At 43.4% G+C, this 72089-nt stretch overlaps 1 protein-coding gene across 1 annotated transcript; it reads left to right on the forward strand.

Annotated features, from left to right (window-relative positions):
* The first annotated feature begins 5910 nt into the window (after window positions 1-5910).
* On the forward strand, window positions 5911-50777 carry APG7 (ThiF family protein). The gene is made up of 14 exons (XM_086506541.1): window positions 5911-6272; window positions 6358-6566; window positions 6649-6840; window positions 14944-14998; window positions 15080-15168; window positions 15243-15432; window positions 37892-38012; window positions 38102-38246; window positions 38516-38674; window positions 38753-38941; window positions 39057-39236; window positions 39602-39717; window positions 39794-39941; window positions 50497-50777. Exons 1-14 carry the CDS (start codon window positions 6128-6130, stop codon window positions 50632-50634), a joined length of 2076 nt encoding a protein of 691 aa, XP_086362667.1. The 5' UTR covers window positions 5911-6127; the 3' UTR covers window positions 50635-50777.
* Window positions 50778-72089: the final 21312 nt, after the last annotated feature.

Below are 72089 nucleotides of genomic sequence, written 5' to 3' on the forward strand. Positions count from 1 at the left end.
ACTTGGCTTGGTCATGGTGCTCCACCGGTTCGCACAAATGAGAAACAACAAAGCATTGATCTCGATGGAACTAGCCAGCCTTCCAAACCATTGCGCCAAACAGACCAACTCAGACGCAAGCACCAAAGAGATAGAACTCGAGTTCGTTTTGATAAACAACCTCGTATTTGGTGTCCACATTGTTGTACCAAAACTTTGCTAGTGGATCCCCAAACCACACCCACATGTCACACATGCCATGCTCTTCTCCCAGTAAAACCTACGCACATTACAAAAAATGTCATGCACACTCTAGTGGGTCATGTGATTCGCGTTTGTAATGAAGCTGAGAGTTTCGTGGGGACTGTTTCCGCTTGTCAATCTGGTTCTTTGGAGGATATTGAGTATTGATTTACACTTACCTGTGAAAATGGAAAACAATTGCTAGGTATCAATGCTTCTAAGGTCAAAATGCTGCTTTTGTATGCCTTCGATCAATCAACCCATGTAATGAAGTATCTATGAAAAAATTATATTTCAAGTATCTTTTTATTTTGTTTTGTTCTCTTTTAAAGCAATCCTCATGCCCTGTGAAGTAATTGCTTAATAAATTGTTCATGCCTTGTGAAATGACCCCTTAAATTTTCTATTCTCTGTCAAAAGAGTAATCTCTGCACAGTGTTTTGTGCTTACTTTATTTCCAGAGAGCATAAATTTTGGGCTCTGCCAAAAAAGTAATCAAACACGCTGTGATGAGATTACCTATTTCTAGAGAGATCCAATTTGGGACTCTCTGCCAAAAAGATAATCTCTGCACACTGTGCCGAGATTACTTATTTTTAACAAAAAATTCTTGCTCTCTACCAAAAAAGTAATCTCTGCACGCTGTGCAGAGATTACTTTATTTCTAGAGAGCAAAAAAATCTGGCTCTTTGCCAAAAAAGTAATCTCTTCACAGTGTGCCAAGTTTACTTTTTCTCCAGAGAGCATATTTTTTTGGCTCTCTGCCAAAAAAGTAATCTCTATATAGTGTGTCAAGATTACTTTTTCTCCAGAGAGCAAGATTTTTGGGCTCCTTGCGAAAAAAAGTAATCTCGACACTTTTTTTCTAGAGAGCAAAGATGTCTCAACAAGTAATCTCGATAAGCAATATCTATAACGATGCCCAACAAAGTAGATGCCCTGCTCACCTCGCAAGCAAGTGATCAAGCCTTCATGAGAGCCTTTCAACAAACCAAAAGCACAAGGCAACCTCTATGTTGCAACAAACCATTAACAACTCTTTGACTCAATGCACACAGAAGGGCTCTTCCACTCAAGGGCCAAGAGTATGTATGCACGACTGATTTGAGAAATATTTTGAAGCACACAAAAGGTCTCTCAAGCCAAGATTACATTATTTCACAGCAAAAATTTACTTCCACGCAAGTAAATTCAAAAAAACGCGACTTTGTATATAGAGCACAAAATAAGGCAACCATGCCGAGATTACATTATTTCATAGCTAAAAACTACTTCCAAGCAAGTAAATTCGAAAAAACACAACTCTGTACAAAGAGCACAAAATAAGGCAACCATGCTGAGCTTACATTATTTCACAGCTAAAAACTACTTTCACACAAGTAAATGTAGAAAAACGCAATGAGAGCACCATGATGAGATTACATAGAACACAAAATAAGGTTCTCATGCTGAGATACATTATCTCACAGCTATAGACTACTTCCATGCAAGTAAATTCAGGTCACTTTAATCCAGAGCTAGGATTTTTCATCTCCGCTTCAAAAGTAGCTTTTACATGCTGTGTCGTGATCAATTTCTATACATAGAGCAAAAAAAATTCTTGTCACAACTTTCATAAAAGATATAGCCAATCAATCGAACAATGTTTTCATATTCTGCATGCAACACTTTCATTCCACTTCATTGACATACGAATATAAACTTTCAACTCATATTTTGTACAAGACAAAAAGATCCAAAAAGTGAGATAGGGAATTTCTTTTGATGTTAACATCGATACAAACTACTAATTATATCAAGTGTGACCTCACCCAACTGCTTGTGCAACCAATCTTTGAGCTTCTTTCTGGTAAAGTCGACCTCTTCATGCCCAAACCAATTCTTTTTTAGCTGCAAAAGAACGAATGCATTAGAAAGCATTATCGCTATTAAGTACACACAATAAACAATGCTTCAATTAAGACATGTGATTACTAGATTGGGTTGACGCTTTTTGTCTTTGATTGTGGTTTTGATCAATAATCTCATTGCAATCATTACATAATAACCACAATCTATTGAATTTGGTTGTTGAGGACAATGTAGACAACAAACATATGTAAAAATTACCATAAAAAATGTTAGTACACAATGCAAAAGAAAACGACACTAAAGCTATCAACCTTTGCATTGATGATTTTGCAAACTTCCGAGGGATCTTCTAGCTCTTCTTCCACTTGTAGGTTTGAACAGTGTGTACTAAAGTGCTTTACTACCCTTCAAGCCCAAGCATTCGCTTAATCAAAAGTTAGCATAGAGCTTAAACATTATATTTGGAGCAAAAGCAATGCATACCTAGACACATGTAGTAACAGTCTCTCCATGTTCACAATCAAAAGTAAGTCAAAGACTAGCAAACATGAACGTCATTGAGAAAGAGCAGGTATGTGTATCACTTGGGCATTGTAAAATGCCACAAGAACCCATTGTGGTCTATGTAAATAACACGCATTTAGACTTGAAAGTTTTTATGCTACTGATTATTACGTAATACATAAAAGTGAAGTAGCCATACCCATCCAAGGCGGGGAAGAAGATAAAAATATGAGTTCCTAAATCAATATGTTCCTAAATGTGGCGTCCCAAAGAAATTGTCGAACACATGGTCTCTTATAGTATGCTCTGAGACAAATGGGTACCATAGGCTATCGTCCCACCACACAACTGAGAGAATGTTTGGTGATAATATATTTTTCATCCATCTACGAAGTAAAAGTTTAATAAGTCAAAAGTGGAAATAATTTTATATTACTTAAAGCACAGGGTTATTTTCCTCACAATGCAAAAAGGTTGATCGTCTTTGTTGAAGCCTCAAGATCTAAAACATCGTCAATAAGATGGGCATCTAGCCCTGACTCAAGCTTAGCTCGAGACGATGGCAAGAGAAAAGTAACTCCCTTGCGAAACCTACGTTAAAATGAACACACTTCCATTGTTTACTTTGTTAATCAACTTGAAAGGTTTACATGCTTAGAGTAAATCTACATTTGTAACAAACCTATCCCAAAATCGATCCATGTTTAAGCCGTGGCTCTCACATACAAGCCAATCATGGCTGGCCAAGAAAGTAATGGTCTCAACATGCGTAAAGCTAGATGTCAATGATGAAACATACTACAATAACAATCAAATTATAACTTGGATTAAATATCAACAATTGACATTACGAAGAGAACAAGAGCGTGCAATTAATATGAGAAAACTTACAATGGAAGATTCATCCTCACAATCTTTAATGTCTTTTTTGTCAACACTCTCATTTTCCTCTCGAGGGACGTCAACATCATGTGGAATCCCATAAGTGCGAGGTTTGTATCCGCGCTTAATTTTCTCCTCAATCTTTACTACCCTACTTGGCATGTCTGGTTTCCATGCAATCTTTTGTGTTTTAATGGGTCAAAGAGTCTTTTCCACTCTTTAGTTTCTCGCTCCTGGAGGTCTTTATGAAACTTTCTTCGTGCTGTCCTAACTTTATATACAACATCCTCAAACCTTGTTATGTATTGGTATTTAGATCTAAGAGACATTGGTCGTGGTGGTCTTTCACTAGTTTTAGGTCGCCCTGTACGATGCTATGGAATGTGGACATTGATGATTTTGTGCACATTTTTTAGATGTCTAATGAGAAGACGTCGCCTTTCATATGAGACCTTTTGGTCAATACATATTTGTGATAGACGACACTCATGAATCACTTTTCCATCTGTCCCCACAACCTCAATGAATTGAAACATTTCATGACAATAAAACGATTTTTTTTTTTGTTGAATTTTACTAATCTCTATTACGTGCTTCAAAAGCCCCAAATCTCCATATCTAATGCAATTCACAATGACATTGTGCAACAATTATTATCATATGGGGACTTCACCTTGGACTCTGTCGACTAAGAGGGTCTCGAAGCTCACAATCAAGGCACTTCAATCTGCATAAACCCCATCAAGGTCTTGCTGAAAAACCCCATCACAATCACATTCTACAAATCTATTTATGCTCTTTTTGCTACTCACCAAATTTGTGTAATCTTGGCGGAGGTCCCGAGAGTCGAAATTGCTGCGTGTGTAATCTTGGCAGAGTCTCGAGAGTCAAAACCTTTGAAGTACTTTATCAGTAATATCTGTGCAGTACTTGAGTGTTATCTCTATGCTGCATTTTATGGATCAATGCGGACAACACAGTATGACTAGAGCAACACTCCAAGATGTGTACGCACAATATGACCAGACGTAGTATGCACTCCAAGATGTGTGTACACATTATAACCCTAAACCAGTCCGTGGTAATGCCTGCGGAGTTATACCTCTTTTGAGGTACTGGCGTAGGTTTTTGCGGTTACTTGAAGTACCTTCACAGAATTGCAGCGCAGTTGCACAGCAAGGGACTTGTAGAACGAGCAGAGTGCGGCACTTTCTGTAGAGAACGAGCAAAAAATTTACCCCCGTCACTTTCCCCCAAAATTGCAGAGCCACATTCGTCCATTAAAAACAAGTGAAAGAATCATGGTGGCTTTTTAAAACAATTAGAACGTGATAAAAGCATTAGGTTGAGTTTAAGTAGAATCAATGTTCAAGAAAGAATTGCCTCAACTTAGCCTTGAGCCAGTTGAAAATGGAGATTAACTGGTTGCAAACCATGGTAAAGGGAAGAAAACTGGTGAAATATGTGAGCAAAAATCTTGCAAATTTTAAATTTATGCTAGTCGGTTTGCTTCTATGTGGGGAGGAAACACAGTCGATGGCCGCTTAATAAAAGAGACTTTCCTGAATATTGACTAGAATTAAGTTATAGAATGTAAGAAAAGTCAAGCCATGTGAGACTGTGAAATGAAATGTGAAAAAAAAAACTCATTAATATATATATATATATATGTGTGTGTGTGTGTGTGTGTGTGTGTGTGTCCATAGGATTTACTAGAATTATGCAAGTGAAGTTTCACTTCGATATTCTAAAACAATAGAATGCAAGAAAAGTAAAGACATGTCGAAAGTGAAATAAAAAGATCCATTTACTATTTTAAAATTGAAATAACATTTAATAGAAGTTTCAATCATCACTGAAAACAATGAAAGTAGGCCTAACACACCTCTACTTTAAGGCTTCTTTTAGAAAGCAAAAATATAGAGGATCTCCTCACTTTTCACCATGCCCTTGATCCCTTCTCTTGGACCCTGTGGTATAGACGAGCCACGACACTAAGTGACGCATAACATTAAAGAGGGGGAGGGTAAGGGGATCGACGGTGCGGAAGTGGATGCGGGAAGCCCGAGGTAGATTGAACCCGAACGTGCGGCAAGTCAACGCGAAAAAGAACCCGAGCGACGACTCGATTTGAACCTAGGGCCTCGTCGCCCAGATTGTGGCGCATGGGGTAACCATCCCACCCGCACGCACATGTTGTACCCATGGCCCGGGTGCCCGGGTTTAATCTATGGCCGGGTTTAGTCTTTAAGTACCCATGTACGGCTGCAACCTCTCCGATTTTCGTGCGCGTAGTTCTCTGCCCTCGATCCCCTTACCCCCCTCATTAATACTATGTGTTATTTAGTCCTGAGGATAGACGAGGCTCGCCCATTTGACCTGCATTGTAGATTCTGACACAGGGGAGTCAACGTTTTTAACTCTGCCCCAGTGACCTTTCTCCTCTTCTTGTCGCGTCCTCACTTTTGTGCTTGTTTTCTTCTTGCGCTTTTCCTCTGCTCTTGAGGGTAACGGTGATGGTGATGGTGTTGGCTTTTTTGCCCCTGCCTTGCTTTTTTTAGAACGATCTTCCGACAAGAGTCGAACCCAGGTCGGGCCCGTAGCTGTGGGAAGAAGAAGAAGAAGGAAGGAGAGAGAGAGAGAGAATTGCCGATCAAGTGGCCTGAGAATGTCTCTCTCGCAATCCTTGTCTGCTGATGAGATGCTGAAGTTCCAGCTATGGAGTAGCAGCGTCAAGGAAGACTTTTGGCATCGTTTAGCAGCTCTAAAACTGGATGCCCTGCAGCTTGATGACAAGCCTTTAGAAATTCAAGGTACCCTTCTCACCGTTCGCCAGATGTATGTTTTTGACAAAAGCCTTAACCCTGAACCTTGGACATCTTTCCTGTGTATGAGTAGGATATTTTGCACCCTCCTTGCATGAACACTACTTGCAGCTACGATTCGAATCATTCCTGTGTTCCGACTCCAAGAATGAAAGTGGATCCACAGTCGATCACAGCAATTCCAGGCAATGTTGCCTACCAGGAACCCTCTATAACACCAACACTAAGGAGGAATTCTTTGCTCTCGACAAGAGAGCTCTTTTAAACAAAGAAGCAGAGAAGGTGTTGGAATTCTCTGCTCAAGCTCTATATTATTTTTTGTTGCTTAGAAACTTTCAAATCATATTGTTACTCGTGTTTACAGCTTTGGAATGACATTTGCTCTGGTCGAGCGATTCAAGATTGCACTTTGCTGAACAGATTCTTTCTTATTTCACATGCGGATCTCAAAAAATGGCGGTTTCACTACTGGTTTGCATTCCCAGCCCTCATCTTGCAGCCCCCAGTGACATGCTCAGGCTTACAACCAGCTTTGCAGCGCTTCAATGTAGAAGAGGTATGGATTTAATTAGTGCTTCAAGACATTAAGAATCAAACTTGTTTCAGGATGTGTGCATTCCCCCCACAAAAGCACTGGATTTCATACATCTTTAAAAGTATGGAGGCGTCTTGTAATGTTTCAATAATTTTGAGTGTAGAATACTTAGTATATTTTTAGGCCATGCAAGATGCAGCTACATAGATGAAGCAGGAAAGCATACCAGTAAAGGTGACTCTTCGAAAAGGCAAAGTGTGTATGCCGCCTGAGGGTGGCTGATTTTATTTTGTTTTCTTGTTTGTGGGGCAGTGTCGTGATGTAGATACATGCAGTGTAGGGCGCTCATAGTATACACTGGATTTTGGTCTCGGTTAGCCAATTTTTTATTTGCTCTACATGGATATTTGTGTTTAAACGTAAGCACGAGAGTGTACTCAATGTGAGCCTGATCCGATTGATACATTCATTGCAATTTTTGAACTTGACATGGTCGCATTTTTATGGTAATAAAATGGCTTTGTGCCAACAAAGGCCACGATGTTATTAGGGCCTTTATCAATTGCTCAAATGATTTGTTGCATTTCTGCAAAACCCACCACTATTAGGAGTTATGTTAGAACTCCCATAGCGCCGCTACGGTCACTTCGTCCCGAGAGGGTAAGGTCGCTAAGCTCTCCACCCAACCTTGAGACAATGAGAACTTTGCCTCATCCCCAGATCCTATATATAAGTATGGCGGGTCTGGCCGTTCGGGCACTACGGCCGGGCAGTCTCCCCTTGAACCCCACCTTCCCGCCTACGGCCAGAAGACGGTCAACCTACTCACCGCCGTTACAAGCTACGTGACATCTCCCCCCCCCCCCCCCCCCCCCCCCAAAAAAAAGAAAAAGAGTTTTCGTCCTCAAAAACAACATGGGGAAATCTCTTGGCATTTGCACAACGACGTTCTCAAGTTGCTGCTTCCTCGTTTAAGTCTGTCTTCTTAATTAGTACTTTTGGTTTATGATGTGTTTGTCTATCTTGATATCTAGAATACTTTTTGATTCATGTGGTATCTTTGGTGGTTCTATCAAGTCAACAAAATTCTTCGGAGAAACTACGTTCTCTAACCGTGAACTGATTTCTTTAGTTTACTTATGTGGAAGACAAGGCGAACTTGAGATCTCTTAGGTAGCATGCTATGTTCGGAATCTTTTTAAGAACTTTGAAGGGACCACAATATCTAGTGGAAGGTTTGTCACATTTTCCTGTTTTCATGGTTTTTGACTTCGCAGGAACCTTTAGGAATACAAAGTTACCTTCTACAAAGGTAACTTTTCTTCTTCCTTTATCAACATATGTCTTAGAACGATCCTGTGCACTACGAATGCTTTTCTTTGCTGCTTTCAGCATATCATTCATATCCTCAAGGAAGTCCTTGACAAATTGAATCTTCTCCTTCTATAGGCCTACAACCATAGGAGATCTCGATTGGAAACCATACATCAACATGAATGGTGTAAATTTAATTGTTGAATGTTTAGAAATGTTGTAAGAAAATTCCAAAATGGATCAGTACTTTTTCTAGTTAGATTGCTTCTTACTTACATAAGAACGCAACATATCCTTTAGGATTTGGTTAACCCGTTTGGTTTGACCATTAGACTGCAGATGATCGTTGCACTCATGCTCAAAGTAGTATCCAACTTTTTGAAGACTTCTCTCAAAAAATGAGTATTGAACTTTCTATCTCTATCTGACACTATATCTGCGGGTAGGCCATATAGCTTGTAGAGATGTTCAATAAAGAGCTTTGCAAACTGTGGTGTTTTAACCGTTTTCTTTGTGGCGATACACTTTGCCATTTTGGTTAACCTGTCCATTACCACCCACATTGAGTCATTCCCTTGACTAATCTTGGGTGAACCGGTAATGAAGTTTGGAAATGCTTTCCCATTCCCCTCGAGGAATCTCCAAAGGATGGAGTAGTTCCCCAACCTTGAGACGCTCATGTTTATTGACCTAACACTAATTGCCTTAAACAACTAAGGTAATAAAATTGTCTTTTCACTAGTGCATAGGTCTTTTGAATCCCGGAATGACCGACTATATCAGGTGTAGCGGAATTGGTATGGTATAGATCTAGGTTTACACTTCCACAAATTTTTTACTTCTTTTCCTTGCGTTAGTGATTGCTTTTAGCTTGAATGATGATTCGTTTTACTATTCTTTGAAGAGAGGGAATGAGAGAGTGATAGAGATCTGTAGAAGGGGAGAGAGAGAAAGAGAGGAGGAGAATGATACCCGATGGGGTCTCAAGCAACCCTCTAAAGGGCCCCCCACACCAGTGCCGATGTAGAGGGGGAGAGAGAGAAAGAGAGGAGGAGAATAATACCCGATGGGGTTCCTAGCAACCCTCTAAAGGGTCCCCCACACCAGTGCCGATGTAGAGGGGGAGAGAGAGAAAGAGAGGAGGAGAATGATACACGATGGGGTTCCAAGCAACCCTCTAAAGGGCCCCCCACACCAGTGCCGATGTGGTATTTGCTTTAGATTGCGTAAATGGAATGTACACACATGCAATACCTCAAGTGTAGACTCTACTATCTCGAATGGTGAATGTCGCCGCGATAACTCCTCAAGACGAGGCACCTCCGGGGTTGATTTGATGCACCTTTGGATGCATCTCGATATGGGATTGCGGATGGTCACCAAGGGGTGGATCTGGGGTTGAATTGCGCTCTCGATGTGAGAGGTATTAGCCTTGTTCAAACGATATAGAAACTTACTTGAAGGTTGTGCTTCATCCACCAGGTCGATGACATGATCCTCAGGTTGCTCGGGAGGAAGTGTTGGGGGAAGATCATCATGGAGAAACAAGTGCCCAAACTTTTCAAACAACTCACTATACCTGTTAGGAATACCCAAGTTCCTTGATGTGGGGTTGAGATAGATGACCGTTGTTTGGGCTCCTCGATGTAGCTCTCTTTAAGCCTGGGCATGAGAGATGAGAGGGAGAGAGGACGTGCCGCTCTCGCTTCGAATGAGGACAGGTTGCGACACATTGTCATTGATGAGAAGCGTAAACTTCTCCCAAACAACAATGGGCTTAAACATGCGAAACTACTCAATGCCCAAAATCATATCACATCCTGCAAGTTTAGAGACTACAAAATGACGAGTAAATTGAGTTTGTTGAATGACCAATTTGACATCATTACATTCTTGAGAGATCCAAGCGTCCATGCGTTCAGAAAGCCCATGCATCGGAGGGTGGGGATAGAAGTCTGAAGACGTGCACGTTTCACAAGAGATTCAGTGCTTACATCATGAGAACATCCAGAATCAAACAACATAATGACCCTTTGACCTTCACATGTCGATAACATTTTATGAGTTCATCCTCTTCGAAAGTCCCCTCCTGCTTAGCTTCTTGCACTACCACACTCATAGCATTTACTTGAGGGGTAGAGTCAGAAGTTGACGCACTAGAGGATTCCTTTTTAGATTCATTCTTATTACACTCCTTTTTCATGTGACCTACGATGTGACAATGGAAACACCTACGTTCCTTTGCATACAATGCTCATTCTTCTCCATTTAATGGACCACGTAAAACTCCTTGAGCAATCTTTTCATTAGGTGTGAGTGGAGGTTTATTAGATTTTCCTTTACTCTTATTCTTAGATTTGTGGCCCTTAACTTGAGATGTAGATGGAGAATTAGATTGAGAAGAAGAACTAGAAGAGTTCTTTTTGTTGTTACCATTTCCATTAGAATTTTTGTCCTTGTTTTCATAGGAGTGTGGAGAGGAAGAGTTACCATTACCGTAGGCCGTCTTGAGCTTACTCTTCTTGTGCTTCACCTCTTGGAGTTCAGCCAAGCGTATAGCCTCTTGAAACGTCTTCAGATCTCCGGCTTTCACATTAAACTTGATCGAGTGGTCCAATCCAAAGAGAAAGGCCTCCAGCCTTTCCCGATCCGATTTCCTCAATTGTCCACCTATCTGAGACACAAGGTTAGCATATGACATCACAAGTTTACCTTGTTGAGACAAAGCCTGAAAATCCTTCGTCAATCGCTTCAGTATTGTGGAGTCAAGAAGGGAGTCTTTAGATCCTCCTCGAACTCCTCCCAACTAAGCTCGAAAGGGGAACGAGGAGAGACTTGGGATAGGCCGCCTTGTGGGCTTCTTACTTCTTCTCCATCCACTCATCCTTCCAGGTGATGGCATCACTCGTGAGATGCATGGAAGCTTTTATCGGCATGGACACTCCTAGCGAGAAATCAATAGCAACCCACGAACAGAAACTGCAAAAATCACTGAACTTCATGAGCAAGAGAGAGAGAGAGTCGACACGGCCCGGCGGAGTTCCGCGCCCAGAAGCACTAGCCCCAAAGACTGGCGGCCCTTTCGGTATTTCTTTATTATTATGCTCGCAATAGTACAACTCATGTGGGTCCTTTGCTCTTAGACTCTACGTCCAGATGCTCTGCAGAGTGAGAGGCCCAAGGGCTCTTTTAAACTTACATGGGATGCCTAAAAGCAGAGCCCCAAAAGTAGTTCTCCCCAAAGCACTAAACCCCAAAAGCATCTGCTCCCATAAGCTAGCGTTCGAAACTGATTTGCGGAAGTCCATGCAGCCTGCCACGTGGCACCAACAGTGTAAAACGCGAAAATTCCATACTTCTTTCGTACGGATTGCCATATCAGTATGTGAGCGTGATTTACATAAATCTTTTTTGCAAAGTTCAAGCTTCTGTGTTTCAGTGAAATGGCCCCCACGGCTGGTGCTCGTAAGTTCTTCAAGTTGGTTGGTTTGATTTCTCTTGTCCAACTCGGCCATTTCTCTTCCAGTTGGTCATGCCACGTCGTCACTTTGTGACATTCCCCCCTCTTGAAAGAATTGTGATCGCCCTCGATTACATCTGCAAAAACAGCGAGAAGACAAAAACTTTCTTCAGTAGACATTGACTCTTATGTACTTATGCACCAAACTCCACCAATCCAACACTTCTACATAGACATCAGTCACTGATCTGATCACGTTTTTGTGAAGGGTCTGAGATAATTATTTAGCAATCACATCTAGACTACGCTAATCTTTTCACGATGGCTTGATCTACTAAATCTTGTTACTATCAGATTCATATCTTTCATTTCACATTTCAATCAAGCAAACCATGCCCATGGCCAGCCCCACAAGACGGTAGATCCACATACCATACAGTCCACAAAATCACACACTTAGTTCACACTAAACACCGTGTTTCACTTATTCAATCTAGCCATCTCATTTCGTCCAGAACTTTTGATACACCTAGATCACTGTGCAACAATCTCATCCTTCCGAAACTCTTGATGCACTCACAACAGTATCCAATCATGTGATCCAGATAGACATCTTGATGCACTAGAATCTCATTCAGTTCACATTCACTTAGGCATCACATCTAGATCTCACTGATCTCTAACAGATGTCTATATGCACTAAGTTCAAATCACATTCATTCTTGATTCACTTAGCTATCACATCCAGATCTTACCTATCTCTGTTGACGGATGTCTAGATGCACTAAGTTCTAATCATTCATCAGACAAAATGCTGCAAACATTTTTCTCTTTCTCTACATGTCTCAAACAATACACACACATGTTTTTCAGTTCAATCAAGGAACTTTCCAATTCATTGCACACATTTCATAAAGTCATTCCGCAAAATACAGTCAGCCCGTCAGCACCTTAAAATCTCAAAGAGAAATTAGCGACTTTATTCAATCTAGGTAATCTGTGACAAAGAATGGAGTGGCTCCCCTCTTGTGCGGTCCGCACCGCATTAGATTCAACCTGATGATTCATCGGTAACTTTAATTCAACTTGCTGATTCATCGGTAACTTTTGGCATAGACACTGCTAATAGCCCAAAAGTTTTGAGGTACAGCTCTCTCTGAAGGGAATTTGGGAGGTTCTCCTCCTGCATCCACTTTGCAGCTAGGGCCAAAAAGTACCCTTGAGCAAATTATCCGGTGGGCCTAGCTTACCTTTTTACTCTTTTCTTGCGCCGTGTGACTTGTTGGTAGCCGTTCTGGCCTCCCCGTCCTTGGCACCTCAATCTACCAGGTGATTCCCTTTCCTTTCTTTCCTTGTGTCTTGGGACCTGTGGGTAGCCTCGCTAGCCTCCCCTGTCCGCTGGCTCGTCGGTTTCAATCGTTGGAACATTGAGACGCACTATCATTTGATCCCCTTTCTTCTCCGGAATCCTTTGAATCCTGATAAACTTGCAGCTGGTTCCCTTAGTTCGTCGGAACCCTTGGATGCACTACCTCTGATTCCCTTATTGCTCCGGAATCATGTGATGAGTTGTCATCCGGTTCCCTTGATTCATTCTCTTCACTAGAAGACTCTTGCTTTGTTGAGTGGATACTATCCAGTGCGTAGGATAAGTCAATGAGCATGCATGCTTTTCAAATCCTTGCTTAGCATGTCCCATAAGTCTCTTACTAGAGTTAGACTTCTGTTCTAGACAATACTCTCGAATCTCTTCTGGCCAAACCACAACAAAACCGCTCAATCAGGTTCCTCAAAGTAATCTTCCGAAACGAAGACACTAGCCTCTAGCATGTATCTATCTCTCTTAGGAATTCTCAAATGATGCCAAGCCGTGATGGCATCTCTCATATTCGTTTGATATCCAAGTTGACGTGAAAATTTTCTTGAATTTTACCCATGTCGCAGGTGTTTCTTTGCGTAGCAATAGAGTAGACCTCCATATCTGTGCAATTCCTTTCAAGTAAGATGCCGCCCTTCTCATCTTGGAGTGTTCCGCGAACCAACCTCCAAGGCTGTGTTGCAGTATATCTTTGGCTTGGAGTGTCCAAGTCTGTTATAGTGGTATCAACGCAAATTACGGAAATCAGCCCAGCTTTTGATATTTTTGGGTCTAGGCTCCACAGCCGGTGCTCATAAGTTCTTTCAAGCTGGTAGGGTTTAAAAAACCTAACCCCTTTCTGTTTTAGGCCACTCAGCCACACTTTCTGAGTTCAGTTCAGTTCTTCTTGTCCTCTTGGCCAGTTCTTTCTAGTTGGGGACGCCACGTCATCACTGTGACATTTGGCGAGTTTGAGAGATGTTCAAATGAGGTTTGAGATTGTAGAGGTGGTTCATTACTGATTTTGCATCAGGTTTGGGACGGCTGCTTTGTGTGCGTGTTATTTGATGGTCTGGTGCGGGTATGTGCAAATTTAAAGAAAAATTTTGTGCGGTTGGCTGCTGGAGGCTGGAGCATCGTGACTTGTACTTTGAGTTCCACTATGCCTGTTCCCTGCTATCACATGGAAGAAGACAACCTTTCAACATGTTATTTAGGTGTGATTTGATGTTGAAACAGTACCTGGTACGTAATTGAAGTGTCTAGATAATTGCAGGCCAATTTTTCTAGTGTCTTTGCTGTTCTTTCTATATATTGTGGCTTGTGGCAAGCTGACAAAATTAGTGACAAAGGAATGTAGTTTTGCTGCTCCCCTAGGTTGTATGGACCAGCTCTAGCAGGTGTGTAATTCCTAACTCATCCATGCAAGTTTGGTTTTCTCTGAGACCAGTAAGCCCTAGATTTTGAGTTTCTTTTTGTGGCATGATCTCGCTTTACGGCCAAGAGCCTTCACTACAAGGTGAGGGCTACCTAAAAGTATGTATTGGGGTGCCTGTTTGAAGACTTATAAGCTACATTGGAGGTACTAGTGGCCTTCAGGTCTATGCACTCGCTTATCTAGACGACATTGAGCTATTCTTAAGCACGATTTTACGTGTCCTTGCTTGTGTGTTTTTGTGCGTGCTTTAGCCTCTCTTAGAATTTGCAGGTTCAAACTTTTCTGACTTTTGAAGGTATATCGCTTTTGATTTGAAATAGGAACCTTGAAAAGCTACCAAATTGGTTGGTTGGGCAACTAGTTTTAGGTTAGTAACTTGATAAAATCAATTTGTGGCCAGAAACTGGAAGAGATGACATTTTCTTTGTGGATGGCCTTTTTACTTTTGGTTCTGCAAATGGTCTTCCTTCTTGTCTGCGGTTCCGGGTTGCTTCCTACTTCACGTCAAGAAGTTTTCAAGCTGTGGTGTTTTTGTCTTACACATGCTATCTGTAGGCTGCAGGTGTCTTGATGGCTTGTGAAACCTATCGAGGATCTGCACTATCAAGAGGTCTCCAATGTTTATTATTTTTTACAATTTTTTTTTATGTTGATTGTATTAAATTGCTCATCGTAGTTCTGTTAATTGTAGATAAACCATTTTTTCTCCTCCATATGAAAAATGAAAGTGTGGCAGCAAGGCCCATCGGTGATTGGGCTGATTGTCAACAGGACGGAAAGGTTAGCAAAGAGCTGTTTTGATGCAAAAATCGTTGTATTTACTAAGCCTTTCTGATTTATTCATCCATTGGCAGGTAATTGTAGCCTTTTATGATCCATGCCAAGATAGCAAGTTTCCAGGATGGCCATTGCGCAATTTGCTCATGTTGGCTGTGGTGCATTGGCATGTGCGAACCTTGCAAGTTTTATGCTACAGAGAGAAGAAGGGCCAGGCTGATTTGGAACGATCCCTCCTTGGAGATGTAAAAATTCCAGAACACTCAGGTTGCTTGTTTTGTCCTTTCACCAGTGGCTTTCATACGTGGAAATTTATTTTGACACATATATGCTACACAGTGCTAGAGTGACCATTGGACAGTTCTGAGTTTCCTCTCATAGACTAGAGATCGAGGTTGAACAGGCAACACTGATCCACAAAGACCAGAGGACGTGCAGGGTATGTGGATGTGGGATAGAGAACGAGGTGCACCATGTGTGCAAATGTCCAACATTATTTAGATTCACATATGAGAGCAACTGGTGCATGCAACCCTTTTCACATGACAACCCACACTTAAGAGCGCTATTGGAGCCGAGAGATGAGACAGCTGGGTAGCTTCTTACTAGATATTTAGAGACAGAGGGAGACTCTCCTCCAGTCACCCACACACACTAGGGGAGGGCGACAGTCATAGCTCACGGACTTCTTTGCGAGAGCTGCCCCATTTCCATCCACTAACACTCAGAGAGTAGTCACATTACAAATAACATGAGCAGGCCAGATAGACGGAGATAGAGTGGTCCTTCTCAGACCTTGTTGCTATGCTACAAGGACTCTTCACTCTCTACCCACCTATGCATGCCATGCTACACCCCCATTTTGGTACTCGATTGAGCTAGCTAGCCCTTTGCATATCATGGTTGTGCTCCCCTATGCATATGGTTCACACCATTTGAGTTAGAACTCCACACCCCTCACCCCTCATGTCCATATACACACCCCCATGTTGGTCTATTTTGTTTTCTAGTAGGTTTATTTGCAGCACTTTTGTCCTTTTTGCTGGATACCAGAGGACACACACACATACACCCGACACACAATTTTTGTAAATCACTTTTGAATCATTAGTGGGAAACCCCAGAATGAGGAAAGTCCATAGAATATATCATATACAAGAGATGCCCAAGTTCGTAGTGAACAAACGCATAGTCAAAACAGATCTGAGAAAAAGGCCATACAATGAAGGGTCAATCTCATGCTGAGACAGACCATCATAAAGCGAATGTTATAATGATTGTCTGAAAAAGGAAAAATCCTGAATGGACTCTTACCAATAACAGACTGATTTCTCAACTGCAAAATCAGCCACGTGCTGAGTACTGGAGCCAATGGATCTATAGTGTCTGAGAGTAGGAGCAAGAACGCCAAACAGCAAGAAATGTTTCCCAAAAGAAACAAGCTCGAAGAAGCCCTACTATGTGATCCATCAAATTGTGAGAGGCAGTACAATTCCACAATAGATGAGGAACCATTTCAAATGCACCACAAACATAACCAGAGAGGATGTCCCATAGCGGCTTGTTAGATAAGATCCAATCGAAAGAACTGCAAGCATGGATTTGTTAAGGCTGGGAAAAATGTAGGGAGACACTGCATCGTCACCTTTATGTTAACTTTTGGAAAAGCAAATTTTTAGCTATTAATGTGCAAGAGATGCAACCAATGCATAGGAGGTTGATGGATTAGGGGGAAGAGGCTAAAGAGGATAACCAAAACTGCTGCCATGATATATATAGAGAGGCCCGAGGGAAGACGAGTGAGTCTTGAGAAGCTATGGAGGAAGTTGAAGGAGCCATAAGGCAACCGCCCGGTAGCCGCTAAAGAGCACCACAGAAAGAGGAAGACAGCAGGAGCTGCATCGACATCAGTATAGCCACCACCAATAGGAGAAGAGATAATGCGTACTCAAGGTTCCTTTTACTTCGTGAGAGAGAGGTGCAATTGACTAGAGACAAAAGAGAGAAGGTGGTGAACAAAGCTTTGGGCAGATTTGTGTAGACTTGGTCACAATCCAGATTGCTACCTGATTAGAGTATCTTCATCCCTAGATGGAAGTTGTGGTTTGTTATGGAATCTCCCCTGCTCCAAAGGAACGGTCATGTGAGGTTTCAACTTTCGGAATTTAACCATCCTTGTCTTGAGTGCCCTGAAATCAACACATAACTGAAATGAGTTTGATTTCTTACGAATAAAGAAAGCAAAGACCGTACCTTGGGAGGGCGAAGCCTCCTAAACGAGAAGTCACTTGGTTTTGGCTTCTCTTTAAATTAATTCATAAGTCTAAGGTATGTATGTGTATGCATGTGCATGGGCATGTATGTCCATATGTATGCAATACTATGTATGTCTATGGATGCCCATAAATGACCCATATCCATGGACCCATCTCTTTTAGAATAATTGACTATGAGCATGGGGGCACTACATGAGGTGTATCACTCAATTGGGTAAATTGGGACACCTCTAGTGGTAAGTGAGAGGCTTTTCACACCTCTACACATGCATTTAGCAATAGGGGCGAGTAGGGGAGGTATGTGACACAATGACCCTTTGAGCATTAACATGTCCATAACATTTTATGAGTTCGTTCTCTTCAAAAATCCCCTCCTGCTTAGCTTCTTGCTCTACCACACTCATAGTGAAACTGGCCCATGGGGCGGTAGGCGTTGGCTTTCACTCGAAATTCTTTACTTTAGACACACACAGAGAGAACGTGCAAAGGAAACCTGCGATGGGAATTAACACTTAAGTACACACACAGCTCGGAAGATAGAATGCTCCGAGCAGACGCCAACAACCTGTAGACCCCAAAATTGGCGCCCCTTTCGGTATTTCTTTATTCTTTAGGAGGATAAATTACAAAGTAGAGTCCTAGGAATCCTTTACCTGTATCCCGCTAGATACTACCTGATTTGGCCAAATTTCGGTAGCATAACAGCCCCAAAACTTGCGCGAAACCAATTCCCCTGCTAGAACTGACTTCTATTGGCGTAAACCCTCTGATTCCTGCCCAAAAACAGTAAATTCAGCACGCTGTATTTACTGGTTTTTGCCCTGTTTTCAGTCCCAAACAGTCCCCTAGCTGTCCTCTGCCAGTGGGGCACGATTCCCAAGTGTTCTGGCGTCCGTATGGCTGAAAAACAGTCAATTTTCTGCGCATACACAGCACTGAATTTGCACCTGTACGGTGAGGTTATGACCCTCACTGGTGCCTGCTTTGGAGTAGCAGTTAGCTACCCCTGTTCCTGCTCAAGGAGGCTCTTGCCTCAGCACAAAAGCATGAACCCACATAGCTGTACATCAGTCAAATGAAGAGTCCTCTTGTGGGGCATCACATAACTGCACGTAGGAGGGAGAGAGCAGTGTGTAGCGTGCAGGGCATCACTCCTAGCACCACACTGTACATGGGAGGGAAAGAAAGCACTCCATAGCTCTTAAGTTGTGACAGGAAACTGAAAATGAGGCCTCCCAGCTTATAATTCAGCGCTACCTCTTCCTTTGTGAGGCAAGTTCACAGAAATGTGCCACTTGGTGCATTTACAAGCATTTTTCCGTTTCAGGTTTGCCGCCTAAAAATCTCCCGATTGGTTGCCTAGTTGACTTTGCGGCAGATTTGTAAAATGTTTCCCTAGTCATACCGGAGGTAATGACGCGAACACATTTCACGGCCCAAAATAGCAGTTCCCTAAATTTTAGGAAATGATTCCATTGGGCTCCCACTGGTCATTTGACCATCTATCTTCATTGGGACCGCATCCAAAAGTGCAATGTGGCCCAATTGTCGGATACTTTCTGTTGGTAGTCCCACCTTGACTTTATGCCTTTATTGAGTTCACTTCCTAGTATCCACCAACTTGCTAAGTGCGAGGGGGAACCTACATGATCTTGCTATGAGCCTAGACATCCTCTTACTATACGAATTCCAGTGCCGACCACTTTCCCTCTGCGGGTGAAACTACCATTCACATTGGCCATACAATGTCCGACTGTTTGCTACTTCAAAAAGAGGGTCTCAAAAATAAAACAAAAATCATTGGAAAGAAACCAACAACTAAGGTTCGTAGTTGCCACGTCTTGGTGACATGATTAACAACTGCCACGTCTTGGTGACATGATTAACAACTGCCACGTCCTCGTGACACACCCCCCTCTTGAAATCGCAAACGTCCTCGATTGCATACCATAAATACACGCCATTGATGATCTTGTGTTGTTAGCACTCTTTTATCATCACATGTATCCGCAAGAAAGATCGTTACATATAGATACAAATGACTTAATGAGACCTTCATACTTGTGTCATTTCCATCTATTACACTGAATTCATATGTACATTTGATGTGCTAGCTCTATCATTACCCCTCCTTTGCACACGTTGGGTTGGGGCATAAGTAGGTTGTAACCCAAAGGCTTCAAGGTAAAGCTGCAATACATTTGGTGACTCTGACAGTTCATGCTCTTCCATCCACTTTGCATCCATAGGCAGATAGTTGTTGAACTTCACCAAATAAAGTCTTGCGACTTGTCCTTTAACTTTTCTATCCTTATGTGCCAAAACTTGCTCAGGTACTTGGATCTCATCAAGTTCCTCAACTTCTGGCTGATCCTCATCTAGCATATCTTCTGACACATCACCCACGAAGGGTCTTAGAAGACTCATGTGAAACGCATTATGAATCTTCCACGCATCAGGCAATTTCAGCATGTAAGCCATATCGCTGATCTTGTCAAGCACTTGACAAGGCCCATAATAACACATACTGAGCTTAGGAAACAGCCGTTCCTAGCCCTTTATCTTCTTTAACCTTGTCTTTTTGACCTTAACAGAACCCAATCACTAGGTGATAACAGCAATTCACGACGGTGACGATCAACAACCTTTTTTTGTTTTGCCCGAGTTTTCTCCAAGGCAACTTTAATTTTCTTATACATCTCATCCATGTTCTCAACATATCGATCTGTCTCAAAGATCTTGTCCTTTGTATGCAAAATGGGAGGAACTTTTTTGCCGCCTTCAACAATCTCGAAAGGTGCTTTGCCAATTGACGAATGCACCGTATTATTGTACACATACTCAAGCATACGCAAATACTGTTCCTACTTGCCCTTATTATCTCACACATAGCATTTCAGCAGATCTAAGACAATAGAATTAGCCTCTTCTGACTGTCCATCAGTTTGTGGATGAAACGAAGACGAGAACTTGAGCGTAGTGTCCGTGTTCTCAAACAATCCTCTCCAGAACAAACTGGTCATACGAGGATCACGTTCACTGATAATCGATTTGTGGCATACCATGGTACTTAAACACATTGTACATGAACAAGCGTGCCATTTGATTAGATTTTATCTTCTTCCTGATAGGGATAAAATGGGCCTGCTTGCTGAACTTGCAGATAATGGTCCATATACCATCATTCCGTGTTGGCGTTCTCGGAAGATCAAAGATAAAGTCCATAGCAATGCTTTCCCATGGCTTATCCGGAATCGGCAGTGGTTGTAACAGCCCCGGTGCCTTTTGCCTGTCAAACTTGACCTTTTGGCAAATCACGCATGCTCGCACAAAGGCATCCACATCTCTCCTCAAGGCAGGCCAATAGAAGAATGTCTACCGCTTTAACTGTCGCATCAATACCATGATGCACTGCATACGCTGGGACATGACTCTCTTGCATGACCTTATGTTGCAATGGCCTATTGACACAAAGTCTGCCATGCGTCATCATAAAACCATCTCTAAGGAGTTAGTGCTCATGATGTTGCTCATCTTGTAACTGTTCAAAGATCCTTGCAAAATCTTCATCAGCAGTATACTGTTCCTTCATGTCATCTAGCTCATGATGATAAGGAATTGACACAGCTGAAATTTGTGGCTTTCTTGATAACGCATCAACCACAACATTCTTCTTGCCTTCCACATGCATAATCTGGAAGTGGAACACGGAAAGAATGTTTGCCCATCGCATATGCTTTTCGGATAACTTTGACTGTGTCAAGAAGTATCGCAAGGTCTGATGATCTGTTTGGACAACAAAATCAGCACCTAAGAGGTAGTGCTTCCAACTAGAAAGCGCATGAATCACGGCCAAAAGCTCTTTCTCATAGACTTGCATAGTCCTCTCTGGCACTTGCAAAATTCGGCTTTCATAAGCTACTACCCGTCCATCTTGCATTAGCACTGCTCCGATGCTACTGCCACATGCGTCACACTGGACCACAAATGACTTCCTGAGATCTGGCAAAACAATTACTGGATCTGAAGTCAACTTTTCCTTTAAGAGACTAAAAGCTGAAATCTCTTTTTGGGTCCATCTGAAAGTGACCTCTTTTTTTTGCAAAGCGTGAAGAGGCGATGCTATCTCTGCAAAATTCCTGATAAACCTTCTATAGTAGAAACACAATCCCAAGAAGCTTCTGACATTGTGCACAGTCTTCAAGTTTGGCCATGTCTTAATAGCTTCGACCTTTGCGGGATCCATTCTGACATCCTTTGAGACTATGTGGCTAAGAAAGTGGATCTCTTCCAAGAAGAATTCACTTTTCTTAGGATTGACAAGTAGCGTGTGACTGCGCAGCTCTTCGAACACAATGGTCAAGTGATGCCTATGCTTCTCTTCATTCTTCGAATAGACTATCATGTCATCAAAGAATGTCCCAACAAACTGTTGATGCGAGCGGAAAATCCGGTCCATCATTCTGTTGAACGTGTCAGAAGCATTTATTAGACCAAACGGCATCATTAGAAACTCATAAAGACCAAATGTCGTTCTAAACGCAGTCTTATGCACATCCTCTGGCCTTATACGAATCTGATGGTACCCACTCTTAAGGTCTATCCTGCTGAAAATTGCAGTACCCTCTAAACGATTGAGAATATAGGAAACCTATTCTTGATGGTATTCTTATTCAACGCACGGTAATCAATACACATGCGCCATGAGCCATCCTTCTTCTGCACTAGGAGCACTGGGGAGCAAAAGGGTCAAGAACTAGGCTGAATCAGCCCCTTCTCCAATAACTCCTCAACCTGGCCCATAATCTCTTTTTGCTGCGCCGCACTAACCCTGTAGGGAGGTCTATTTGGTGGGCTACACCCTGGCATCAAATCTATCTGATGGTCCTCAGGTCTCTCTGGGGGCAATTGCGACGGTGATGAATGAGAAAAACAGTAACTAAACTTTTGCAAAAATGCTGACCTTTCTTTATCTAACTTGACTGATCATTATCTGAGACATCACGTGTAGAAATCAAGTACACAGAAAGATGATTCTTTATTACAGAAGTGATAGCAGAAGCAGATACAATAGGGACCGACTCTCCTTTTAGCTTACATCCAAGATGTGAGTTTTGCCCCTATGTTGTACAATGATCTTTTTGTTGCAGGCATCCAAGACTCCATGCACTTGGAACATCCACGGGATCCCCAACAAGGCATCACATCCTTCCAGCGGCATGATGTAGAACTCTTCTGTGTCCACATACGACTGCATATGCAAACGCAGCTTTCCAATAATGGGAGTAACACACTCTGAGTAGCCAGGACATGCCAACCCTGCCTCTGTTGTGTATCCCATCTCTTCAGCTATGATGCCCAGCTTCATAGCTAACTTTGGTGAGATAAAGTTGGCTTTGGCCCTGGATCAAAGAAGATGAGTGCCGTCTGATCCCTAACTTTACCCCATGCCCTGCATAACTCACTGGCATCTGTACTCGGCCTATCACCCACCATGTCTGGCACCAAACCTGTCGTGGGTTTAGGCTTCTTGCCTTTCTGGTCTTCTTTTATCCTCTGAGTCAGTTGGTCTTTTCCTTTCTGGACAATTGGTAGCAAAGTGACTCGGCTGCTCGCATATAAAGCATTTATTTTCAGCCATTAGGACCTTCTTTTCCTTGAGCGACTTGCGCACAAAAGGCTTTCTTTTCTGTTTCTTTGCCTGCATTCCAGAAGTCCCGGTTGCATCCTTGTCTTTGGTGGCCTTTTCCGACCCCTGTGACGCTTCAGGAGCCGTTTTCGCAAAGGGCCTCTTCGCTGATTTGCTGCCCTCCTTTCTCGTTGCTTGGAAACCCACTGTCCTCTCCTTTCAACAAGGCAAGACCAGTGTTCGCAACTTCCATAACGTGAGTGAGGGTAGCCACTCTGTTCTTGGTACAGTAATCACGAACCCCTTTAGGCAGCCCACAACAGTACTTCTCTATATGGTCTATCAATGGCACAAATCTGTAGGAGGTCACTGAGAGTACCGCTTTACAAAACCTCCGATTGTACTCCAGCAAGCTCTTGCATGTAGCCGAAGTAAGCTGGTGCCAATCTGTCATGACGTCGGCTTCAAATTCATTTGACAGCCAAGCAGATGCAAACATTTGCTTGAAGTAAACCCAAGTGGCGGGTGCCTGTCCTTGCATTAACAATGTCGTCCACCATGTAAGCGCATTGTCCTTTAACAAAGTGGCAGCTTTCTTGACTTTCGAGGTCTCTGTAAAATTCCCTCCTGCATAAGCTGTATCAAACTGCTGAAGGAAAGTGAGAGCCTTTGCTTTATCCTCAAAGCCACTAAAAGTACTGAACTTTACAGCTGCACCACCTTCTTTGTAAGCTTCCGGCTTCTCCAGTGCCCCCAAGTTGTCATAAGGAATGGTCTGCAACATGGACGCTGTAGTAGGCATGATCGGCACATCTTGGCCATTCACATTTTGCGTTAGAGGTACGATATCTGGCTGTTGTCCAGAAAAACCAGCCATGCCAAAATGACCCTGTGGTACCCCAAACTGCCCTGGTTGCATTGAAAACCTTGTTGCATGCCGATACTACCATACATGGGGTTTGGCATCATGCCTTGCATAGCCCCAAACACTGTTCTTGGCATGTACGGCTGACTTCCAGGCGCATAACCAGCCATACTTTGGAACACTGATCCACCTCCGAAATACCCAGGATGTACCGTAGGTGGTGGAAAAACTGGGTGCATTGCGTGGTATCCAGTTCCCTGTCCATTCAAGACAGCATGCCGGCTCTGAAGGTGGCGGGCTGAACTGGCATAACCTGTGGAATAGGCGTTCTAGCCACGTGTTCAAGCACGGGAGGAACCTGTTTTGGAGCCCCTGACTCCGCAACATGCGAGTGTTCCCTATCCCGCTGAGTCGCATTAAGTACTTGGGCGTGAGCCTCAACAAGCTCTGTACGTGGTGTGGTGGCGCTTGCAGGAACTCCATAAACCTTGTATTTTGCACCAGTTGCGAAAAGATATTCACCGCGGCAACTAATTGAGTCCTGAACGCATCATCCTCAAGTTGCCCAATCATAAAACCGTGTACTATTGGAGGGACATTCACATTGACAGGAGGTACAGACTGACGTGGCCGTGAGCTCTCGCCAATCTCGAAAACCATAGGGATTTCCTGTCTGTCCTTTGAAGAGGAACCCTCTTCCATAATGCCCTTCCCTTTGTCGGCCATAGTGTAATCCCGCGTTCCTGTACTTTGTGTCTTTACCCAAAACAACCGAGCCTCACTCTTTGAGGAAAAAGTGATTGATATCCTGGCAATGGAACCTTGAAACTGGCCCATGGGGCGGTAGGCGTTGGCTTTCACCCGAAATTCTTTACTTTAGACACACACAGAGAGAATGTGCAAAGGAAACCTGCGACGGGAATTAACACTTGAGTACACACACTGCTCGAAAGCTAGAATGCTCCGAGCAGACGCCAACAACCTGTAGGCCTCAAAATTGGCGCCCCTTTCGGTATTTCTTTATTCTTTAGGAGGGTAAATTACAAAGTAGAGTCCAGGGAATCCTTTACCTGTATCCCGCTAGATACTACCTGATTTGACCAAATTTCGGTAGCATAACTGCCCCAAAACTTGTGCGAAATCAATTCCCTTGCTAGAACTCACTTCTACTAGCGTATACCCTCTGATTCCTGCCCAAAAACAGTAAATTCAGCATGCTATATTTACTGGTTTTTGCCTGTTTTCAGCCCCAAACAGTCCCCTAGCTGTCCTCTGCCAGTGGGGCACGATTCCCAAGTGTTTTGGCATCCAAATGGCTGAAAAACAGTCAATTTTCTGCGCATACACAGCACTGAATTTGCACCTGTACGGTGAGGTTATGACCTTCACCGGTGCCTGCTTTGGAGTAGCAGTTAGCTACCCCTGTTCCTGCTCAAGGAGGCTTTGCCTCAACACAAAAGCATGATGTCACGTGACACATCCAACCCTATGTGTCTGTGGACAAGCTATAGCATGCTCAGGGTTCAGTCAGTCCAGTCAGTCCAGATCACATCTGATCTGGCACTTTTTGTGAGTCTATTCGTAGACCGTGCATGCCCAATCACTTAGCATAGATGCATATCCTCTGGTTGCACACAGCATGATCATCAGAATTCCCATCAGAATCCATTAGAATCAGTTAGGGGAATTTTCCAGTGCATTTGGCCTATTTTCCCTATTTTTGGTATTTTTCACTTATTATTTTTAAGTGACTTTCCAACAAAAGTAGGTAGGGCAATTTTGCTAAGTTTGTATATAAGCAAACCCAAGTTAGCACTAAATGGCAGAAGAGGCAGCAGGAGCACATGCTCAACAGGCACCTTCTCAGCAGAACCCCAACAGAACCCCCAAGTGACCTAGCGTTTTTGCTCCAAGTGCAACAGCCTAGCGTTTTTGGACCAGATCAGCTAACGATTTGCACTTGCAGATTCCGGCGACAGCAGGACCTCAGATCAGCCGTAGCGTTTTGCATTTGCAGAGCCACGGCGACAGAAACACAGATTTTCAGCCCTAGCGTCTTTGCATCTGCCAGCAACCTCAGCGTTTTGCAGATCTATCGCGACAGAATCAGCCCTAGGATCAGCGTTTTCAGTTTTCAGCAGTCAGACATCGCAGATCAAGTCCCGAACCTCGCAGATCTCACCTTCCCGCAGCAATTCCTCGTCGCACGGTCAGTTTCCGCAAGGTTTACAGTTTCAGCCCGGAAAACGCAGATTTCAGCATCTGCGTTTTCAGCGCGTCGTCGTTGTACCGTCGTCATCGACATCGTCACCGACATAGAGTCAGAATTCAGCAGATAGAAGATTAGCAGATTTCAGCCCATAGCGATTTTGGACAGCAGTAGAAAGATTGCAGATTTCAGCCCTTAGGTCGACTTCGTCATCACCATCATCATCGTCGACATAGCCTAGACTTGCATCAGTCTCATGCATACCATTTGTACCAGATTGTGCAATCATAAGTAGACCACTCTCGCCGACGAGAGTGGGGCCTTCGGAGGAGGTTTTACAACATCTCTTGTGTCGTATCTCTCTTCTCTCTCTATCTCTCAGTCTCATACACTTGCACGCACAGTGTCCATTCACTTGTTTGTGATCATAGCATTTTCCATTAAGAACGGAAGGCTCTCCCTTCCATAAGAACTAAAAGGAACCTTGAGCACAATTCGGAGCACTCATCTTGAGCAAAGCGCAAACAATCATTCCGCTGCACCTAATTCACATGAACCCACACAGCTGTACATCAGTCAAATGAAGAGCCCTCTTGTGGGGCATCACATAACTGCACATAGGGGAGAGAGAGAGCAGTGTGTAGCGTGCAGGGCATCACTCCTAGCACCACACTGTACATGGGAGGGAAAGAAAACACTCCATAGCTCTTAACCTGTGACAGGAAACTCAAAATGAGGCCTCCCAGATTATAATTCAGCGCTACCTCTTCCTTTGTGAGGCAAGTTCACAGAAAACACTCCATAGCTCTTAACCTGTGACAGGAAACTGAAAATGAGGCCTCCCAGCTTATAATTCAGCGCTACCTCTTCCTTTGTGAGGCAAGTTCACACAAATGTGCCACTTGGCGCAATTACAAGCATTTTTCTGTTTCGGGTTTGCTGCCTAAAAATCTCCCGACTGGTTGCCAAGTTGACGTCGCGGTAGAGTTGTAAAATGTTTTCCTAGTCATACCGAGATAATGACGCGAACACATTTCACGGCCCAAAATAGCAGTTCTCTAAATTTTAGGAAATAATTCCGTTGGGCTCCCATTGGTCATCTGACCATCTATCCTCATTGGGATTGCATCCAAAAGTGCAATGTGGCCCAACTGTCGGATACTTTCTGTTGGTAGTCCCACTTGACTTTATGCCTTTATTGAGTTCACTTCCTAGTATCCACCAACTTGCTAAGTGCGACGGGGGGTGTCACAAACGGGAGCGCATAACAATATAAAATACATTCGGATAAATAGAATTTATCACTTATTACTGAAGCCAAAGGATACAGAGAGAAATAGATAGAGAGAGAGAAGATCGACACAGTACTGGGACCAGAAGATGGGCTGGTCCCCCCCCGTAATAGTATCTTTATTATTGAGGAGAAGTCTATACAAGCACTTGAACCGAACGTATTACCACGTTTGTTCTAGAATAAGACTTGATGGTTCCCGGAAGCGTCAGCTTCCGATTCCTAGGGCAAACCATATTCCAAGGAACTTCCCGTTCCTTATTCCAAATCCTTGAGAACCAAGGTTCTGCCTTTGGATCTCACCTTCCAGACTCGGGGCATGACATCCCTGCAACTCTCTTTTCCAACTCTGTTTCCAGAGTCCTCTTCCCGCAGAACAACTCTGCTTTTCCGGACATGAAGTCCTTACTTGGGAATCCCAACTTCCGGATCACAACCTGAGAGACTACCTCTCTCTGATCCGTGGATCTACTTCCCAAACTCGGGTACGAAACTGTTGGGCTGATCTGGCTCTAGTTCCTCAAAGCGCTTTTCTCTTGCAGAGGCTCATGCCTTCCTCTGCTCCTACTCCCTCGCGAAGAGGAAGTACACCTGCAAACAAATACTCAGAGTTCATAACATGAAAATCGTTACCTTCAAAGTCTCGACGCTCGAAATGCAACTCGGTTCTCAAAAAGCAATTCCCTGGAAGAGATTTCTACATAGAAAATCCTCTCTTCCAATCCTACACACAAAAGAGGTGTGTTCTTGGGTTCCTTCTCATAAATCAGCCCCGTCTACGACGTTTATGGGCTGAAAACAGAGAAAAACCCTTGTCGCGATGGAAACATGCTTCGTAGGCACTTCGTGCGAGGGAACTCGCACACTGGGTCTTGGCGACATCTGGTACACTTGGGGCAGCCATGGGCATCACCGGCAACGTCTTCTTTACGGGTGAAATCTGCAGCAGCATCTCCTCCTTGCAAAGATTGGTCCTCCTCTCTAAGTGAGGGCATGTGATGCTTTTATAGCTCCTAGCCACGAGCACGAATAGCTGCTCGCGTAGAGATCGCGGCCGTTTTTTTTTTTCCGTAGTTCTGCCAGAAAAATAGAAAGAGAAAACGCTGGCTGATCTGTTACCTTTATTATCAGATGACTGCCCACTTATTAAGTGGGCGACCGGCATATTTTAAAAATAGTCTGAACCTGCCCAAAAACTCAATAAAACCTTTCAAGTTAAAAACAATGCTTTCATAGCACTTCCCAAGCGTCCCTGGATGCAATCACATGCACAGTTGCAATGCAGACATAGACTTCCTCGCGGGAAAGCATCTGCTTTCCCGAAAAGCAATCCCGCTTTCTCAGAAAGCATCTGTTTTTCCTCAAAGTTTCCTCTGAACCCATCTTCATTCAAGTGCTTGCTTTTCCTTGTGCACAATTCTAACACAGTTCGGAATTTCCTCTCGACTATGGATATTCCCTTTCCGATGCACCCGTCACCCACCTTGTGACGCATCAGGAATACCCATCACCTAGTCACTTCCTACAGAACTTACGGTACAATCTCCTTCGCGATGCTCTATGTTACCCATCCTATGACGCATCAGAGATGTCCGTTCCCGGATGGTCGGATACTTCTTCCCGATGCTCCCTGTCACCCATCCGATGTGACGCATCAGAAGTACCCGTTCCTGGTGGCCTTACAAATATTCCCATTCACAATGCTCCCGTCATTACTTTGAACGACGCACTAGGAATACTCTGTACTCGGATGTCTCCAGTGAGAAAAACCCTCTCACTTGAAATTCCAATATTTCATTTAGAATTATTTTTCCTGTTGTTCCAAGCGAGAAAACCCTCTCACTTATAAATCCAATAATTCATTTAGAATTATTTTCTTGTCAAATAAAGCCAGTTTAGCAACAGGGGGACCTACATGATCTTGCTCCGAGCCTAGACATCCTCTTACTATACGAATTCCAATGCCGACCACTTCCCGTCTGCGGGTGAAACTACAGTTCACATTGGCCATACAATGTCCGACCGTTTGCTACTTCAAAAAGAGGGTCTCAAAAATAAAACGAAAATCATTGGAAAGAAACCAACAACTAAGGTTAGCAGTTGTCACGTCCTCGTGACATAGTTAACAACTGCCACGTCCTCGTGACACATAACATTCACTTGAGAGGTAGCATCAGAAGTTGATGCAGTAGAGGTTTCCTTGTTAAATTCTTTCTTAGGACATTCCCTTTTCATGTGACCTACTACGTGACAATGAAAACACCTATGTTCCTTTGCATACAAAGCTTGTTCTTCCTCACTTCATTGACCACCTAAAACTCCTTGAGCAATCTTTTCATCAGGTGTGAGTTGAGGCTTATCAGATTTTACTTTATCCTTCTCCTTAGATTGAGATTGAGATGGAGAATTAGATTGAGAAGAAGAACTAAGAGAGTTCTTTTTATGGTTACCATTCCCATTAGAATCCTTGTCCTTAGACGAGTCATGAGAGGAAGAGTTACCATAATCTAAGGCCATCTTGAGCTTAATTACCCTTGTTGTTCTTCATCTCTTGGAGTTGAGCCAAGCGTATAGCATCTTGCAATGTCCGTGGATCACCGGCTTCCACATCAAACTTGATCGAGTGGTCCAATCCAAAGAGAAAAGCTCTTAACCTTTCCTCATCCGATTTTCGCAATTGTCAACGTAGCTACAACACACGGTTAGCATACGACATCACAAGTTTACCTTGTTGAGACAAAGCCCGAAAATCCTCTTTCAATCGCTTCAGGTACTGTGGAGATAAGAAGCGAGTCTTAAGATCCTTCTCGAAGTCCTTCCAACTAAGCTCGAGAAGGGGAACAAGGAGAGACTCCAAATGGGCAGCCATATGGGCTTCTTCCTTCTCCATCCACTCATCCTTCCAAGTGATGGCATCACTCGTGAGATGCATGGAAGCCAAGAGACCTTTGTTATTATCAGACTTTTTAACAACCACAAAATAAGATGTAAATTGATGCAACCAAGAGTAAATGGCAATAGCATCCATCTTACTGTCATACTTACTGAACGTGATCTTCTCGGGAATTGGTTCATTGGTCGTCCGTGTAGCAATGGTCGCCTCTACAATGGTTTTGGCAATCTAACCAAATTGGGCTCCGCAGGAGGTGTATCAGATTGCACCGCCAAGGTGGTGATGAGATCACCCATGGTTTTTCCTTTCTTGCCTACGTGTCTCAGCTTTAGCCGCCAAGCGACGTTCTTCTCGGCTCCCGTCTACGAGCCTCAGCTTCGGCCGCCAATTGGCGCTCCTCACGCTTAGCCGCTTTTGTGAGGATTAGTGGTGCTAATCCTATATTTAAGACTAAAACTTCATACTTAAGATCAAACTGAGACTCAAGAGATTGAATGTGTGTTTGATTGATTGAATGAATGCTTCAAAACTGAGTACAATAGTCTCCTTATATAGGAGATGAAGAGTCACAAATGAAAAGACACGTTTCATGATGAAGAGACATGACTTTAGACGTAAAGCCACATCCTTTCGGCGAAGAGCTGCAACCATTGGACCAAGAATCGCAACCGTAGAGCGAAGGGGTGTGACCAGTCGTCGAAGGAGTGTGGCTTTTGACAAAGAGGCATGTCTCTTGAGCGAAAGGTCGTGACCATCCAAGCTTAGGGTTCCTCCTTGGCATGGCACTTTGCATATCTGCAACTAGGAGTAGATGTAATACTGTAACATAGTCACAATCGTGACATTCCCTCCCATTTAAAATGAGAGCCTCGGTTAAAGGAATGACTTCTAATGTTGATAGGACTCTGGAAAAACATTGAATCTCAAAAAATCTTTAGTCTTTGAGCTATCTGAAATCTTTGTCTCGAACCTTTGCTTCTTGCGAAACCTTTTTGCTTTGACTGCTAAATCTCATGTCATTGCATCGTTCAAAGACTTTTTAGAGGAATTTGGCATAATCAGGTTGACTGCAATAAGAGATTGATCTTCAAAATCCTTCATGTGATGCAAGACTTACGGTTCAAAATCAATTGTGAAATATTTGGTGAAGAGGAAATCTTCTCAAGGCATTCTTCGAAGGGGTTAACTTCATCTATGCTAATCACTGGAGAGGATTTTAGATTGAGACTGTAATCATCTTCAAATAATGAATCCCAAATTTCAGAATCGTCTTCAAAAATTACCACTTCATGACTTACAATTGGCATATCATCTAGTAAAGAATCAAAGAAAGCATAATCATCTTCTGACTCAGAATCTGCAACTATGTCCTTATCTTTGTCTGGTAATGAAGTATCACTTGGAAAAACTTCTTGCTCGAAATCATCTTTGTCTTTATCGATTGTTTCAGGAGAAGTTAATGAATTCAAAAATTCATCAATAATAATTTCTGCATCCGCATCGTAAATCATATTCGTTTCATAATCCATTGTATCATGCCGTTTGACTTGTACGTGTGAGGCTTGAATCACTTGTTCCACATGATAAAGCCCGTGTAAATCAGTTCACGTCCATCTTTGAATAAATTGATAGCATGTCCTTGAAAGCTAATTGTTGGATCGTACTGGAATAACCAATGCTGACCAAGAATCATGTCGTAATAAGATAGAGGCATGACCTTGAAGTCCAGTTGATCTACATAAGTTTGAATACCGAACTGCAACTGTCAAACTGTCTAATCACAAGTTAAAATTGATCCATCTGCTCACTCTACATCATATAAGTGAGACGTCTTCTGAGTTACCAAGCCAAGCTGTCGAACTATTTGAGTATTGACAAAATTATTAGAGCATCCGCTGTCCACCAAATGTTGATGGAACGACCCGTGAGAGTTCCAAGAAGGGTCAAAACTTGCTTTGAGAGAGGCTCCAAAATTGAAGAATCACACTGAGCATGCTTCATAAGAATAGTTGTATCCTCTGAGACACGAATTGTATTGACCACAGGTTTTCCTTTATCTTAGCAGAAGCTAGTTGTTCAAAATTCGATGATGTTTCCGCGTTGGAATTTCTTTTCAAATTAGATGGATTTGGTCTCTTTGGACATTGATACCATCTATGGTCACTACTGCAAATTGTACATATTCCATCCTTCTTTGAAGTCGAAGAAACATTTGACAAGCGCCTTGCTGAGTATTAGAACGCCAATCTTGAGAAAAATCACGTCCTTTACCACGATCAAGTGGAGGAACATTTGAAGAAGATCTGCTTTGAGATTGTCGATCTTGAGAGTAGAACCTTGAAGTTGAATAAGGTGCTGTGGCTTGTTGTCTGAAGTGAGATTGGTGCTGTTGACTTTGGCTAAAGCTTTCTTTGCGATCGCGCTGTGAAAAGTGAGCGCTGTTTGAAGATCTATCACCAGGAAAAGAAATTTATGTAGGGCGTTGATTATCGCCAAGACGCTCATCCAAGGTGGTAGGGTTGGATTTGCGCACATCGTCCTTCAGGGTTGGTTCAAGCCTGTTGATAAAATTGTGTAGTTTATCAGAGGGGCTGAGATTCTCCATCTCCAGAGTTAGTCCTTGAAACTCTGTGATATACGCGGCCAAGGAACCTGTTTGGCTCAGGCGGCGAAGAGAGGACCAGGCATGAAAATCCGCATTGGTAGGTTTGAACGCTTTGCAAATAGCATGCCGGAATTTATCCCAAGAAGGTGTGTGCTTACCATTAGCAACTTGTCGTTGCCACCAAAGAAATGCCGTGTCCTTGAGCAAAGAACTAGCAAGTGCAACTTTTTACTCTCTACTAAGTCCGTGTTGGACAAGTAGACCTCCATTGTGAATAGCCATTGGTCCAACACGCGCTTGTCACGGTGACCATTATACGGTTCCGACAGTTTAACATCAAGCTTCTTCTTTTGTGCAATATTAAAATTTCTATAAAGTAATTGAAGTTCATAATTGTCTACCTCATTAGTTGGATCTGTTTCGTTTGGTTCATCCACTGAAGCTTCGAGCAGCATTAGTCGTCCGAGAAGTCGTAGGACGTCTCCGAGAAATGTTTTGCGTATGCATCGGATCCAAGCGAGTGTGAAGTGATGCAAGGTTTGTGGAAAGTGTGGCCATCTGCTCCTTGATAAGAGTAAGGGCATCATCTGATTGACCTTCTCCGTCTTGAGAAGTCGGCATGGTTACTTCTTAAAGTGAACTCGAATAGTGGAGGAGCGGGTTCTGGGATGGGTACTCAACTATGTTTGAAATGGGTTCGGATTCCGGAGTTGGGGAATCGGGAATTATTAGGATCTTTGCTCTAGAGAATCTAGAATCACAAACACTTCATTTGTAGGGAAATTCACCCGCAAGATTTCGTCGGGGAATCTCGTGTATTGTTTCGCGTCGGCCATGTGGGCGAAATGTCCTACGTAGAGAAGGTGCACACAGAGCAAGCGTTGGAGGGAGAGGCAGCGTAAGTGTTAAAAAAAAAAAAAAAAACGTAAGTTTAATTGAAAGGGCTTTCACGTGGGAGTTTTTTTTAAAAACATGGGTGTTGTCACATTGGGTTTAATTTTGGGGGAGGCCAGCCAATTTGAATATTTTATAATAAGGTAAATGTCAAATCGTAAGTGGCTGGCTGCTAGCGTAGAAAAATTACCCAGCGTTCAAATTCTCCAACGGAAAAGTGACCAGCGTAGAGGCTTTGCCGTTTAGGTATTGTTGTTGCTTGGGAGAGCGACTGTATGGGCATATTCAGCCAGCACAACTGTTTAGCCCAACGATTCCTCGCGTAAAGGTGCCAGCGTGGGATGTGTTTCCAGCAGATCACGTGAATGTTTTCAGTCCAGCGTTTCAGCAAATCAGCGTGATTTTAGGCCAGCGCTTTGCAAAAGGGCATGGCTCTCCGCGAAGAGGTGAGAGCGCCGGCGAAGGGGTGCGTGAAAATTTCAGCCAACCAGCTGATCGATTTGCATAGAGGGGTACATCTCATGGAGGGGAAGGGGTGCGAGTGCGAGGCATACTACCCGAGAAAAGAGCACTCGAAGAGGCACCAACAAACGGGTTCTCGAAATGCACTGGATACGCAACCGACACACATCTGTGTTCTTTTCTTTATTTATATAAGTGAAACAAAAAGATACTTGTTACCTCATGCTCGCGTATGTGTGTGTATACCACCTTTCTTCTGCTTCTATACAACTCCGGGAGAGAGGATAGAGTGTAGCGACGAGGGTGAGAGGCTCACAACCTTCGGGTCTCAGAAGAAAATTTGCTCTGATACCACTGTGAGGATTAGTGGTGCTAATCCTATATTTAAGACTAAAACTTCATACTTAAGATCAAAGTGAGACTCAAGAGACTGAATGTGTGTTTGATTGATTGAATGAATGGTTCAAAATTGAGTACAATAGGCTCCTTATATAGGAGACGAAGAGTCACAAATGAAAAGACACGTCTCATGATGAAGAGACATGACTTTAGATGTAAAGACACATCCTTTCCGCGAAGAGCTGCAACCATTGGACCAAGAGTTGCAATCGTAGAGGGAAGGGGTGTGACCAGTCATCGAAGGAGTGTGGCTTTTGGCGAAGAGGCATGTCTCTTGAGCGAAAGGTCGTGACCATCCAAGCGTAGGGGTCCTCCTTGGCATGGCACTTTGCGTATCTGCAACTAGGAGTAGATGTAATATTGTAACATAGTCACAATCGTGACAGCTTCCACCCGTTCTTGTTGATGTGTCTCCTCTGCGTCCAGACGCTCTTGTCGCCGAGCTTCATCTTGCCGCATCATTATCTTCATCATCATGCGCATCAGGGCATCCGTGGGATTTGGTGATGAAGGAGGAGGGGTTGGGGGAGGGCTACGATGATCCATAGGGGGCACTTGCTTGCCTTCTTGATTGGTGGAGGTCTCCATAACGCTACGAGTCTTGACCATGCAAGGATTTCTCCTCTTGGTTCAAGGAAGGTCGTAGACTAATCTTCAGGAGACTATCTACCCCCTCGTCGGCTCACCCCGCATGCAACACCCTCTACAATCGGTTGCTATTTTCCGACGCTCAAGGCGCACGGCTCTACGCACAATGGCAGGCCTCTTGTTCCAAGAGTGGGAGGAGTATATACCGAAGGGTTGCAAACACAACCAAAAACACAAGAGAGAAAAAAAACTTTTTGGGCATTAGCGGATTAGTGCAAAATCTTCAAGCTCTGATACCAATGTCAAGTGCAGTGGAATGGAAATGGTGAAGATGTAGTTTTACACTTCCACAAATCCTTCAACTTCTTTCCTTGCGTTAGTGATTCTTTTTAGCTTCATTGATGGTTCCTTTTAATTTCCCTTGAAGAGAGGGGTTGAGAGAGTGCAATAGAGATGTGTAGACGCAGAGAGAAAGAGAGAGCGATACCCGATGGGGTCCCAACCAACCCTCTCAAGGGCCCCCACACGTTGCCAATGTGGTATGTGCTTTAGATTGCGTAAATGGAATGTATACACAATGCAGACTCTATTTGACTCAAGGGATGACTGTCGCCATAGTAACTCCTTTGAAAGAGGCATCTCCAGGGCTGACTTGATGCGCCTCGTATCCTCCTCGATGTGGGAATGATGGATGAACACCATGGGCTGATTTGCACTCCCGATGTGAGAGGGATGAAGGATTGAAAACGCAGATCTCGATGATGCCGATGATGGACAGCAATGGAACACTCGATGCCGGTGAGGGAATGGCCGAGGGGAGGCTCGATGGGCTACCGAAGTACTGAACTGCAACGGGAAACGCGCGTAGGCAACTTTCGAGACGATCCGTCGCGAGAGGATGGGTCCAAAAAACGCCAAGACTGAAGGCAAGACACGTTGGCTGATCTGCTGCTTGGCTGGTGGCGATGGTGCAATCTGAAAACGTTGGCTGATGGGAGCCAGGTGATCTCCTCTAAGCTTGCGCTTCTTCACTTACTTCAAAAGGCTAGGCTCATGCCGCTTAAGAATTGGTTAGTACCTGGGTCGGGCAAACCGTCCACCAATTCCAACAAAATAAATCATAAATTATTTATTTCAATAAACTGGAACGGGGTCAAAACTGGGTGCAAACTGTGCATATCTGCTGATCTGGGAATCCGATGACGTGCGGACTGGTGCATCGGGTTCCTCTAACCTAAAATTACATGCTCGTCATACCAGATGCCCATTGTAGTGTAATAACATTTGTCAAAACGTGTATACAAACCATTTATGCAAGAGGGTTCCAAAACTGGAAAACCTAATCTAATGGATTCGTCCGGACATGTAGGTCCTGCGAACATGCTCACAAAATTGTTGGTATTAATCCTCCTAGGATTCTAGACATCCCTATCTAGGAAGAAGGGGAAAACTGGCTCTGGAAGTCAATGAAGCATGTCCACGTGGCACATAGAGCCATGTGCACGTGACAAGGCTATAGGGTTTTACATGTTTCAACAACCTGAAAAGTGGCTATCATCAGATCAGGATCGCTCCTGGAGATGTAGCGATCCTAGAGATGTATACAAGGCTGCATTCAAGATGTACTTTGGATTGTACGAGTATTTGGTGATGCCTTTTGGTCTCACAAATGCTCCTGCAACGTTCAATAGGATGATGGATAGGATGTTTAGAGAGTATCTGTCATTTGTGGGCACCTTTTCGACGACGTCATTGTATTCCATAAGAGTGAAGCAGAGCACAGACACAATTTGTTACAGGTTTTCTAGGCACTGCTGCAACATCGACTGGCAGTTAATGGGAAAAGAAACGAGTTTTTCTTGCTAGAAATACACTTTTTGTGACACATTGTCTTTGTGGAGAAAATGGACCCGGCCAAGGTTGAAACCATTTGAGACCGGCCAGATTTGAAGAATGTTCATGAAGTTCGAAGCTTTTTGGGTTTGTGCTCCTATTATCGGTCGGGGGTTCATTTGAAAATTTGCAGAGATTGCCTTTTTGTTGCACAAAAAGGCGTTACTTTTTCTTGGGGACCATGTGAGATTGCAGCCTTTAAGACTCAAAGAAAACGGGTCCAGTATTGGTATTACTAGACTTGCAAAAGCCATTTGAAGTCTATTGTGATGCCTGTCGTCGCAGTCTAGGAGCGGTCTTAATGCAAGCGGGCCACATTATAGTTTATGAGAGTAAAATGCTTTCATGGCCAGAACGGGTTGCACAGATTTATGAGAAAGAGCTTTTGGCAGTCATTCATGCTCTTACTTAGTGGCACCATTTTCTACTTGGAGCCGACTTTATAGTGTTCACCGACCACCAGAGTTTGTGATACTTCTTGTCACGTGCAGCGGAAGTGTTTAAGGATTCAGTGCTTGCGGTCATGTTTGTGTGCATGCATGCATCCAGACATGTGCAATCATCCACTAGCATGCTTGCTTGAATTGCATATACATGCTTGGGTATGTTTAAATAGATGTGATAAACTCGATTATGCTTTCGCGTTTTTGCTTTCATGTGGAATAACTTTGAATCTGTTCAGTAAATTATATGCTGGTTTGATTAACATCAATTTTCTGCAGTTCTTGAGAGCCAGTCACATGTTCCAGATGCTGTGGGTTGGGAATACAACATGCAACCTAAAGTTCCACCCAAATTGGGGCCTAAGATGATCGACCTTGCTTCTTCTATGGATCCTAGCAGGTGAGCTGAGGGAATTGTGCTTTTTTTTGCATGTATGTTAAGACATTTTCAGTTGTCTAACGGAGATTTCTCTTTCTGCTCCACCTCAGGCTAGCCCAGTCTGCAGCAGATTTGAATCTCAAGTTGATGAGATGGCGCCTTCTGCCTTCTCTTGACATCAATGTATTGTCGAATACAAAGTGCCTTTTATTAGGTGCTGGTACCCTTGGCTGTCAAGTTGCTCGTGGTCTTATGGTAAGTGTGCACATGTGTGCATGTGGGTGTGCATGCATGGTTGGTGTGTGAGGTAGGGATGCATGTGCAGAGCGTGAGTGCACTTGTGTCTACGCACTTGCGTGTGTGAGAGTGTATATGTGTGTTGGGGGGAGGCATATGTGTTTGCACGTGTATGCTCATTTGTAAAAGAAAGTTGACACAGGCCTCTCTACTCTTGGCAATTGGGTTATGGCTGCTCTCCAAAAAGGTTTAACTTGCTCTAACCTTTTGTCGTCAATTTTCTTCAGGCATGGGGTATACGCCATATGACATTTGTTGACTGTGGCAATGTTGCCATGTCGAATCCAGTTCGGCAATCTCTGTATGAGTTCAGTGATTGCCTTAATGGCGGCAAATCAAAAGCAGAGGCAGCTGCTGAGAGTCTCAGACGTATTTTACCTGGTGTGGTAATTGTCATGCCCCATCTGTTTTAGTGATGATTGTCTTGCTCTTTTGGCTTGCTAACCAAGTTGCTACCAAATCAGGAGGCAACTGGAATAAAATTGTCTATACCTATGCCTGGGCATAGTGTTTCAGAGAGTGAGGTGACAGATGTCATGAAGTCTTGCAATCAATTACACAACTTAGTGGATGAGCATGATGTAATCTTTCTATTGACAGATACAAGAGAAAGTCGATGGCTTCCCACGCTTCTCTGTGCAAACGCAAACAAGGTATGAACTTGAATTGTTTTACACTCTTTTGAATTTTAACTAGAAAACGCAAATCCTCTGTCATTTGCAGCCTACATCGTCAAAGGGTGTCTTAACAAAAGTAATGCCTTTTCAGGTTGCTATAAATGCTGCACTAGGTTTTGATACTTTTTTAGTGATGCGGCATGGTGCTGGACCCTCAACAATACAACTTAGTCAACAAAATGACAACCAGCCTGTAGAACATTCATCTGGGGAATTGGAAAAGTCAAGGCTGGGATGCTATTTTTGCAATGATGTTGTTGCTCCGGAAGATGTATGTATGTTATCTTTTTCCTGTGATCGAACAGAGTGTTTTTGATAATCGGTCTGGTAGTTTTAGATTTGGCTCACAAGTGCTGTAATGACAGATTAAAATAGGAAGATAATAATGTGCCTTGTTATGTACTTCTGTAAGTAAATAGCATAGGAGAATCAAGGCAGATTTGAAAGGAAAGAAGAAATTAGCAAATTATTGGGGTACCTTGGTATACATGTTCTTAAAGGAAATAACACAGAAGAGAAAAACATTTAGTGCTAATATTACAAATGATCAATTTTGGGAGAGGAACACCATAGGGGCTGGGCCACAACTATATTTCTGGTTAGAAAATAAAATTTTGACAAGTTGAATTGCTCCAGTCTACAGTAAATCGAACCTTAGATCAGCAATGCACTGTAACACGGCCAGGGGTTGCACCGATTGCAGCTGCACTAGCTGTTGAGCTTACTGTCAACCTCCTTCACAACCCCTCCAGGTAAGCATCGTTGAATGGGACGATATTCTTTGAGATCTGAAGGAGGAAATTCATTGCTTGATCAAAATGTGTGCAGGATATCTGCCCCTGCAGATACTAGAGTGTCTACAAATGTTGAGCCTCTTGGTGCTTTGCCACATCAAATTAGAGGTTTCGCGGCAAACTTTTCGCAGCTATTAATTACTGGAACCGCTTTTAGCAAATGTACAGCTTGTTCAGCTATTGTAAGTCTCTTTCTCCTGTTTCTGAGGTTCTATAGACACACATGCATATACACACATGGATACAAAGCACATGTGCTTACACAAGGGCGTGTGCACAGGCAAGCAATCACACTTTGTTTATAGACATGCATGTGTATTTGGATGGATAGCTACTTGTGTTTTAATTTGCATTTGTGTGTGTTTGCGCATGTACGTACTCCCACGCGAATGCATGTATCGTGCTTGAGAGAGAGAGAGAGAGAGAGAGAGAGAGAGAGAGAGAGAGAGAGAGAGAGAGAGAGAGAGAGAGAGAGAGAGAGAGAGAGAGAGAGAGAGAGAGAGAGAGAGAGAGAGAGAGAGAGAAATGAAATGTTATATTAACGTCTTCAAAAGGCCAAAGTGACCTATGAGACCAGAAATTTACAATGTGGTGGATATGATACAAAGTCAGAGTAACAAGATGACAAAATGACAAAATAAAATACTATGGAATCCTAGACTGCTAGGTGTGGACTAATCAGCTAAAACAGCTAGCTGGGATAGCTAGATCACAGGAGATCAGCATCGGTCGCTGGCGGATCTCAGCAATCTCCTCCATGGTCAGTAGTCTGACTGGGCGTCGTGCATGTCGAGCCAAAGTGACCCGGATCCTCTGATGCAGCGTCTGTCGATGCTGTGTAGTCCTCCGCAATCGTGGGCATCTGGATCTCCCTAGCTCAGTCGCTCGGTCGATCAGTATGCCTCTGGTGTAAAGCGACGAGCTCTGTTGTGGTAGTAACTCCTTCGGGTGTCCAGTGGCAGCTCTAAAGAAGTCTGTGATCTGTCTCTGAGACTAGCTAGTCTTTCCTCTCATCAAGCTCTCTCTGTGTCTGCCCAGCTCGAGCAAAAACAAACCCAGGAATCTTTGATCCTCGTACCGCATGACTCTAGAGAATGGTCCAAAGCTCTCTCTGAACAAGCAATGGAAGCGGCCTCGTATCTCAGTAGACGGGGTAGTGGTATGTGTAGTGCAACTCTGTCTTAGGCTCGATGTCACACAGGGGGCATGTCCTGGCCTCTGCTGGTACTCCGCTGTATCTTCCAGTCTCGAGCCGCAGCTGGTGTGAAGATGTGCGTATCTGGCCAATAGCACATCGTATCCCATGAGACAGGTGAGTGTCCATGTATCTGGGCCTCGACACAAAACCATCCTCCGTAAGCTGGAGGAGATGCTCTCTGTAGAAAGCCATCTCCGTGCCTAGCTCCTGCATTGGCTGTATCCATGTCCTCTTGGTGTCTAGCTGAGTCAAGTCTTGGCAAATGAGCCTGGTGATCTCGGACCGTGTAAGAGTCAGAGAGAGCGCATCCAGTGAGTACCGGAAAGGAGGCAAGCTGTCTATGCTGAACCCATGCGCCTGAAACCATGATGTCATCTCCCCATACCAGCATGTTGTATCTCCCTGCATGGCTAACTGTCGAGAGGACTCAAGTGCAAGGCGTGCATATCTGTCTCTGGGAAGTTCCCACATGCGGTGTGTGAAGGAGACGGATCTGGTGAGCGCCTCAACCACCAGTGGGGGGACAGCTAGCTCTGCTCGTATAATAGCACGTGGTACTGAAGCCTTGGCCCTAATGAGCCGTGAGATCATAGAGACCAGAGGCTTCTCCATGTCCCCCCATCCATCACTGCGGCCTGTCCTCCCGTGATGGTCCAGTGAAGGTCCCCAAATCTCAGCTCCATAGAGCAATACAGAAGCCACCAAAGTGTCAAAAGAGCCAGAGCTTTGTCCGAGGCTCCTGAAACTGAACCTGTGAACACATCCTTTCCAATTTACCCAATGCTGCATGGGCTCTGGTCAATCTAGTCTCTGCTGCCCTCCTCGATGAAAATGCTGGCCCACTAAAAACCACTCCAAGGTAAGTGTAAGCATCTGTATACTCCACCTTCTCCTGACCGTATGTGAAGGCGGGCGCTGACCTCCTGATCCACTGTGGGGTGGTATTAAATACCATGACCTTGGTTTTACCAAGGTTGACGGACAAACCACTTTCTTGGGCAAACCTATGCAAAGCATCTAGGTGACGTTGCATCCCCTCCACAGAGAGAGAGAGAGAGAGAGAGATGAAAATGAAATGAAATGTAATATTAACGTTTGCAAAAGGCCAAAATTACCTATGAGACCAAAAGGTTACATGTGGTGAATCTAATACCCGGTCTGGGTACAAAAAGTACAAAGAACTGAAAAGAAAATAGTGGGTAGGGGTGGGGTGAAAGCTGATACAAAGGGAAGACAAAGGGTGCGCTGATACAATGGAGCTCTCTGACAGTCGAGGCATCATATCATAGTAACAGGGAATGGCCCTTTTCAGGTTGCCGTTCCCCGTTCCCAATCTAGCTTCCCGTTTCGAAACCCCGTTCCGTGTTTCAGACGTGGGTGTCCGAAATAGGGATTGACATTTTATACCAGTTGTGGTTCCCCGTTCTCCGTTCCGATCTGCCGTTCCTGGTAACTATGCATCATATACATATACATCAGTATCCGGATGGCTCCTATGTCGCGCCAGTATGGTATGGATCCTCTGTCGCAATCTGCGTCAATATTGAGAGGGCCCTCTCATCCGTGGGCGAGGGGACCACCCCAACTCTATCGCCCGATCAAGCAGTGTTCCGATTTGCCGTTCTTGGTAACAAGAGCATGGTCCGTCGTCGTGACAAGAGTGGTCGCCGCCTTATCATGAGAGGCTACAATTGCAGTCGAGGGTGTCTGTTTCTCCTTGTTGGCCTCTTCTCGCTTCTTTTTTCTGCCTTTCTTGTGGCAGTGGTAACATTCAATGTCCTGGTTCTTTTTCTTCTTCTTACCTTTGCCTTTCTTGTTACCTCCTTGAGCGATCAAAGCTCCTTCTGCATCAAGAGCACCTCCGGCTTTGAATGCGGAGTGCCCCTCAATCTATCTGAGGGAAGGGAGAATCTCGTCCCAGGTGGGAAAAGAGGTACATCCAGATGTGAGCAATCTCTGAAAGTAGGGATCAAAGCATGGGGGAAGCTTGAATAGTAAGAGGCCAGCCATGCGGCTGGTGTCCTAAGACGAGCAATGGAGTGATCGGCCATGCAATAGGCAAAAATTCAGCTTGCTGTCCGTCCAAAAAACACCTGCTTAGGGGCTGAAAACGCTGCTGTAACAAAGAATTCAGCTCGCCTGTACGCCACCGAACGGTACAGGAGCGTCGTAGAGGTTGTAGTGAAGGGGTCCTCGCACTTCTCAACCGTTAAGGGGCTGAAAACAAAGAAAAAACAGCAAGTAATAAATGGCAGAAAAGTGCTGATGTCGTGTCGATACCTGACGAAAGAGTGTATCCGCTGGTGCCTGGCGGTAGAAGAATCTCTAGACAGGTAAAGGCCGCTCTCTTCGGGTGCAAGAGGCTTAGCGTTTGCTGAAAATGCAGCAACCTCTCAAAAACGCAAGAGGCCAAGAAACGCAGATCTGGTGCAGAAAAGGCAGGGCAGATCTGGTGTGGATTGGTGTGTTTCGCTATAGAGAGGGAATTACAGATCGCTGATGGGAGAGTATGAAATGTTGGCCTGAACTGCAAAAAAACCCTGCTGGTTCTTAAAAACGCCACCTGGCTGAAAAAACGCTAGGCTGAAAACTTGCAGATTCTTGCGATGGAAAGATGCAGGAAACCTAGCGCTGACCTTCAGCAGGGAGATCAATGATGATGTTCCAAGTGCTAGCGACTGATACCATGTGAGAGTGAGCAGTGGAGAGGGTGAGAGCCACGCGCCATTAACGTTGGAGAGAGAGAGAGAGAGAGAGAGAGAGAGAGAGAGAGAGAGAGAGAGAGAGAGAGAGAGAGAGAGAGAGAGAGAGAGAGAGAGAGAATGAAATGAAATGTTATATTAACGTCTTCAGAAGGCCAGAATGACCTATGAGACCAGACAGTTACAATGTGGTGGATCTGATACAAAGTCAGAGTAACAAAAATGACAGAATAAATGCTATGGAATCTGAAACAGCTAGGTGTGATCTAAGCAGATAGGTGGGATAGCTAAATCACAAATCACAAAAGATCTAGCTAGGTGGGATAGCTAAATCACAGATCACAAAAGATCCAACATCGGTCGCTGGCGGATCTCATCAATCTCCTCCATGGTCAATAGCCTAACCGGGCATCGTGCATGCTGGGTCAAAGTGATCCAAATCCTCTGATGCAACCTCCGTCGATGTTGTGTGGTCCTCCGCAGTCGTGGGCGTCTAGATCTCCCTAGCTCAGTTGCTCGGTCGATTAGTGTGCCTCCAGTGTGAGGCGGCGAGCTCTCCTGTGGTAGTAGCTCCTCCGGGTGTCCAGTGTCTGCTCTAAAGAAGTCTGTGATCCGTCTCTGAGACTGGTTGACCTCTCCTCGCATCAGGCCCTCTCTGTCTGCGCAGCTCGAGCAAAAACAAACTTAAGCATCTTTGATCCTCGTACCGCATGACTCTGGAGAGTGGTTCGAAGCCCTCTCTGAACAAGCAGTGGAAGCGGCTGCGTATCTCGTAGTATACGGGGCAATGGCATGTGTAGTGCAACTCTGTCTCAGGCTCCAGGTCACATAGGAGACATCTCCTGGCCTCTGCTGTATCTCCCAGTCTCGATCCGCAGCTGGTGTGAAGATGTGCGTATCTGGCCAATAGCACATTGTATCCCATGAGACAAGTGGGTGTCCATGTATCTAGGTCTCGTCACAAAACCGATGTTCTCTGTAGAAAGCCATCTTCGTGCCCAGCTCGTGTGCTGGCTGTATCCCTGTCCTCCTGATGTCTAGCTGAGTCAGGTCCTGGCGGATGGGCCTGGTAATCTCGGACTGCGTGAGAGTCAGAGAGGGTGCATCTAGTCAGTACTGGAAGGGTGGCGGTCTGTCTATGCTGAACCCATGCGCTTGAAACCATGATGTCATCTCCCCATACCAGCATGCTGTATCTCCTTGCATGGCTAACTGTCGCGAGGACTCAAGAGCAAGGCGGGCATATCTGTTTCTGGGAAGTTCCCAGATGCGGTGTATGAAGGAGACGGATCTGGTGAGCGCCTCAACCACTAGTGGAGGGCCAGCTAGCTCTGCTCGTATAATGGCACATGGTACTGAAGCCTTGGCTCTAATGAGCCGATAGATCATAGAGACTAGTGGCTTCTCCATGTCCCCCCATCCATCAATGCGACCTGTCCTCCCATGATGGTCCAATGAAGGTCCCCAAATCTCAGCTCCATAGAGCAATGCAGAAGCCACCAGGGTGTCAAAGAGCCAGAGCTTCGTCCGAGGCTCGTGAAACTGAACATGTGAACACATACTCTCCAATCTACCCAATGTTGCATGGGCTCTGGTCAATCTAGTCTTTGCTGCTCTTCTAAATGAAAATGCTGGTCCACTAAAAACCACTCCAAGGTAGGTGTAAGCATCTGTATACTCCACCGTCTCCTGGCCGTACGTGAATGCGGGCGCTGACCTCCTGATCCACTGTGGGGTCGTATTAAATACCATGACCTTGGTTTTACCAAGGTTGACAGACAAACCACTCTCATGGGCAAAGCTATGCAAAGCATCCAAGTGACGTTGCATCCCCTCTGGAGAGTCGGAGATCAACACAATATCATCAGCATATAACAATAGTGGGATCCATGTTCCTGCCAGTTGTACCCCTCTATCACCATCACTCTCAATGTAGTCAGAAACCTCATCCACATACATACCAAACAGAGTAGGAGAGAGTGGGCAACCCTGCTTCACCCCAACAGTGGAGTGAACCGCTGTAGAAAGGCCCTCTGAGGTGTGTACATGCCCCACTACTGACCTGTACAGTGCCACGACTCCCCAAATGAGCTCTGTGGGTACTCCCATCTCCTGTAATGTGCGCATCAATCGAGCTCTGGGTACGGTGTCAAATGCCTTGCGGAAGTCCACAAAGCTGCAATAGATCCGTCTCCCATGTGATCTGCCCTCCTCAATGATGGCTCTGAGTGTCAAGATATGGTCAAGAGTAGAAAAACCTCTGTTGAATCCTGCCTGCCCGGCTGCGCGTATCCCTTTCGTCTCTGCCCATCTACTCAGCTGCTTCTCAAGAATGGATGCGTACAACCGTGCCAATGTGTGTCCGATCATGATAGTGCGATAATTCCCAGGCTCCATAGGGTCTCCTGACTTGAAGATAGGTACAATAGTAGATATGCTCCAAGTATCAGGCAAGCCCTCACACATGGCACAGTTAAACATAACTGCTAGGAGCTCTGCTAGTAGATCTCTGGCATGCATGAAGTGCTCAGCCACTAAACCATCATGATCATATGCTCTCCCAGTCCTCATTCTGTCAATGGCCTTCCTCACCATCTCAGCGTGAAATAAGCACATGTGTGGGGGCATGGATCGGGGGGGGGGGTTGGGAAGGGGCGGCTTCCCAGGAACTGTGTACAGAGATGACGCGTCCTGGCCCCAAGCCTTTGTGGAGGTAATGGCGGGGGGGGGGGGGGGGAGTGCTCATGAAAGAGCTGCCATGCCTCACGTGAGTCCTGACTCAAGAATAGCTGGTATAGATCCTGCTCTAGGCGAGCCAAAAATGCCCTCTTCTTCCGCCGCACTAGTCGTCGGAAGTCAATCTGTGACTGTCTGTGAATAATGTCCCCCAAGGGCACCTCCCTCTGAAGTCTAGCTCTGGTCTCTCGGCATTCCTCATCATACTAGCTGTTCTGGAGCGTTCTCTCTCTCTCTCTCTCTCTCTCTCTCTCTCTCTCTCTCTCTCTCTCTCTCTCTCTCTCTCTCTCTCTCTCTCTCTCTCTCTCATGTAAAATTGAAGGTCGAGTCCATCCCACTTGTATCGACTTTGGCCATTTCTAGATTAATGAAATCCAGCCTATTGGTTTACTCGATCTTCTGAGAATGAGATAGACGACAAGAAAATGTCAAATTTGTCCAACCTTGAGAAGGAACGACATGAATTTTTGCAAGCTCAAGTTGACCGCTTCTCAGAAGGCTTACCAGGGGAGTTACCTCCTCAACGTCTTGAAGATCACACGATTGATTGTAAGTAGCATCCAAAATGAAGAGATTATGAACCAATCAAGAGAATTGTCGGAAAAAGGATCGATTCAACCTAGTGCTTCACCGTTTTGTTCGTCGGTGCTTTTAGTTCTAAAGAAAGAAGGATCTTGGAGAATGTGCATTGACAACATGGCTCTCAATAAAATCACCATCAAGCACAAATTCCTGATACCTAGGATCGATGATATACTGGACAACATACAGGTTCTACTTGTTTCAATAGAATCGACCTGAAAAGTGGCTATCATCAGATCAAGATTGCTCCTGTGAGATGTTTACAAGACCGCCTTCAGGACGTCCTTTGGTTTGTACGAGAATTGAGTGATGCTCTGCACCCTTCAACAGAATGAGGACCTATGTGGGCACCTTTTTTGACGACATCATCGTATTCTCCAAGAATGACGCAGAGCATCGACAGTACCTCCTTCAGGTATTTCAAGCACGAAAGCAACATCGGTTGGTAGTAAATGGAAAGAAGAGTGAGTAGAGATTCACTTTTTGGGACACATTGTCTCTGCGGAGGGTGTCGAAAGAGATCCGGCCAAGATTGAGACCATCCGAGATAGGCCAGAGTTGAAGAATGTACGTGAGGTTCAAAGTTTTTTGGGCTTGTATTCTTACTATCGGCGGTTCATTTGAAAGTTTGCGGAAATTGCTTCCGAACAATCTGAGATTGGGGACATCCTTTCACTTGGGGACGATCTAAGATTGCAAACTTTAAGACTCTCAAGAAGAAATTGATAATTGGCCTAGTGCAAAGGCCATTTGAGGTGTACTGTGATGCTTGTGGCCGCAGTCTGGGAGCGATCTTGAAGCAAGAAGGGCATGTTGTAACCTATGAGAGAAGAATGTTTTCCAGACCATAACGGAATGCACAGATTTGAAAGCTCGAAGCAGAGAGTACCGGTAGGTGCGCGCCGCAATGTAGTGCAGGATTGGGACAAGAAGCAGGAGACAAGAGTGCACAGAGGAGCGCTAGCATTCGAAGACAAAGACAAAGAGAGAGCTAGTGCGATTTTGGGAAACCGAGGATTGGGCTTTTGTGGGGTTTCCACTTATTATTTAAGTGACCTTTAAAAATTGGTCCAGGTTCACATTGAACCTGGACAAAGTATAAAATGTACATTAAAGTACAACATGGGGGTCATTTAGGGCCTTTAACCCAACAACCTCCCACTTAAAGGCATAAATGATGCCTTTAAGCTAACCACTTTCCACCAGTTGTATGTGAACCTGGACAAAGTATAACATGTACATTCAAGTACAACATGGGGTCATTTAGGGCCTGTAACCCAACAAGATTTACGAGAAAGAGCTATTGGCAGTTATCCATGCTCTTACTCAGTGGCGACACTTTTTACTCGGAGCCGATTTTACAATGTTCATCGATCATCGGAGTTTACAATATTTCTTGTCGTAGAAACAACTTCCGGACAAGTAGACGCGGTGGGCAAACATTTTGTCACAATTTCACTTTCAGATTGTGGATATTAAGGGTCAAAATAATGTGGTGGTGGAAGGACTATCGGGTTTTGGCTATTTCGGCAGTTCATCATCACAACTTCGTGTATATAGTAGATTAGTACGCCACAAATCCGGATTTTGCAGACATCTTTGACCGGTTACTGAGTGGTTTTTGCTACATCGCCCAAGGTGGACAAAGCTTTGGGTAGATTTGTGTAGGCTTGATCACTATGCAGAATTGAACCTTTTCACCACATGATTAGAGTATCTTTATCCCCAGATGGTCCCTATGGTTTGTTATGGGATTTTCCCCCATGATTTCAATGTGCATCTTTCATGGTTTTTCCCATATTTCTTGTATATGGACCGATGGTCGACTTTCATGTAATGCAAAGGGTCAAAGCCTCACTTTTATTGTGTGTGTGTGTGTGTGTGTGTGTGTGTGTGTGAGAGAGAGAGAGAGAGAGAGAGAGAGAGAGAGAGAGAGAGAGAGAGAGAGAGAGAGAGAGAGATTTATTGACCTATGGGAGCAAAACATGCGTACAAGAGAGTGATACCGCGCACCATGGGGAGGAAAAATGGTTGTTACATTGTGGCACCAATCTAAGGGTCAGTAAAACTAGTAAGTTGCTAGTGGTTGGATAAAAACAACCTTAGGTATACAAAACAAAACGAAAAAAAGGGAAGAAAGGGTGCCAAGGGGTAGCATTTGACGGTGTTGTTGAAGGCTTGGGAGATCGAAACTCATGTATGATGGCCTTCCCTCCACAATATACTGCCCATTTGCCTTTGACTCGCACCGCATGTACTTTCTTAGCTCTTCACCTTTGCGTTTGAGTTGTAGCGGGGTAAGTTACTCCGCGATCCAAAACTTGGTGTCTTTAAGAAGACGTGTTTGCTGGAGTAACTGATTCGACCTTCTCTAGTCCCAAATTTGAGAATAGCATGTCCACTTGGTATGGGCTTGTCCGGACCTCTCGAGGTAATGCATTCTAACATGTTGCGGTTGATCTTGACCGGCTTGAGGGTCTCATTGAGAAAGTTGAAGCAGTTGGTAAAGTCATTCTTGGTCTTTTCCTAGGCTGGGGGTAGCCCACCAATGCGAACCTTGAGGGCGTTCTCTTCTTGGAGCCGTCGCTCTCGAAGCTCTGTTGTCGCACAAGTTTCCACTTTTGCGAGTGTCACCGAGTGTGCTTGGACGACCTTTGCTTCAACTTCCTTCACCTTGTCGGTGGCGAGGTTTACATAGAATCGAATCGTGATTCAAGTTTGCTAAGGCGAGCTTTGAGATCACGATTTTCTTCCATGACTCGTTCAATGGTGGCCTTGAGTTGTCCAATGCGGTCGAGCTTGTTCGGGGCTGCCAAAATAGCTGCAAAGCTCGGTCGGGTTCTCACGGGGGTCTTCTGGGACTTGTTCTTCTCAGTGGTTGCCATGCCTGTGATGGTGGTGAGCTGTAAATGACCAGACACCAGTGTCCTAGGTGGGAGCTTGAACATTTGCAGATGTGGGCTCTGGCTTGGGAGCTCGCGCAAGGATGAAGACCCAATGGCCTCCAGATTTGCGCTGCGAGTAGAACTGGCCTCCACAGTGGAGCTGCGGGCAGAGCTGAGCTGGACCTGTTGTTTGCTGGGATTTCGAGCTGCGCGCAGGCCGAGCACACTTCGTTCTTGTCAAGGAGGGGCACAGTTGACGCCCCCTGCTAGTGCCCAAAAAGTGCCATCCTATAGGGAAGTAAATCTGTACCTTGTATACTCTCTCTCTCTCTCTCTCTCTCTCTCTCTCTCTCTCTCTCTCTCTCGGGCCTCCCCCAGGAGTGAGGACCATCCTGCGGGGGGACGTTCAAAATAATACAATCAGCGATGTGCTTCCGAGAGAGAGAGAGAGAGAGAGAGAGAGAGAGAGAGAGAGAGAGAGAGAGAGAGAGAGACCATCCTGCGGGGGGACGTTCAAAATAATACAATCAGCGATGTGCTTCCGAGAGAGAGAGAGAGAGAGAGAGAGAGAGAGAGAGAGAGAGAGAGATCCTTTCTTTTGCATGTTGGTTGCTAATCATTACTTGCTTGTCAGGTCATAGCGGAGTATCGAAGGAGTGGGTTCGATTTTTTGTTGTCAGTTTTCAACCATCCAACATACTTGGAGGATCTTACTGGTTTAACAGAGTTAATTAATGCCACTAAAGACATATCAATTGATTGGGATGAATGATTACCTGCCTAGATCAGGTTTGGATTGATGGCAGAGCTTGTTCTTGTCTGTAAAGATTCTTGAAGTTTTGTTAAGGAGTGTTCTTCAGTATAAAAAGCTTTTGCGTTCAAATGTTACCAAGTGCAAAAGCCCTTTTGAAGTTCTATCAAGAGTTGTTTTTTGGGTACATAAGCACTCGTGCTCACATGTTGTGGGCTGCTTTGTGCTAAGGGTTTTGCTGGATTCCACACACTCTGGCAAAGGTATAAGTCCTATTTTGACGTGCGCACCAACATCGGTGTCTTATTATAAGGTTTATGTAGGTAGAAATCGGGAGTTTACCAGTAATTCAATAGGTGCTTCATAATTGTGCAATCAACATAATTATCTTTGTTCGTTCATGCCGAATAACCCAAGTAATGGACAAAATTTGATTGTCTGCAATCTCACTTGCGTTAAAAGAACTAGTGAACATCATTTTTTATTTAGAAGATTACTGGTTTTATTTTTCTTTGAGGATTCTCTTTACTCTTGATCAGTGTTAATTCATAACTCTGGACTGATTAATCACAGGACTAGCAAGTTTTGTATTTTCGCCATGTATTGTCGGGAATGTGTATGTCACAGCAAAATGGTTATGAATCTAGTATTTTTACCTTAGAATCACTTGTTTTTTTTTTTTTTTGTGACAGGAATAGGAAATTGTTTAAAAAAGAAAGGTCTTACAATTGTGCCTCACAACTAGGGAGAGAGGCATCCCGCAGAGAGAAAATTACAAATCCAAAGAGAGAGAGAGAGAAAGTTACAGATCCAAGCAAGAGAAAGCCATAGATAACCTCTCCTTGGAGTAATACTTCAGTATGATGTACATTGCCATCTATGGAATTTTTGTTTCATACGAAGGCATAGGAGGTACATCTCTCATGTGTCTTAGGCAAGAAGAAGACAATTTCTTGATCTCTAATATGAGAGAGGTCGAGTTATCTCCAATTCTGTAAAGGAAGATGGATTTAGTTCTCAGAGTCCAACAAGACCATAAGTTAGTGAGCCTCCACGTATTCCTTAGAGGGATGTCCATCCTTATGCATTCCTCTATCAGGATCATCATCATTGCACCTTTTGCATTTTCCATCACCTATCTTAGCTTGGAGAGCTCTTTCTCCTGTCCATATACCTTGATGAAGGGTAAGCCATGCTAAGAAGTTGTGTTTGATATGTATGACAAAGCTCCATACACATTTGAACTTGTATATCCATTGCTTTGAGCTCCAATTTCCTGTTCCAACTTTGTCTTGAGGTGAAGGTCAAAGTTGGGCAACTTGTAGCTACTATAAGCTTTCCATGCAAAGTCCTAGAGACACATGTTTGTAGTGTGACATCTCATACTCCATTAGTTCAGTCTTTACTTCTTCAATCTTGCACAAATACAACCAGTAGATAGGTTATAGGAGTTGGTGAGTTGGGTGGAGGTCAACCGGCCCCATTTGCTTGCAAATCATTCTGAGTTCTAAGACCTACTTTAAAGCGTTTATGAGCTTTAATGGAGAGAGGTCTTCCAGTATTCTTTGGAATCCAGCCTATCCAAATGGAATCCTGCAAAAGAAAGTGAGTAGATAAAACAGTAGCATGTGGAATGTGAATCCCCTTTTGTATTTCAAACCACTGACTTTGTCAATTGACTTCCAAGTGGCTTGATCTTCCACGCAGAGGTGAGATTGGTCCATGCCTTATAATCATGAAGCTAGAACCTATTTGCATCCCTTTCTAGAAGGCATGCCCAAAAATCACTACAAGAGGTAGCTTTGACTATCCATTTACATGCTAGCTTTACTAACATACTTTCCATATTTAACACATCCAACCCATATCTTGAGTTATGTATACAACAGATTCTCCAAGCCGCTTTTGGAATTTTCTGTGTACCCTCTGAACCTCCCCATAAAAATCTCCTTGCCACAGTGATAACTTGATTCAATTGCAACTTAGTAGGCTTCTAGCAACACATGAAATAAATTAGGGTGGGCAATAGATAGTGGTTGAACACAAATGTTCAAGAGGATTGGTGAAGGGGCCAGTGCCCTGTGCGCGTGCGTGCAAGGAAGGGGGAAGGAGAAGAGTTGAGCTTGAGATTTGGGGAATACAAAGCTGCAACTATCAGCTTGTGTTTCTTTATTTTCTTTGTATATGAGATATAGAAAAGGTTAGTTGAGTTAGTGTATATAGGGAGGGTACACGCGGCGGCCTTTACCCAAGAATCTCCCATTTGAAGACAAATGCGGTCGTAAGTGGCGACTAAAGCTAGTATGTACAACCGTGAAGCATGACAACTTCACCCCTTTACAAAACTTCTCAACCTACACCCATTAACTCAATGCAATGTGCAAACCACTATGTAGCTAGGCATTTTGTAAGAGCATCTGATGGGTTGTCCGCAGTGTGGACCTTGACAAGGTGCAAGCACTTATTCGTCAATGCATCTATTAAAGGAGTACGAGCGGAAGTGCGACGCGAGAGAGAGTGCGAGAAGAAGAGCACGAAGATATGGTGAACTCGCTCTACTGTAATGTGTAGAGCATAGTGAGTTCTTATTAGGTTTTTACAAAAGAATATGTGTACATACCTGGCGGCCCGCCCACTTACCTGGGCGACCACATTGGGCTTTATACCCCAACAACCTCCCACTTAAAGTCCAATGTGGTACTTTAAGTGTGAGAGAAGCTACTATACAAGCTAATATACAAGAGATGTAGAGAAGTGATGTACTACCCTACACCTAACTGCTTGCGAAAATGCGCAAAGCTCTCTGAGGGAAGTCCTTTTGTAAGTAGATCAGCAGGATTTTCTGTGGTGTGAACTTTGACAAGCTGAAGTTGCTTATCCTCGAGCATTTCCCTGATGAAATGATACTTCACATCCACATGCTTTGTCTTTGAGTGATAAACTGGATTGCGAGCCAATTGTATAGCACTTTGACTATCACAATATAACACAGGCATCTCTTCTTTGATTCCCAAATCTGTTACTAGTCGATTAAGACAAATTGATTCTTTGCATGCCTCTGATGCTGTAACATATTCAGCCTCTATAGTAGACTGAGTAACATAATCTTGTAATCTAGAACGCCATGATACTGCTCCACCAACCAATGTAAAGACATACCCTGACGTAGACCTTCGGTTGTCTAAGTCACCTGCATAATCTGAGTCTGTAAAACCCTTTATACTTAGCTCTTGACTCCCATAGCATATACGCATACTCTTTGTAGCTTTCAGGTATCTCAATATTCCTTTCACTGCCTCCCAATGTTTCTTGCCTGGGTTTGACATGTATCGACTTACTACTCCCACTGCAAATGCAATGTCTGGGCGAGTAGCAATCATTGCATACATCAAACTACCCACTGCAGACGCATATAGAATCTTATCCATTTGAGCCTGTTCTTCCTCAGACACAGGACAATCTTGTTTGCTAAGTTTCACATATGGTGGCAATGGAACACTCAGTGCCTTTCCCTTCTCCATATTGAAACGTTGCAAAACCTTGTCAATATACTCTGTTTGAGATAACCAAATCAACTTCTTTGATCTGTCTCTCTCAATGCGCATACCAAGTATATGACTTGCCTCACCCATGTCTTTCATGTCAAACGATTTTGCCATCTTTGACTTCAAAGCTGAAATTTCTTCCAAGTGCTTGCCAGCAATCAACATGTCATCGACATACAAAATAAGGATCAGCCAACTGCAATCCTTAGCCTTCTTTGTATATAGACAGTGATCGAACTCACTACGTTTGTAGCCTTGAGAAAGCATAAACTTGTGGAATTTATGGTACCATGCCCTCGGTGATTGTTTTAAGCCATAAAGACTCTTTAACAACTGGCATATCCAATCTTCCTTGCCTTTCTCAACAAACCCTTCTGGCTGCTGCATGTAAATTTCCACATCTAAATCACCATGCAAGAACGCTGTCTTGACATCCATTTGGTGCAACACCAAATCTAATATGGCAACCAATGCAAGAAAGCATTTCAATGTAGTCATCTTGACCATCGGAGAGAAGACTTCATCAAAGTCAATGCCTTGTTCTTGCTTAAAGCCCTCGGCAACAAGCCTTGCTTTGTACTTTGGCTGACTATCATGAGCGGTGATCTTATACCTGTAAACCCATTTACAGGGTAGAGCCTTTTTGCCCCGTGGTAATTTAACTAGCTTCCATGTCTGGTTTTTATGCAGAGATGTCATCTCTGACTGCATGGCCAATTGCCAATTCCCGGAGTCCTTCATTTGCACTGCTTCCTTGTAACATGAAGGCTCATTGCAATCAGTCAACATGACATAATTCATAGATGGAACAAACCTATCAGGAGGTCGCGTGACACGTCTAGATCTACGCATAGTAGGTGGCTCAGGCTCAGCCACAACCTGTGGTTCCACTCTATCCTGTCCTTGCTCCTCTTGAGCCCTGACATTTTGTCTTGCACGTGCAGGTCCATCTTCTTGGAAGACAACTCTTCTAATCTCCTCAACCCTCTCTGGTTTAGAATGATATTTGGATTCATTAAAGTGAACATCATTGCTGCGGACAACCTTTCCGGATTCAGGATCCCAAAGTCTGTACCCCATCTCACCAGAATTACCATAGCCTAGAAAGATGCACTTTCTACTCTTTGGCTCAAGTTTGTTTCTAAATTCCTTTGGAACGTGAGTATATGCCTCACAGCCAAAGACTCTGAGATGCTTGTATGAGGGCATTTTGCCTGACCATACCATCTCTGGCACTGAATCCTTCTGCAAAACCTTGCTAGGAGATCTATTTACAAGATGAACAGCTGTTGATACAGCTTCAGCCCAAAACCCATTTGGCAGCTGTGCATTAGACAACATACTTCTGACCTTCTCTTGTATGGTCCTATTCATCCTCTCATCAACACCATTTTGCGGAGGATTGTAAAGAGCAGTAAGTTCACGTTTTATACCTTTTGACTCACAAAAGTCCTGAAAGGCCTTTGAAACATACTCTCCACCATTGTCAGTGCGTAAGCATTTAAGCTTCTTGCCACTCTGATTCTCCACGTGTCACAAACGTTTTGAAAACACTAAACGCTTCATCCTTGTGCTTGAGAAAGTAAACCCATACTTTCCTCGAGTAATCATCTATAAATGTCATAAAGTAAGAAGCTCCCCCTAGAGATAGGTTAGGCATAGGTCCACACAAATCGCTATGAACAAGTGCCAACTATGTATCTCTTCTACTGCTTCTATGCTTATGTGGCTGTTGTGTTTGCTTACCATACAGACAATGTTCACAGAATTCAAAATCATCAAATGAAAAGCCAGGCAAATAACCAGAACGAGACAAGATTTCCATTCCCTTCTTGGACATATGTCCTAACCGGCTATGCCACAAAGAAACGTTCGGCTCCTTGGTTACATTGATTACATTTTTAGAGACATTTGATACATAAATCATGTAAAGTCCTCCAGACTTTACTCCATGTGCTACTGTCATAGAACCCTTGGATATCTTCCACATGTTCTGTCCAAAAGTGGTGACGTAGCCAGCATCATCAAGTAAACCTGTGCTGATCAAGCTCTTTGTAATTGCGGGAACATGTCTCACATTCTTCAGCGTGAAAGAAGAGTCATTTGAAACTTCAATTGAACATCTCCAACACCTAAGATCTCACATGTCTGCCCATTGCCTAGCCGAACATGATCTTTAGTGGTCACATAAGAAGTAAACCACTCCTTGTTTGGAGACACATGAAGTGATGCCCCTGAGTCTATAATTCAGTCACTCAGTGCATTTCCATCAGATGCTGTAAGAAGAGCTGAGTCCATTGTATTCTTCAAGAAGTAGATGTCTCCTGACACTAGACTGTCATCCTCTGCAACAGTGTTTGTCACATTTATTTCTTGAATCTTCACTGAGGACTTGTTCTTCTCACCATGGTCTTCAGCTTTCTCTTTGCCTTTTTCTGCTTTCCATTCTCTCCAGTCTCTTTTCATGTGACCCTTCTTGCCACAATGGTAGCATTCTATGTCACTCTTGCCTTTAGCACTGCGGGACTTGCTACGAGACTGATTCCTCTTTCCACCTTTGTACTTTTCTTTGGTCCTTCCCCTGACAACTAAGGCTGTTCCTTTGCCTTTGTCCATTGTCTTCCTATTGGTTTCTTCAGTAAGCAGACTTCCTTCTACACCTGCTATGTTCAAACCATCTGGAGGTGCAGAATTACTCAAAGCTGTGCGAAAAGTGTCCCAACTTTCCGGCAATGTGATCAACAGGAACATAGCTCTAACAGGTTCATCAAACTTCACACCTTGAGCTGACAACTGACTATAGATTGTGTTGAATTCATTCAGATGATTGGACATAGGTGTCCCTTCTTTCATCTTCAAGTCAACAAGCTTCTTAAGCCAGTATACCTGTGAAGCCGCACTCTGCTTCTCATAAAGATCACTCAGCTTTAACCATGCTTGATAAGCCGACATCTCGTTTGCTACATTGAAGTAAACGCTTTCTGCGAAAGTCAGCATAATGGTAGAAAGTGCCAATTCATCCATTTCGCTCCATTCATCTTCGTCTATATCTTCTGGTTTTATCCCCTTGAGCTTTATAGGTTTTATCTGCTTCTTTTGTACCAACACGTGCCAAATCTGCTTCTTCCACAATGGGAAATTGGTTCCATCCAGCTTCTTGATATTGTAAAGAGCAGTGTCCTGTGATCCAGCCATAACTACGCTTCACAGTAGTTTACTTTTCTGGGAAACATTCGGCAGAGTTTCCCCTGTAAATTGACCTCTGAACCAATATCAACCTGTCAAATGAACCAAGAAAGCTTCAGATTCTGCAAAAATTTTGGCAGAGTCTCCTTTGTAAAATGGCTCTGTTGTACTAAAAACAGACCAAAAAACAGCTCAAAAAAGACTCTCTCTGACACTGTAAGCTGCGGGTAAACCTGTTCTACACCTGTACTGTCTCTCACTGTCCTGTCACTGTCCTATAAGCATAGACTGCGACAATCCCTCAACGGCAGTAAAGCAAAGATGCAATCCCAACTGTCTAACTCACAGTCAATATATCCTAGCTGCCTATCTAAGGGTGCTCGAGGGATCGCTCCAAGACCTGTATCACCGAAAGGATCTCAACATTCGAGAATCCCCCAGCTCAATAAAACCTCACTCGACCCTCAACAAAGGCTGCAGTAAATCTGACAGTACATAGACTTCCCACAAAGTCATACATCCACAAATTTCCCACTGTATGCTATAACCGCTGCGGCAGTTGTTTGCTGCGTGACTCACAGCCAGCAAACCCTCAACAGACATACATCATCTCTGACAATACATCCCATGTGGAAGTACCTGCAATGTCAGGATGAAATCTGGAATATCAAGCAGCAAAGACAAGCTACCTGATGAACTAGTGGATGTCGCCTACAATCTGTGTGTAGATGCACCCGTGTCGTATGTGACACGCCTCCAAGAACTGTGAGCCTTCCTTCGATGTGTAGACAGCCACAAATCAACACTCTGGGAGTGTCGATATCCTCAGCACCTGCAATCGTAGGCCGAAAACCCCAAATTTGCAGAGTCGGATATGCACCCGTCGAGACCACGTAGTCGAAAATGGCCTGCGCAGACCTTTGTCGAAGCCGAATGGTGGCCGAGATGACCTTAGAATGAAATTCTGACAACACTAAGTCCTTCGGGCTATCCCACGAGATTTGGGGCCGTGTCTTTGCCTGTCGAATTTCACTCCAATCTGAGTTGGTGACTCTAGCCTCCTGCAGTGCTGCCCCGAGCCTCGATCTGAGCTCTGATACCAGTTGAAGGAGTACGAGCGGAAGTGCGACGCGAGAGAGTGTGCGAGAAGAAGAGCATGACGATATGGTGAACTCGCTCTACTGTAATGTGTAGAGCATAGTGAGTTCTTATTAGGTTTTTACAAAAGAATATGTGTACATACCTGGCGGCCCACCCACTTAACTGGGCGACCACATTGGGCTTTATACCCCAACATAATTCACGTTTTATACCTTTTGACTCACAAAAGTCCTGAAAGGCCTTTGAAACATACTCTCCACCATTGTCAGTGCGTAAGCATTTAAGCTTCTTGCCACTCTGATTCTCCACAAGTGTCACAAACGTTTTGAAAACACTAAACGCTTCATCCTTGTGCTTGAGAAAGTAAACCCATACTTTCCTCGAGTAATCATCTATAAATGTCATAAAGTAAGAAGCTCCCCCTAGAGATAGGTTAGGCATAGGTCCACACAAATCACTATGAACAAGTGCCAACTATGTATCTCTTCTACTGCTTCTATGCTTATGTGGCTGTTGTGTTTGCTTACCACACAGACAATGTTCACAGAATTCAAAATCATTAAATGAAAAGCCAGGAAAATAACCAGACTGAGACAAGATTTCCATTCCCTTCTTGGACATATGTCCTAACCGGCTATGCCACAAAGAAACGTTCGGCTCCTCGGTTACATTGATTACATTTTTAGAGACATTTGATACATAAATCATGTAAAGTCCTCCAGACTTTACTCCATGTGCTACTGTCATAGAACCCTTGGATATCTTCCACATGTTCTGTCCAAAAGTGGTGACGTAGCCAGCATCATCAAGTAAACCTGTGCTGATCAAGCTCTTTGTAATTGCGGGAACATGTCTCACATTCTTCAGCATAAAAGAAGAGCCATTCTGAAACTTCAATTGAACATCTCCAACACCTAAGATCTCACATGTCTGCCCATTGCCTAGCCGAACATGATCATTAGTGGTCACATAAGAAGTAAACCACTCCTTGTTTGGAGACACATGAAGTGATGCCCCTGAGTCTATAATTCAGTCACTCAGTGCATTTCCATCAGATGCTGTAAGAAGAGCTGAGTCCATTGTATTCTTCAAGAAGTAGATGTCTCCTGACACTAGACTTTCATCCTCTGCAACAGTGTTTGTCACATTTATTTCTTGAATCTTCAGTGAGGACTTGTTCTTCTCACCATGGTCTTCAGCTTTCTCTTTGCCTTTTTCTGCTTTCCATTCTCTGCAGTCGCTTTTCATGTGACCCTTCTTGCCACAATGGTAGCATTCTATGTCACTCTTGCCTTTAGCACTGCGGGACTTGCTACGAGACTGATTCCTCTTTCCACCTTTGTACTTTTCTTTGGTCCTTCCCCTGACAACTAAGGCTGTTCCTTTGCCTTTGTCCATTGTCTTCCTATTGGTTTCTTCAGTAAGCAGACTTCCTTCTACACCTGCTATGTTCAAACCATCTGGAGGTGCAGAATTACTCAAAGCTGTGCGAAAAGTGTCCCAACTTTCCGGCAATGTGATCAACAGGAACATAGCTCTAATAGGTTCATCAAACTTCACACCTTGAGCTGACAACTGACTATAGATTGTGTTGAATTCATTCAGATGATTGGACATAGGTGTCCCTTCTTTCATCTTCAAGTCAACAAGCTTCTTAAGCCAATATACCTGTGAAGCTGCACTCTGCTTCTCATAAAGATCACTCAGCTTTAACCATGCTTGATAAGCCGACATCTCGTCTGCTACATTGAAGTAAACGCTTTCTGCCAAAGTCAGCATAATGGTAGAAAGTGCCAATTCATCCATTTCGCTCCATTCATCTTCGTCCATATCTTCTGGTTTTATCCCCTTGAGCTTTATAGGTTTTATCTGCTTCTTTTGTACCAACACGTGCCAAATCTGCTTCTTCCATCCAGCTTCTTGATATTGTAAAGAGCAGTGTCCTGTGATCTAGCCATAGCTACGCTTCACAGTAGTTTACTTTTCTGGGAAACATTCGGCAGAGTTTCCCCTGTAAACTGACCTCTGAACCAATATCAACCTGTCAAATGAACCAAGAAAGCTTCAGATTCTGCAGAAATTTTGGCAGAGTCTCCTTTGTAAAATGGCTCTGTTGTACTAAAAACAGACCAAAAAACAGCTCAAAAAACACTCTCTCTGACACTGTAAGCTGCGGGTAAACTTGTTCTACACCTGTACTGTCTCTCACTATCCTGTCACTGTCCTATAAGCATAGACTGCGACAATGCCTTAACGGCAGTAAAGCAAAGATGCAATCCCAACTGTCTAACTCACAGTCAATACATCCTAGCTGCCTATCTAAGGGTGCTCGAGGGATCGCTCCAAGACCTGTATCACCGAAAGAATCTCAACATTCGAGAATCCCCCAGCTCAATAAAACCTCACTCGACCCTCAACAAAGGCTGCAGTAAATCTGACAGTACATAGACTTCCCACAAAGTCATACATCCACAAATTTCCCACTGTATGCTATAACCGCTGCGGCAGTTGTTTGCTGCGTGACTCACAGCCAGCAAACCCTCAACAGGCATACATCATCTCTGACAATACATCCCATGTGGAAGTACCTGCAATGTCAGGATGAAATCTGGAATATCAAGCAGCAAACACAAGCTACCTGATGAACTAGTGGATGTCGCCTACAGTCTGTGTGTAGATGCGCCCGTGTCGTATGTGACACGCCTCCAAGAACTGTGAGCCGTCCTTCGATGTGTAGACAGCTAGAAATCAACACTCTGGGAGTGCCGATATCCTCAACACCTGCAGTCGTAGGCCGAAAACCCCAAATTTGTAGAGTCGGATCTGCACCCGTCGAGACCACGTAGTCAAAAATGGCCTACGCAGACCTTTGTCGAAGCCGAACGGTGGCCGAGATGACCTCAGAATGAAATTCTGACAACACTAAGACCTTCGATAACTCCCACGAGATTTGGGGCCATGTCTTCGCCTGTCGAATTTCACTCCAATCTGAGTTGGTGACTCTAGCCTCCTGCAGTGCTGCCCCGAGCCTCGATCTGAGCTCTGATACCAGTTGAAGGAGTACGAGCGGAAGTGCGACGCGAGAGAGAGTGCGAGAAGAAGAGCACGACGATATGGTGAACTCGCTCTTCTGTAATGTGAGCATAGTGAGTTCTTATTAGGTTGTTATAAAAGAAGATGTGTACATACCTGGCGGCCCGCCCACTTACCTGGGCGACCACATTGGGCTTTATACCCCAACATCTATTGTTGGTTACATGGATGCAGATTATGTGGGTTGCAGAGATAGTAGGAGATATACATCTGGCAACATTTTCATATTTGTAGGAGGAGCCATTTGTTGGAGATCCTCTCTCCAAGATTGTACATCTTCTTTCACTACAAAGGCTGAGTATGTTGTGGCGTCAGATGCCAGCAAGGAAGCTACATGGTTGGCACGTTTAGTGGGAGATCTAGACATTTAACAGCTTCCTGTTTTGTATTGTGATAGTCAAAGGACCATTGCTTTGGCAAGAAATCTCGTGTTTCATTCCAAGTTGAAACACATTGAGATGAGGTATCATCTCATTCGAGATGTGTGCGAATGCATGCGTGCATGGTGCGGTCTGTACGTGTGAGAAGGGGAGAGGGAGAGAGTAGACCATTATGTGGGTGGAATAAGGCTCAAATGAGCTACTCCTTATTCTTGGTAAATGTACAAGAATAAGGTGAGTAGTGGGAGGGCGCCCATAGCTTGGGCGGTCGGGCAAGGCATAGATGCTTTTACCCCAACAATTGGAAGGATTACCACATAAAGACTTTTTTCCTAAATTTTTCAAGGACCCATTCCCACCTCTGAGCCATGGTTACATTGAACCCCATTGGTATGTCTAGTAATATGAAAACTTGTCCATTTGGTATTTCTTGGCATCTTGCTACAGTAACGGTCAATGGAGTTTTCCCATTAGAAGCTTTAAAGCTAGTTTATGGTGGTTAATTTGGGAGCCACTTGCCAGGAAAAAAATGTTAAAGACATTCCAAAAAAGAGTCATCAGATTTCTAATCAGCATTGCCCAATGCATTTGCAAACATTTGTAGACATAAATCAATAACAGAGCCATAGATTTTAATCCCTTTTAACAGAGGGGCAAGACACCCTTGTGTGAACAAGCACTGCAAGACAAAATCCCATTCCAACCTAACATAGGATTTGTCAAAGTGAACTTTGAAAAACAAAGATTCATTTTCATTTTCTAGTGCATGCTTCATGCCTTCCCACAAAGTTATGATAACATCAAGAATAAATCACATTTTAACAAAACTTTTTTGTTCTTGCAAAATAAGGCTACCCATGCGGGGAAGTCTCCTAGCTAAAGAAACAGAAAAAACATTTATAAATTGAAGTTAGACATGTTATGGGTCTCCAATTGCTGAGATTCTCCTTGCTACCTTTTTTGTGTAGGAGTTTAACTACCCCAGCATTGATGCAGGTAGGAAGGGCTTGTTTCCTAACAACTTCTTGCTACACCAACATAAGATAAGGGGATATAAAGTCCTTGTATTGCATGTAAAATTCAATAGGAATACCATCAATTCCTACCACCAATAAATTCTTTAATCTCACCTTCGGAGATAGATTGGTCAAGGAAGTGTGCTATTTTTGGAGTCACAATCTTCCCTTTGACCTGAACAATTAGAGACCTAGCTTCTTGAATTTTCCTATCCCTTTTATATTTTCGAGGGAGTTTATTGATAAAGAACTCTCTCGTTATGGTGAGGTTCCTATCTCTTTTGGGTTTTCTGGAGAATATATTGGTAAGAACTCTCTAGCTATGGTGAGGTTCTCCTTATGAGACTTAGCCAAGAAAACAACATTATCTTTGAATAAGGGAATAAAGTCTTTGTCCTTATTCTTCTTCACTAGATCAAACATACTCTTGGTAGGTCTATCAATTTTTTGTGCCCATAATTCTCTAGTGAAAGCAAGGGAATTGCTAGCTTCCAGGAGATCTTCCTACCTAAGATAGTCTCTAAGCTCTAGGAGCTTAGCAAGGGGGGATCAGCTTTGGAGAGATATTCTTCAAGTTGAAGAATCTCCCTTGATATCAGCACTCTTCTCTATTCTCTAATCTCTTCAGCTAGTATCTTTTTATATTGTGTAAGGGTTCTCTGAATTTTTTGCACACAGATTTCCTAGGCTTTGGTAGGTGAAGGAAACTTAGTGATGGGACTCATGAAAAATAAATTGGACTTTTTTTAAATAACTTAAATATCAAATAAAGATAGGTCAATATGAGGCCAATTAGCTTTGTATGAAGTCTCAACCCTTGATAGATCAAAAAGTACATGTTTATGATCAGACAAAAGTAAGGTGGAATGAGTTTCACATTTGATCAACCAACATTCCTAAAGCACATTAACAGATATATAGACTATCCAATCATGTAGCAGCTCTGAAGCATTCATCTGAGTGCTTGTTGCTCCAAGAGAAACCACATCCTCAGATAGATCCAACAAAAATTATAGAATTGATCAAGTTTACCCAATGTGTTTTCTCAAAACTAGAGATCACCTATCCCAGAGATCTTGATCTATTTGCAATTTTTTCTTCCATATTGAAGTCATTTGCAATGAAAATATTTTTAGGCAGTTTTGCAATCTCTTGCTAGCAAAATGAGTTAGGAACACAAACATTGACTAAAGTGTGGTTGATTGGATCATATAAGGTGACAAAAATCCACATGCCCTTATCTAATGTCTGGGGGATGTCTGTTATGAGGTTGGACCATTTACATGAGATTCTTAAAGTAGCACCACCTATGCCAACAAAATGATTAATGAAATGCCATTTATAGCCAGAGCCAGTCCTATTCAGATTGATTTCCAAGTCTTTACCTGCAAGTTCTAGCTCCTGCAAGCATATAAAGTCAGGGTGCAAGGATAGTTCTTGCATCCATTTGTTGATAACCATAGACCTAGATGGGTCTAAAAGCCCTTTACAACAGTTGAGGGGGGTAAAATCATGTTAACGAGACATGCCTTCTGTGCTAGTTAGCATATTCAAATCAGCACATCTAAAAAATTGGGCACACGATAAAATTTTCACAAATAAATATCAAAATTTTTTGGAGTTTGTATACTTGGATTCCTTGTTTGAGGAGCTTTCTATTGATAAATCATGTGTCAGAGATCTTAGAGATCTAGCTTGTGTTATTGTATTAGTTAGCATGTGTCAAAATTGTGCTAATTAGCATTGTCCGAGATAGCTTAAAGCATGTCGCGTTAACATGCTTTCACCAAGGGAGATTCCATTCAAATTGGGGCATTTCCTTTGTTGATGTTTTTATTTGGTTTAGCCATAGCCACTAAAAATTTGTTTGAGTCATTAGATTCTCTACTTTCCTCTTAGCCTTGGAGGCCTACATGTTGGGCAAGCTTTCTTCTTTAGCCTGATTCATAAGTATATGACCTGATGGAGAAGGTGAGCTATCCAATTCCAAATTTTTTTGCTAGCTTTATCGTCTAATTGCTTAGCAAACTGAAATACAACATCTGAAGGCAAGGTGCTTGGGAACCTTGCCGAGAACTTTTGACGCATTCACCTTCTTTCTCTGAATCAGACAATGCTTTGGTTTTGTCAATAGGACTACCACAAGTACCTGCACAATCCTTAATACGAACTATGATCTTAGGAGCCTTATTAAGGTCCAAGTCTATGAAAAGTTAGGGATCCCATTTAGGGTTGATCCCTCCTCTGGCCTTTTGCCCTAGAACCTTCCCTATAACCCCACCTATATATCTAAGCCAGGGATAATATTCCATAGGTAAATCTGGGAAATCAATCCAAACAAGAGCCTCGGTAGGTTTTTCCCTTTTGGGATTAAAGCCTTTGTACCACTTGAAGAAGGAAATATGAGTATTTTTAATAAGCAAATGACCCTCTGTGATTACCTATAGAGCATTATTAGCATCTTCAAAGAAAAATAAGTAGAAATTGTTGGATAGGTATCGAATATGTTGAGGGAACATGTTTCTATATTTCTAGTTAATGGGCTAACCGTATCTTTAGAACTCCAAGAGACCATGGCACAATCCAGTTAGTATTATGTCCATGAGCTGACTATACCAGGCATCTACATCATGTTTACTAATGGTTGTAGCTTCAAAAGTCTCATAGTCAATTTGGTCTCCATAAGTACATGCCCTATCAGGAACATTAAAGGGTCTCATCATAGTGATGGTCGAAGATGAGAGGGCACACTTTTCCACAAGGGGAGAGTGTTTTTTCATAGTGATATGTTACTTTGCATCATAGCATTCCTGATTCATATATATTGATGGGGGACGTGGGAAGAGAAAAGAGGGGAATATGGTTCACTTAGCATGGAGAGTCTACAAACATGTGCACTATAACCGTTATGAACTCATATGTTGAATCCCTTGATGTGTGTATGAAGACTTTAGTAATTTTAACATAAGTATACGTAGTCCCTTGTCAATGTCTATTCGTTTGGACACATTGACATCTTGCAAGGAATGAGGGTTGATAGCACAAAATGAGATTTGGATGGCTTGCCAAACCTCATGGAACTTGATAGCTAGTCTACTTTGTTTGCAAAGATTGAATATGCTAGCACCAAGCTTCCTTTGCAATCGATCTCATGTGAAATCTAGTACAATGCCTCATAAAGCTCGATGCTTCTATCAAAAAATGGTTCCATGAGAATTGGATAGCCTTCCAAATCTCAATTATATTGCTATTCAAAGAAAGATTGTTATCTTCAACAAAAGTGTGCATAATGGTTTTCCATGACGTTAACTGGTATGGATTCAACATAAGTATACATAGTGCGTGCCAAAATTTAATAGTTAGATCTATGCATGAGATTTGGAAAATTGTGATTTTAAAAACTGTCTAAATCTCTATGCATACGATTTGGATGACTAACCAAATCTCACGTGGAATTGACCTGTTCAATTAAAAAAATGAATTTAGGTAGTGAACGATTGCATTAGCTCTTTTTGACATGCTCTCTCTTTGCTTGCATGGTCCAAAAATGGCTCTTTCTATGGGTACAAAGGTGGAACTCATTATGTTTGGGAAAATGGTTGGACATGGGTTTGTGGTTGAGATTGACCCCGATGGAGTGTGCCATTGAGTTACCATTGGTCATGGAAATGTCATTATTGCAATAGGAGACTGTGTTTATCATGAAATTCCATTGGCCTTTCCAACCACGGGTGATGCAATTGATAGTGTTTTGAAGTGTAATAAAGAGTCATTGCATGTTCTTGACATGGAGATTGAGCCAATTAGCAACCCTATGAGTCCCATTGCTAATGTTGAGTGCAAAGGTGAACCGGAACAACTAACATTCATGCATGATAACATGTCTAGCAAAGAGTCATGGAAAGATACGAGGGTTCATCTATGGAATGAGGGTAGGACTAGATGTATGGCTAAAGGAATTTTCCATGTCATGCCGTTTGATACAAGTTAACTTTGAATTGCTTGTGGACAATTGTGTTAGTGTCGTAGTAGAGAGGAGATGTGTTTTTGCAACAAGTAGTTCACTTGATGTAGATAGTATTAGCCTTGTTGTATGGTCAATCACACAAATCACTTTTCTAGATGGTAGACCATTGTGCGATGATGATGCTATGAAGCTTCAGTCAGATGGGGACATTTGGGACAATATGGATGATGACCCAAAAATTGGGGTGCCGTTATCCAACAAGTGCCTTTATCCAACAAGCAAAAATATTCAATGAAAGATAAGAAACCAAAAGATGTGATTATTAGAGAACCAACAACATCAAGCAATATGTCTCTTGAGTCTATGCACAAGTGTCAATTGTTTGATTTTTGTGGAAAATAATGTTGTCAGCTAATGTATCTCGGAATGATAATGTCTCTTACAAGATAATTTTGGGGCGAGTGTCAACAATCTCACATTAGCTATGTGTATGATACCTTGGAGATAGCTCAATGTATTGATCCACATGGAAAGCTCATTGAATGGGAATGAGATCTATTGTAGTGGATGGTATGAGATGTGTGTGATTCCAAAGACATCATTTCCCACGTACAATAAATATTTTGAAGTAGGTATGCATGTATTCTTTCATGGGAGCACAACATGGAAAGGTTAAGGGGCCACGTTGGAATGGGAAAATCCATTATTTGAGATTTTGTAAAAACGACTCAAAATAGATGCCTCATAAGAGCAAAACTATAGCAGATGGTACTAGGGAGACCTTACTTGTAATAAAAAAGATGTACATATAGGTTGATATTCTTGGAGTGGTCAATTCAAAACTCATAGCCACAGGTTATAAGAGCTTGTCATCATATACCTCCAATAAAATACGGAACAAAGAGTTCAAGCATGTGTCATTGTCAAAGTCAAGTAAACTTTCTAAGTGTAGCTTGTGTAGTGGAATTAAATCACAAATGGTTGCTACAAAGTCCCAAGAAAATTGCGGCAAGATCATGGAGGAGTGGAGGAAACACATGAAACAAAAATAGAGTTGCAGAAACTTATACTATGGTTGGCACAAGTACTCAGAGATGTCCGCTAATCGGTAGCTTTACTTAGGGAAGTTTGTTTTGCTAGACTTGAAAATTTCTCCCATTTGGCTATTGTATCTTAATTTTAACAAATGAACTTGGCTAGTTGTAAACCCCTAAAAAACTTCGGATGCTCTATAGTGAGAGAATTGGAAACATGATATGGCTATGACAGCTAATGGAATTTATGGAAGGGAATTCCTCTCAGTTGAATGAAAGAGGTTTCTAGATTTTTGAAGAACATCAATTTTACTGTTAATATTTTTAGACTTTGCAATAAGCTTCAGGAAAGGATGGTTGTCTAAGCTTAAGAACAAGATCGCTTTTTTACTTGAAACACTTTTGCACATATAGGATTGTAGCTGACATGGATAACAAATGATAGGTTCTTTGACACCTTTTATACATAGCCAAGTCTAATAAAATTTGTATAGTCTATATGGATGCGAGTGAGAATTCTATCTTTGCTTAAAAAGAATTAGCTTTGCTGTAGACCCCGACCTTGGAGATGAAGGCGTATTTCATCCTCATAAAAATGGTTTCGTCTTAATGTATTTGATAACTAGAATGTTATTTCATTCTGATCATATTGTACAAAAATGACTTGAATGCAGAATTGTATTTATGCAAACCACCTTCTTGATATCTAAAGTGAGTTGTATTTTGAACAAAATGTTATTTTGCGTATAAGTTCTTTATACAACACACACACACACACACACACACACACATGTAATCTATTCTATTAAAAACATACGCTTAGAACCTGGCTCTTTATCATCAAGCTACCAACTATTGAAGGATTTTTACCATTTACTTTCTCAACACTTTAGGAACTACCTACTTGCCTGAGTATACCACTATTGCAAACCAAAACTGAAAATAGAATTTCTAAACTTATTATTTATTGATAATTGACCACCTGATTGGACTCTCTAATCAAATACGAGGAGATTCTTATATAAATAAAGTGCCTGTTAGAATTTGAGGTCACCACTCATAGAAGACGTAATTTGAGATGACACAAAAAAAAATGGCACTCTTTACACAATTCTTTTTCTTTCTGTCTACTGCTAAATAAACAAAGAACACCCTTAAAAGTACAAGTCATAAACACTTTAAATGTACAAATGACGCGTTAACGAAGATTATAAGATACTATCATCACCAAATTTATTAAAATGTGGTGACATGATATGCGTTGTAACAAATTTTGAACTAATTTTGGCTACTCAAGGCCTTAAATCAAGACCATTTGTTAGGCCAAGGGTAAGACGGGCCAGGCCAAGGGCCTATATATGACATGGTTTGGTGGAGATGTGCATGTTCTAGTGCCAGTCTCTCAAATGTCAGGCCAAGGGTAAGACGGGCCAGGCCAAGGGCCAGAACACACATGCAAAATATGGGGCCTATATTTAGCACGCCAAGGCCCTATATATTGTTGGGGTATAAAGCCCAATGTGGTCGCCCAAGTAAGTGGGCGGGCCGCCAGGTATGTACACATATTCTTTTGTAAAAACCTAATAAGAACTCACTATGCTCTACACATTACAGTAGAGCGAGTTCACCATATCGTCCTGCTCTTCTTCTTGCACTCTCTCTCTCTCTCTCGCGTCGCACTTCCGCTCGTACTCCTTCAACTGGTATCAGAGCTCAGATCGAGGCTCGGGGCAGCACTGCAGGAGGCTAGAGTCACCAACTCATATTGGAGTGAAATTCGACAGGCGAAGACACGGCCCCAAATCTCGTGGGATAGCCCGAAGGACTTAGTGTTGTCAGAATTTCATTCTGAGGTCATCTCGGCCACCATTCGGCTTCGACAAAGGTCTGCGCAGGCCATTTTCGACTACGTGGTCTCGACGGGTGCATATCCGACTCTGCAAATTTGGGGTTTTCGGCCTACGGCTGCAGGTGCTGAGGATATCGACACTCCCAGAGTGTTGATTTGTGGCTGTCTACACATCGAAGGACGGCTCACAGTTCTTGGAGGCGTGTCACATACGACACGGACGCATCTACACACAGACTGTAGGCGACATCCACTAGTTCATCAGGTAGCTTGTCTTTGCTGCTTGATATTCCAGATTTCATCCTGACATTGCAGGTACTTCCACATGGGATGTATTGTCAGAGATGATGTATGTCTGTTGAGGGTTTGCTGGCTGTGAGTCACGCAGCAAACAACTGCCGCAGCGGTTATAGCATACAATGGGAAATTTGTGGATGTATGACTTTGTGGGAAGTCTATGTACTGTCAGATTTACTGCAGCCTTTGTTGAGGGTCGAGTGAGGTTTTATTGAGCTGGGGGATTCTCGAATGTTGAGATCCTTTCGGTGATACAGGTCTTGGAGCGATCCCTCGAGCACCCTTAGATAGGTAGCTAGGATGTATTGACTGTGAGTTAGACAGTTGGGATTGCATCTTTGCTTTACTGCCGTTGAGGCATTGTCGCAGTCTATGCTTATAGGACAGTGACAGGACAGTGAGAGACAGTACAGGTGCAGGACAGGTTTACCCGCAGCTTACAGTGTCAGAGAGACAATGTTTTTTGAGCTGTTTTTTGGTCTGTTTTTAGTACACCAGAGCCATTTTACAAAGGAGACTCTGCCAAAAATTTTGCAGACTCTGAAGCTGTGCGCTCCTTGCCGCACTGTCGAAGCAAGGGACTTGCCGATACACCGTGTGCGAGCCACAAATGGCTCCAAGCACACAACAAGCCTAAACTAGCAAGCTCAAGAGAGCAAAGGGTGTGTCACTCACCGCTCTACGCTCGCCTTCGTGGTGGATTCCTCGCCGCGATGAAGAAGAAGCTGCAGTCGTGCCGCGCTCAACTGCTTCGCCACCGTCGTGCCTTCGTAATGCTCAATCGCACACACACTCTCCCTCTCTCTCTCTCTCTCACACATACACACACACACAAGGAGGTGAAGAAGAAGAAGATGGAGATGGAGATGGAGCAAGAGCACTCTTCTATTGCACAAATGAGAGAATGAGTGAATTTTAGGTTTAGTTGGCTTTTATATGAGCTCACCCCATTCACACTTGGGCGCCCATGCTTAGCCAACTAATCCCTTGAATGTCCCAGTTAGAGTGCGCCTCTCATCGGCGATCACTCTTACCCTTTTCCTATTGGTCCGACAAGCCCGGTACCTGACTCTACCAAATACATAATACACGTCCGTCGTAGGTGATGGGGTGTCTGTGAGACGTGAGGGTTAACATGCCCCCCTTGCTGATGTAGATTCCGTCCTCGGAAGCTATTGAGTTGAAGCTCGCTCGTCGAGGTGGAAGAGCATTTGAGATGAATGTCCTTAGCCTTTCTTCAGTCACTGCAAAATTAACAACATTGGCACAGTAAATGAATTCTCATAAGTGAGTAAAAAGCATATGCAGTTTTAGGTAGACAAATTGATTGGTAAAAGAATTTCAAACAATTTGTGCAATGTAATCAAATGCATAAACATATGTAAAGGTGAAAAATTAAACAAGTCTGCGGTCACTAATTTGACAGTCGAAAGGCACTAGAGATCGAATATTAATACCATGGGTAAGCTTCTTAATTTTCTATGGTTAATTAAGTTGTTTAATCGCGAGAGCCAAGTATTCATGTTCGAGGGCTGACTAGAGGCTATATCTAGAAGACCTTATAGTTAAGCTACCATAAAAGGAATTTCTCATGAAATCATCGCTTGACTGATTACTTTTTCTTTGACCCCCCAAAGTCTTTTCACAGTGATTCAATTTGATGTGTGTGCTTATTTTGTATGCCTTGGGTTTTTTTCTTTTCAAGGAAAAGCGCCCACACTGGGAACCTCTAGGGCTCTAGTACCATAGGCAATACATGTGAGTGAAGTACCAAATCAAGCTGAGATTTCTCTTCCAGCTTAAGATTTTACAGTGTGGCACTTTGATTTTTTGTTTGTTCATTTTCAGCATTTTAATTTTGTAACTTTGGGGGGTCATATAACACTGATACACCTCCCCAGGCTCATCACACTAGTTAACTCCCTTTATAATACTTGAGCTAAAGGTCAATAGGGTCAAGCCCACTAGAAAGCCCTTGTACATTTCACACAATGCTGCCTAAATCGGA

The sequence above is a fragment of the Adiantum capillus-veneris genome, chromosome 30 (assembly GCF_014529385.1).
Source record: "Adiantum capillus-veneris isolate H3 chromosome 30, ASM1452938v2, whole genome shotgun sequence".
Classification (NCBI taxonomy): domain Eukaryota; kingdom Viridiplantae; phylum Streptophyta; class Polypodiopsida; order Polypodiales; family Pteridaceae; genus Adiantum; species Adiantum capillus-veneris.

Excerpts from the sequence above, each read along its gene's own strand:
- APG7 (XM_086506541.1), top strand. The coding sequence starts at position 6,128 with ATGTCTCTCTCGCAATCCTTGTCTGCTGATGAGATGCTGAAGTTCCAG. Across the intron at positions 14,999-15,079 it reads AGGATCTGCACTATCAAGAG|ATAAACCATTTTTTCTCCTC; the intron begins GTCTCCAATGTT and ends TGTTAATTGTAG. Across the intron at positions 15,433-37,891 it reads AAAAATTCCAGAACACTCAG|TTCTTGAGAGCCAGTCACAT; the intron begins GTTGCTTGTTTT and ends AATTTTCTGCAG.